At 45.4% G+C, this 72089-nt stretch overlaps 1 protein-coding gene and 1 long non-coding RNA gene across 2 annotated transcripts in view; both read left to right on the forward strand.

Moving 5' to 3' along the window:
* Positions 1–8075: 8075 nt before the first annotated feature.
* Positions 8076–42671, forward strand: LOC149352582 (uncharacterized). Its single transcript, XR_016289538.1, has 3 exons — positions 8076–8180; positions 40864–40920; positions 42547–42671. It is a non-coding gene; the product is annotated as an uncharacterized LOC149352582 (long non-coding RNA).
* A 9735-nt stretch (positions 42672–52406) lies between these two features.
* Positions 52407–72089, forward strand: part of LOC149352583 (uncharacterized) — a 21701-nt gene continuing 2018 nt past the window's right edge. The window contains exons 1-8 of the mRNA XM_089577214.1: positions 52407–52690; positions 54247–54306; positions 56852–56981; positions 60142–60221; positions 62139–62207; positions 63844–63946; positions 64209–64282; positions 68439–68551. Coding sequence (XP_089433340.1) covers positions 52515–52690; positions 54247–54306; positions 56852–56981; positions 60142–60221; positions 62139–62207; positions 63844–63946; positions 64209–64282; positions 68439–68551 — 805 coding nt within the window. The 5' untranslated portion in view covers positions 52407–52514. The remainder of the gene's footprint in view (positions 52691–54246; positions 54307–56851; positions 56982–60141; positions 60222–62138; positions 62208–63843; positions 63947–64208; positions 64283–68438; positions 68552–72089) is intronic.

Genomic DNA, 72089 nt, shown 5'->3' on the forward strand with positions numbered 1-72089 from the left:
TATTGGATCGATCAAGACCTGCCGCATCTTAGCGGAGGACTAAAAAAGAGCCACCTTTATAGCGCGGGCAGAATAAGCGGCGCTGAGAAATGGATGCTCGCGCGCGCGCGACGCCTTCCACCGAGGAACCGACGACGACAGACAAAGGCCTGCGTCTTTCTTTGTGTCCACGCGCAGCCTTGACACACACACGCGCGCGCGCACACACACACGCACACACAGTCCACTCGGGCGATCGATACGCAGGGCGTCGAGGTGCGCATGCTCGCCCCAGAATCGCGCGGGTTTACTCCCGCGCGCGGCTGTCCGTGCACGATACTAGCAGCGTCCTCTCCCGACGACAACACTCGTCATCCCTGCTCGGACCTTCCGCCGCTGCCAATGGGACCGGCCGCCTCAATATTTGCGCAGCCTCGATCGACTTCAAAGCGACTGTCCGCGCCGAGAACCTAATTACGGAGCCCCGTGGACGTCGGGACTCTCGGGCCTATAATTAGAATTGCCGGGGAGCATAAAAAGGACCGCTGTTCCGCCGGAGCGCTTCGTCGGGAGATAAAACCGCTTTGATGTGCCCCGGTCTGCACAAGTGCGTATAAACACTGCCGAATTAGTGAGCGCCGGGGAGTAATTTTGCCGCGCGTATACTGTCCACGCGCGCTGAATGCCAAAGCGCGGGAGCTGGATCAACACGTGTGGGCGGGAGCGCGGGTTTTGCGTGGTCTGAGAAACAGGTCACCTTTCCTTCCGCTCGAGCACAACTCTGCTTGCGACTTCTGCCCTTTGGCTTGCCACAAACTCAGCTACATGTGCGACGCTTTCCCTCGTTACACCTACTTCGCCGGCTCTTTTCGCCTACACTTCACGAGGAATTGGGTGCGCTATACACAGCAGGGCGAAGTCCGCAATGAAATGCGTGCACGGCGGGCAAGCCTTCCGGAGCGGCCCTGCGATACCAAGGCTCGGCATTTCACCGTAAATAAAATGATGTGCTGAATTCACAAGACATTTAGTAAAGTGGGATTAGGGGTGTGCGAATATCAAATTCTTCGAATCCGAATCGAATACGAATACTTGGCTCCGAATATCGAATCGAATATCGAATAATCAAGGACAGACGCATTTAACCACTACAAAATATTTATTTGAGCACCCAAGAACATCACAGTTCAACTATCGATGATTAAATGAACACAAAAGGTGTGTGTGGCTGCACAAAAAGTATCAGTCTCGAACATTATTCTGAGAAGAGTGGAAATATCAGAGAAGATGGCTGGCACACAGCATTGATTAAGGCTAGCTTGCCATCAGCACGAACGCGCGTTGCTGGGATGAACATAAAAGGTTGTCGTGAAGGAAAACCCGCTGCTCCACATGGTCAGGCAGCAGTAGTTCCCTTCTAGCTGAAACGACTCCTCCAGCCACAGAAAAGGCCCTCTCACTTGGCACTGACCTGGCACGTATTGCGAGGTGCTTCGTGCACAGCTCTGACTATATCAGCTTCGCAGGTATAGCCACAAAGAAGCTCACCAGCGCAGTCAGCTACGGCATGGCCCTTGGAGGTCCATGCGCATTGCTCTGGGCGCCGACTTGTTGTTATGTCTTTGTCGATAAGGCTTGCGGACCGAAATGAACGCCGGTGCTCACAATGAATATTCGGCTAGATACGAATATTCGCGTCGGGTCGAATATTCGAGACAACACGAATACTTAGATTTCGAATCGAATACGAATACTAAAAATATAATATTCAAATTATATTCGAAAATTTTGAATATTCGCACACCCCTAAGTGGGATTATTTGGCGAGAGGCTGCGAGGCCTTTGCAACCGTCTCGCTTCCTGTCATGAAGTATTTTCTGGAGGTCTAGTTGATTCATGTTGGAAATTTCGAAAAAAAAAAAGCGCGAAAAGACGAGGATGTAGCGGCAAGAAAAAACAGAGCCACGTACCGCAAAAAGGACCAGCCTGTCTTGACTGGCCAACTCGCGGATGCTCGGATCGACCATGGCCAGGGCATGCGTACGAAGGTCCTTTACCGTATGTGACCCTTTGTTCGATACACGCGAGCCAAAGCTTCCTGAAGGTCGTCGTCGCTGCACATCACTGCATTTAGAGTAGAAGTTCCCTGTGTGTTGAACGCGGGGGCAATCCAATGAAGGCAATTATGAAGTCGCATCAGATAGCAGTCGGTAACGTATGCTTTGTTGCAGCGCTGTGGACTGCCGGTAATAAAAGTCGACGTGAACGGGTCAGTTCATACGGGAAGAGCGAAGCGAGAAGATTCTATAGTAGAGGGAGGCTCGATATTTGTGCTGTTGATTATCATTTTGAAAGTTTGAGAATGGGTTGACCGCTCTTCGAAAGTGATGAAGAGCCACGTTTGTGTTTCTTCTCCTTCAGTTCTTTTTCTGTTGTTGTTGAGTTTTGCATTCGCGCTTGGCCTATCCCGTTCGCATTTCATTCATTTCAACGCGGTGTCCCCCCGTCCATTTTCCTGCTTGCCTTTTCTCGTGAATGACGTTCGAACTAGGTAACCTACGAAGAGCTCAGTATATCAGTAACCACAATTTAGAAATAAATATTAGCAATATTATAAAAATATTTCTTTCCAAAATTTTGTTGGACCTTAAAATGCACAGTTACATCCTTAACTCCCCCGATTCGCGAGGCCATCCTTTGCTGTGTATACCACGCGAAGAAATTAAGCGCACATGTGCTGCAAATTTAGGAATTTTTACAACGCCTCTTTTCTTTCTTTTTTAAGATCTTCTCCTGGCTACTTGGTTCGGAAGGACTCGCGCCGCAACCGCCCCCTTCCGGAAGCAACTTTTGAGGCACCAGAGAATAGAGGCAAGAGGCATTGGAAGAGCAGTATCAGCAGTGTCAGGGACTCCGGAATTTTTTTTTAGTGAGTGAGCAAGACTTCGAGTGTGTTTTTTTTAATTTATTTAACGACTGAGTGTTTATTTTGGGACATTAATAAATTTTATTTTTATTATCATTTTCATACTTTTGAGAAGTGTATTTGTTTAATGCATCCAAAACTGGAAATTAAGTGAGCAGCTTTATAAGCATGTACACGATACGAGTGATCGACGGCATTAAGTTTGCGCACACTCTGTTCTAATTCTGGTAATCATGCTCATGAACAGGGGTCAGTCATTTAAGAATGGCAACTTTTAAGAATGGCTTCGAAGCCAACTAGTTCAGCTATGTTGTGCTTTACATTGGTTCCGACCTAGAATTGAAGCATATGCTATAATTTTTATATGAGTGCAAACAGTTGGAGAGGGGGGAAAGGGGTGCTACTATTCCCTGTAGAGAAATGTTGGAGGGGCGACCTCCTCGCTTTCTCCCCCTGCTTCAAACACCTGAACAGAGTGCAGATGACCAACGAATTACCAACGAACACCAACTTTGAATCAAAGCTCATCGCATTTTGTTTCGTCTTTCGCGCACCTGAGTTTCATTTCAGTGCATTACATAAAATACAAGAAGTACAACTGTGCGAAATAATAAGTTCGCTTATTTTCCTTTTTTTTTTTTCTAGACAACAGATTCAGGATAGCGAACAAGAACAGTGTCACGCGTACCACTTGATATTGACAGTGGCGCCAATACTCGTCACACTTCGGCGATATTCTGATAGCACTCACCAATTCAGGAAGCGGCCACGCATCCAACCCATCGTCATCTAGTACCTGGCTCTAATCACAGCTTGAAACCTCAATATTTCGCGGAAGACCTGGCTCATTGCCCCATTTCAGCATCTCCGCACAAACCAGTCAGAGCTGCCCCATGCTTCAGAGCATCAGACTTCATGTTTTAATGAAGAAGTTTTTTTTTTCTCTCTCTTTCGCTCTCTCCTGCCGTCAGATGTCTACGGCAATCACGTCTATAAACAACAATTGTAGCCATTGGCCACACGGTAGTTAGTAAGCAATAAAATTTTGCACACGGAAACACTCAGAGCAACAACTACATAAGATTAAGTTTTATTTATTACGCCGCTTATTTAAATCTGAGCTCATCGTATTCAAACAACATTTCAGGCATATTAGACCACACAATGTACAAATAACAGTTCAGTCTCCGGCAAAATTTACATGATATTCACGGAACTAGAAGACGTGGGCGTGAAATTTCTCGCCATTTTAAAATGGCATTGAAGACGAATTAAAGTTGCTGTGCATCAATAAACCACGCATTCTAATGGAAAAGAGGCAACTTTCACCTAAAACAGGCTTTTATCAGCTAAAAAGGTAAACAAAAAATTAAATACACGTATCGCCGCCACCGGCCGTTTCCCCATGCAAGTTGCAGCGACATGAAGAGCGGATTTTTCACGCATATCTCAAAGGTTATAGTCTACACCGCCATCAAGTTTCAAACAGTAATCACGCAGTTCTTTTCGTTATTGACGTCACGTCATTGAATCGAGTGGCAGGAAAAGAAACCTCAATTTTTAAATGGAATTTTCTCGGCAACAACCGCGTCTTTAATTTCCCGCCAAACAAACGTAACCACAGCCCCAAAATCGGGGCAATAAATTTTTACTTAGAACAAAAGTTGTACGAATTAAGTTCCTTCAATGGCTCTTGAGCGCTTCTTCTGACGTCATGCTTCTGGGGGGACTGTACTTGCCATATTCATGAGACTTCCTTCCACGCGAGATCGAAATACAGTGTATATGAAACGCCTCCACTTTATCGTGCAAACTGTGTGGCGTTGTAGCGATGAGACAAAGCGAAAGCGTCATGTTTTTCGCTATCTCGACGCGCAGCTATAGCGAACGAACGCGAATTCGTCGTGTAGCGAGGCATATGTTTCTGTCCTCTTTGCAAATATGGTGGACCCTCCATGGAGAAGGCCAGGGAGAGACTATAGGCGTGCTTACTAGCGATGTAGTGTCCCTCTTTAACCTGGGTTAAATTTTAACCACAGTATTGCCTTCGTGGCAGCTGACTACTAGAGCTGTTTTTACAGCTTTCTGCGTGGCATTTTCCCGCAAATTTTTGCCGCAAATGTTTCATGCTTCATGCCTGACGAGGCGGAAGAGAATGCGTTTGTGTCAACGGCGCACCCCGACATTATTGCGTTGGGCTGCCTAAAAGGAAAAAAGAAATAGTAAGAGCGCCCCGCGCGCTTCGCCATATATACAGAACGGGCTGGCGCACACCGCTTGGGTGTTAATAATAAAAACGCCCCAACATCAAGAACACAGGCGTTGTGTGAAAGGTTTGATTTATTAGGGTTTAACGTACCAAAGCGACTCAGGCTGTGAGGAATGAGGGGCTCCGGATTATACCGACCACCTGGGGTTCTTTAACGGGCACTGACATCGCACAGTACACGGGCCTCTAGAATATCGCCTCCATCGAAATTCGGCCGCCGCAGCCGGGATCGAACCCGCTTCTTTCGGGTCAGCAGCCGAGCGCTGTAACCAGTGAGCCACCACGGCGGGGCTGTGTGAAAGGAACTTCTTCCGGAGCATAGCCGCTCAGTGTCCACTCCATACCCATTAGGAGCCAAACAAGACGGATTTGGTCACGCCCTTGTAGAGTTCGATGCATGTTCTGCTTACGTATACGGCCTTTGTAGCTTTCAGAGTATTAGAAAATATCTTTTTTTTTTTTTTTTTGCCGTGAGATGCCATTAAACGCAGCCATTCGCCGTGGTAGGCGACCATGAATAATGGTGTCTTGTCCGTGGTTCGAACGATATAAGAAGCCAACGGCTAATTTCACACAGCCGGCTAAAGAATGGCGCCACCGGGTTAAGCACGAATGAAGTTGACAAGCAAATGGGTTTTTTAAAACAGGCTCTGGTATATGTGAAGTAAGTTTTTTAGAGAACGAGCTTCAGTGCACTTGCTAACTTTTGAAGAATTATTGTTGTTGCTCATCCGAGAAATGAAGACATCCTTCAAGGCATATTCATGCCATTGATACGACGCACGGCTATAACGCAGCAGAGAAGGGCGTGAAATGTCCTCGTGCAATGCACAGCAAGGCCTTGCCGGTTGCTTTTAAAACGTATTTACTGCTTGTATCAATTGCTCTCTGAGGCTAGAAGGAGGAACTCAACGCATGTGCGTCGTAGCGCTCATCGCGCGCCCCGATCGAAGCAAACAGCTAGAATAAAGTTCGGATATGTGCAGGCAGATCACCACCACAACTTCGGCTTTCGGAAATAGTACCTCTTCTCCTTTACTTTTTTCTTCCGGAAAAAGTGCTCGCTGCAGAGGACACAATTTCACCCTATATTTAAAAGTGACATTTCCGGTTCTTTTCGGCATTTCCTGTTTTTCGGGAGCTTAATCGCTGAAAGCAGGAACATCATATTTGTCTCTGTCTAGTTTAAGTTCAGTTCGTTTCGGATAATTGCAGGACATATATAAGGATGAAACATGTAGAGCCAGAAACATTAAAAGTAATTCCGTCCAAGGTGGCAGTAGCAGGAAAGCACTTTATTTCAGGCCGCCGCGGTGGCTCAGTGGCTATGGTGCTCGGCTGCAGACCCGAAAGACGCGGGTTCGATCCCGGCCGCGGCGGCTGGAATTTCTTTGGAGGAGAAATTCTAGAGGCCCGTGTACTGTGCGATGTCAGTGCACGTTAAAGAACCCCAGGTGGTCGAAATTTCCGGAGCCCTTCACTACGGCGTCTCTCATAGCCTCAGTCGCTTTGGGACGTTAAACCCCATAAACTAACTAACTAACTAACTAACTTTATTTCAGAGAACAAATCGTGTACTTAAAATGTGCTTCGCCTGCCGCACCAGGCCGAGCTGTTCCTCTTCACGAGAAGAAGCCAGCCCCGTTATGCCAGTAGAGGACTGGGGATGAGGGAGGGCGGTAGAAAGGGGACTGAACAGTGACAGGACAGTAGAAGAGACAGCGCGCAACATCGGCATAGAGTTCAGGGAAGTTGTGGCAGCGGGTAGCGGTATAAAGTCTTGGAGTATATACTACGACCAGCGCACGCCAGACTCGAATCACCGAACAGCTCAGCGGCGCCTCTCTGGCGGTCAATCTGACACCAGAGAGAGAAGCGTTTTGGCGGCGAGCAACCGGATGGGCAGGACGAGTCAGCGCGCCTGACAACCTGCGGGCTGATGGGCCAGAGCACATGCGCGCAATGCGACGAGTAGAGGAAGTGCGTTCCGTGCAACGAAGACATTTTATTGGTTGGTTTGGTTTGGTTTATTGGGGTTTAACGTCCCAAAGCAACTCAGGCTATGAGGGACGCCGTAGTGAAGGGCTCCGGAAATTTCGACCACCTGGGGTTAGAAATTTCCGGAGCCCTTCACTATGGCACTCAATGCGTATTTGAACCTTTCTGCTTCGCTGAAAACAGCTTTAGCTGCCCTTCCTATCTATATCATAGTATCTCGTTAGGGCCGCTGTTCCCGCTTCTTTTTTTTTTTTTTTCGTCTTCACTGACCGTGTTAACGCGGTCAAAGTTCAGGGGTAACAGTGGGATGTGAATCTTTTCACAGTGTCCGAACAGCGAGTGTCCACATCATCGAGGCGCAAATGTAGAGAGAGAAAGTTTGGTTGCCAGAAAAACTGTTCATAATTAGAATCGTCCATATTAACGGGCCACACCTGTATGCAAGCCCAGCGGCTTTCCAACCACCCAAAATCTCTGCATACCCTCGACAGCCGAACTGGTGTTAATTTGACTCCCCCCTCCTTTTTTTTTTTCAAGTCTATGATAGCTTTTGGCTGTACTTTATTCTACGCGTATGTATGTAGTCAGGCTGTGTCACACCCCGCTCGCATCTCAGGACTGCGCGTGTCTTGCTTTAACTACGCGATTGGAGCTCGGAAAAAGCCGGTACCGACCGGTACGGCGCTTGCGTGTCGCGCGCAGAAAGCGTGCCTCGCTCGTTCCAGCTCGACGGCGGGACAGCCGGGCCTCATCCGCGCATGATTGATGAGCAAAACATGTTTGTTGCATGCGAAACCGGCGCCGTTTCACCTTTGTTTTGTCTGCCCGCCCGCTGCACCTCCTCTCCCAATAACTCTCTCCCAACCACTGTCTCCCAGCGCAGAGAAGACTGCACAGCCGCTCGACCAGTTCCCGAAGCAAACAGAGCGCACCGACTCTCTCCGGGTAATGGAATTGCCCGGAGGGCCAGTATAACGGATTAAGGCCGGAAGTGAGACAGCCACAACGGTGAGGAAGGAGGGGACGCAAATTCCTGAACTGTGCCCATCATGTGGGAACAACTACTCCTGTGTTTCGTTCCAAACAGCGAGAGTGGCAGCCGCCTTTAGCGGGCCTGTCTGGCGTTTTTGTTTTAATTTTATACTGTAGGAGGCGGCAGTAACGCCACGGATGCTGCAGTTCAGAAGAGTTACAACTAGCCAAAAAGGACGCACGCACCACAGAGAATAGCGCATGGCAGCGGCTGGACTTAAAACTGAATTTTTTTATTGAAAACAGACTGCCAAGCAACAGTCACGCATGCATCAACCTAGGAGAAGCTAGATCTACATACGATAATTGAAAAAAAAAAAAATAGCAATTGAAAAAAAATCAAATTTTGTTTTTCAATTATCATGCGTAGATTTATCTTTTCCTGGCTTGGCGCATGCGTGGCTGTTACTCGGCTGTCTGTCTGTTGTCAATAAAAATTTCGGTTGTAAGTACAGTTATTGTCCTGCGCTATTCTCTGTCATGTGTGCGTCTTTTTTGTCTGGCTGCAACCATTTTGAACATGTATTACCAGCAGTCTCACCATCCAGCCTTGCTACGCGTCTGCTGCAGAGATGCCCCGGCCGCTCTCACCAGCACTGTGCAGCAACACACCGTCAGTCGCTGCACATGGACGCTTCGTTACACGGAAACGAGGCACGGCTTCTTGCTGGGGTGGAAGAGAAGTGCACCTTTCGGCAGCTGTCTGTACTACTTTTGTGCAGAGTTACTGTCACCCTGACTGCCACACGGAGGCCAAACGCGAGTAACTATGTAAACTGAATGTCATCCGCGTGTTACCGTCGCTAGTTTATCAGAGTTAATGAACAGGAGACGCTACTTGTACACCGCCCTCTTGACCGCTTTGGCGTTCTTATTCCACGCATTTCAAATACTATCCATTAAACAGATTTCGCAGTCTCTGCAATCTTTGAGAGATGCAGATGGGGGAGGTATATTGGAGCTGGCTTCTATAGTCTTTCTGCCCGCATTTCTTTCACTGAGCGTGTTTTCGTGAATGCAGTTCTTGATATTTTAATCGATACTTGTCTTGAATATTAAACGTTCCAGACAACCAGCCGCTTTTTGAGCGAACAACTGTGAAAAGGAAGATTCGCAGACACGTTATCGGCAGGCCGCGGCCGAGCACTCGATCACAGTGGGGCACACAGCGATCAAGGCATTTATCAAACACTTTAGATTTGTTCTCACCAAGGACAGTGAGCATTTGCCGAATTACCCTTCAAGTCTTATCTGCCCTTCCTGCTTGGACCACATGAGGTCTGCAGTATTATGTAAATAATAAAACAAAAAAATAAAGTCTACCACCGATGCACTGATGCTGCAAACAGTGAACAAGGGTTCTTAAAGATGCTAAAATCGGATGTAAATATTTCAGTCTGGTGGCCATGATGAAGTTCCATATGCAGTTCTTGTAAGTACGCTGGATAGGGAACTAAATGCTTAAATATTTTGTTTTCAAATTTCACTGCATGAAGAACACATTCCGTGGAACTGGGAAGCCGCGAGGATCAAGTCGCTGCATAAAAATAGTAAGAAAAGAATATTAACCCTTATATCCGCTTTCATATCAAAGGTTTTGTAAAATGTTCGAGCTTATACTAATGCGTAACCGTATTTCAGAACATTTAGCCAATCATATTGTACTGGGTAAATTTCATAATGGATTCGAGATAGGTTATTCTGCATGCACGCAACAAGTCGAATTTACCCACGATTTTGCTGTCATTAACTAACGGGAATCACACAGACGCCATCTTCATGGTCTTTTCAGCAGCCTTCAACAAGGCGCCCATTTCAATTGGCTCGAGATGATGACGATTATTCGATCTTAATGGCGCAATGCAGCTTGGCCAAAGATGGCTATAAAGCGTTTGGTCTGCGCGAGGCGGGGTCAGCACCCAAATTTCCCAAGCATTTCAGCCCAGAGAAGACGAATACTAGGCCAGGGGAAAGCTCGTATCCACTGAAAGCCACTGAGTAGTTTGTGGAATTCCCCTTAAATGTTTATTTTTATCCTTTCGTGTTGCTTATTGTGCTTGTCGTTGCATTTTATGTTCGGGAATTTGGCCGCTACTGCTTTTTTTCCCCCATCTTCGTGTATGGTAAGTAGCTGTGGTCCCTGCCCTGCTAAGTCCCCCTTTTCAGCAGTGCAAGAGCAACAAGCACACTAACTAACAAACCGGCAGGCAGACAAATAAACGGAAATTAATAAAAAAAAAAGTGGCCGGGTTTTAACGTAGCTAAACCAAGTAGACTTGCGAAAGGATGCATTTAGCCCGGTTGGTTCATGGTTTTGCTTTGCTGGGCAATCGAAACGAACGGCGACGATATTAGTTCGGCAGCAGTATTAGTTGATGAAGACGACGATGTGGAATGCACAACCAATAAAGAAAAAAAAAGATGTGGAATGCACAGCGCTAGAGTGTGTTGCAATTTTAACACGAGGCCTTATCGGTTAGGGCGATGGCATAGCGCTCTCTTGCAGTAGCCAGCGAAGCTGACCTATTCGTGCTGCCGTGGGTTCGAATCTCAGTCGCGCCAACAGTTATTTTATATATGGCTTGGGCAAGGTCACCCTCTAGGTCAAGCTTCACACAAACTGGGTGAGCCGGTTAGACCTCGTGTTTCAGTGCTTTTGCACTAAAACAAACACTCTACAGTCGGATACAACTCAAGAACGAAGCAGCAGATGCCCCTCAAAGGAGCCCCTCAAGCCAATGGCGTCGACCGATTTTCATGACGCCGCGGTTAGTACGATTAAGCCGTGGTTCCATACCCTTTCATCTGCACTCCCTGCGATTTCACGCCGGCAGGTCCAAGAGGATTAAGCATGACGTCATGAGAATCGGTGGACGCCATTGGCTGGAGGACCTTCTTTGAGGGATATTCGCTGCTTCGTTCTTGAGCTGTACCCGAAATAGTTAACGCATCCTTACGCCAATGTTCGATACTTCCTAACAGTTCATGTCATGCGTTCCTTTTTTCTTCGGGAATACTAACACTGTTTCATCGTTTCAAACATTCGGATGACGGGCTTTCAGCCTCCTGTACTGTAGTTTCCAGGGTTGCTTGTGGCACTATAGCTTCAGTTCACCACAAGCCGAGCTTCTCCTGCTGACGTTGGAGTCAATCTGGCTTTTTTTTTTTTTCGAAATATATAAAAAAGTGTAATACGAACGGGATTATGTACGAAGCGCGTGCGCATATACGCAGCTGACCGGCGCTGACTGCCAATTGCTTTGATTGGTCGTAATCGCCGCACATCAAGCGCTACGGCGGAACCGACGCACATGACCACGCGCGTGATACGCGCGAATACGGGCTGTTAGTCCTGACCTTCAACGGCACAAGAGAGACGACAGGAGATGTCGAGCGCACTTGTCAACCACGGCGTGCCAGAATCGGCAGACCAACTGCGTAACCGATTCGTCCTCCAGCCGCTGCGACTGCTGGCGGACTCCGGCAACGCTGGCGCTGCGTACAAGGACAACGATGTACCTGTCGCTATATAGGACTGGCGAAAAAAAAAAAGTCACAGACGTTCAATGCGATTCATGAGGCAGAGCATGCGTTAGCATTAGTGTTTCCCTAGAACTGAGCAGCCGCTGCCGTTGACGGGTTCGGACCATGTGAGTAGGTGAGCCGACGTTTGGAGACGGCTGGCTAGCACGAAAGTACCCGTCCACTAACGTATAGTGCCATCCGACTATTCAGCACGTAAAACACTCCCAGCCACCTTGAGTCAATATTAGTAAAAAGATAAAACAAAATAAAGAAGACCTTTATGCCAGCTTCCGCGCTGAGCGTATCCGTCTTTATACGAGGAGTGCTTTGCAGCTGCGTGGGAACGCTTCGAATTATTTTAGGCGAACGGCCGCGGAAGGGGCCGTGACAAACGCGGATGCCGGTTTTAGCGCACGTCATCGGAACTGTTTGCTTTAACTCTCAGGAGCACAAGTGTAGCGCCGGAACAGCGCCGAAGCTTGTCCCGCGCGCGTAACGCCCGCAAACAGCCGGGCGGCGTTGTTTTGTTGTTCCAAAACAACCCAAACGTCAGTTTCGGGCTGGGAGACGGACACAGGCCACATGGCCCCCAAGTTGTTTTCGCGCAGCGCAGGCTGGGAAATTGAACACGACGCCCCGCGCTCGAGCGGAATGGCGCTGGCAGATAGGGGCGACCCGCGCTGTCGGCAGCGCGCCAGATCTTGGCGCGGTTCCTGCAGCGACTTGCGGCCGCGCAGAAAGGCGGGCCACCGGGAGGACTACAATTGAGTTTCGGGTCACCCAGCCTGCCGTGCGCCCATACCATCAGGAAGCGAGAGACTCGCGGCGTTTAAAGCGCAAAATGTACATCGCCCGCCGCCACGTTCCTCTAGCGTATGGTACGTAGCGGGAGGGTTTTTAAAATGACAGGGACGGGGTGGGGAGACGGGGGGGTCAATAAAGGTGCAGCGTTCGAGCATCGTTGACGAACGCCAAAGCGCTGTATACGCAAAGTGTTCTCTGAAGAGCAACCTTCGGGATAACTGCAATGTCATGCCTTCAACGGGACCACGTATCCTACCAGTGCGATGCAGCTGTCGATATTGTTGCAATAAGCGCCCCACACTGCTTTATTTTACCCCGATCCCTTCGAACCGTCACCAGCCTTCTCTTGCCGTTTTATGCCAGTCCTCCGGTACTTTCACTGTTAAGGCACCACTCGCTCGACGTACGCACCGAGCCCCTCCTGGAAAAACATTTGTCAGCGATATTTTTTTTCCTTCCCTTTCATTTGCTACTTTGTAGCTTCTGAATATGGAATCAGGGCCGTTGGCTAGCGAGCAACGACGTTTGCTGGCTCCGGTATCAAAGCCAGTGCTGACCAATGGCAACAAACCGACAACAGAATTGTTTCAAAACACGGCCTCTGATCACGCCAGTCAATATGGACATCTAGAAAAATATTTTGGTACCTCTGCTTCCCCTCCCTCGTCATCCTAACCCCTGCGGTGAAATCATGGAGGAAAGAAAACTCAGGAGACAGCGTTACGTCACTCAGAGTGCCTGCGCAAGCTGAACCCCTTTGAAGCCATTTGTTTCCTCTGTCTGTCTGGGCACGCCAAAATCGGCCACACGTGCGTGTCACGGGCCATCAGGTGGGGCCAACCTTCTGTCTTCTATTTTTGGTGTCTGGGCTTCAGAATTCTCAGGTGACATTTTCTCCCGATTCTTTTTTTTCCTCGATGTGTAAAACGGTTACGGTGATAGATACATGGCTCGCCGCCCCTCTCCCGCCTCCCTAATTTTCGCACCAGATTCCAGGCCCATGTCAATCGTACGATGACAGACGACACACTCCAGAATGCCCATTGAGCCTCGTCGCACCCGAAACCACCACGCCTCGTATCAAAGGGGATGCTCTTGGCATTCATGCATCCATACCCCGACCCACGCGTCTCATTCCGGTGTCAGTGGTCGCTTCGCACCAACGGCTCACTTCTCAATATGTTTCCTTTGTTTTTTCAATTCTTCAAACCATTGAGTCCTAGCGTTTGACGCTACCATTATCGTCTTCGTTTGGGACACTCGCGTTCAACTGGCTCGCTTATTACTGTGCCCCAGAGGCGCAGTGGTTACAATAAGAAGCTAACCTGGTTAAAGGTGCCCTGCTCCCCTTCCCTGCCGGATTATCGACCGTGCATAAACGGCACACACAGTTGTATCCTACGCAGTTCTTCGCACATACAACGCTGTACGTGTGTGTGCTTGAACTTCTGCCTTTTAGGAACTTTTTTGAGCAGATTAGCTTAAAAAAAACACACACCCCAGCACCCGCCGTGCTACTGAGGGAAGTTTGCAAAGTGCTGGCGTCCGATTGCGCTGCCCGAGAGTCCCAGCCTTGCTCAAGAGCACTGATGGCCGCACGCACGCCGTCAGAGTGTGCCACCGACGCCCCACGCAGCCCCAGCTTTGAGCGTATCGGAACTTTCCGCGGTATCCGATAGCATCGATGGAGGAGGAAGATCGATCTGGAAGGGGCAGCGGCGAGCGGGTCGCGCCGGCTGCGCGCCAACGCCTGCGCGTGCCCTTGACATTGAGACGTGTTCGTGGTCCGCGTGACCAGCGGGGAAGGAAGGAATCGAGCGCCCCCGGCCGCGCACAACTTTCACTGCAGGCGCGGCAGTGTTGCTGTTTGCGAGCCGACTGACCGCGCCGCGAACCGGTACGACCGGTCCGCTCGACACGCGCTGCACTGCGCTCGCCGCCGGCTCATCCGCACCCGTTGCGATGACGCGCGCAGCGACACGGGCCCATCGCTGGATGCCTGCCGCCGCCAACAGGCTCAATGGAGATCAATGAATAACGGCCCTAGAGCCGCTCGCGTCTAACCGAGGCTGAGTTGAGAGACGAGCGCGCGTCTGACCTCGCAGCTGGCGTGTGCTGGCAACGGTGGATGGTTGAACTGGGGGTGTACAGGGCCATTGCAGTGAGGATGTTATTGCGCAAAGCCGCATTTCTTGAAGGATCGCTGCAGTCCAGGCTTCGCAGAAAACCTCCCGAAGATGTGGATCGGCTTCGGGGAAGCCAACAAAATTACCAAGCGACCAATCAAAGATGCGGTGAAATTCAGCGTCAGCAGATGGCTTAACTCAGCCTCCTTGCAATGTTATGATGAAGGAGGCCGTTAAGTATACAACCACCACGGGAATTGACAGCCTCTTTGGAGAGACTGTAGCCGACCAAATTCGCGAATCCAAACGGGTTGACGTTGAACCGACGCTCGAACTCCCGAGTGTCACTAACGTGGTTCGCCTGTCTCTTGCGTCTGGCGCCTCATCTCTTCGGGATCCTTTCGCAGATGACGCTTTTGCTCTTCTTCACGGGCGCACTTCTGCGTGTCTTCACGTAGCCGTCGCTGTTGTCGCATTCGCGGCTGCATCTGCGAAGTTTTATTTCCTCTCGAGTACTGCTTCGGTATATAGCGAGGAACTGAGCGACAGCGCACCCTCCTGTTTTTTCTTTCTATCGCTCCTCCCGTTATTTCCGCCTTCCTGTCCTCTACCTGTCCTTTTACTCACGCTATAGTCTCAGCTCAGGGGCTTCAGATTTCGATGGCAGATGCCGCGGCTAGCAACGCATTTTCCTACTATCGTAATTTTATTAATAAAGCGATACTAATAGTAATAATAATCCACGAGTCATGCGCCACGTTGCTGCGCCTCCCCTACTACGCCGCATGCTGCGGCCACGCGATCGCGGACGGATGTGCACTGCGCGAAACTCAGAAACGAGCCGCTTGCTGCTGGCGCTGCAAATGGTCTGTTTATAGCACTGGGATAATCAGTGACTGAGATATATATCCCCGGCGAAGGCAACAAGTTGGCCTCGGCCGGTACAGTACGACGATTCCTCTCCTTTTGATAGCAGGGACGAAATGGATCAATTGAAGTAATGACGGAAGGGAAAATAGTAGCGATGTAATATAATTCTAATTGAGTCGTATCACCCCGCCGTGTTCTCTACACGGTCAGCATGTCATATACGCTACTGGTCAAACGACTCGCCCCCTTACACACTGCGAGATCTCGGCAGTAATGATGGTGGCTAATGTGTGACATTGAAAACACAGGGGGCCGAGAGAGGACACCGAAGCAACGCCTAAAATGGAGCACTTCTAGCAAAGAAGGGGTGATTTTGCGGCACGCCGGCTCGCTGGAACCTCCGGGCTCCATTGGTACAGCATGTTGGTGTCCCTTCGGGTGGGATAAGGACTTAATTTTGGTCAGAAAAAAATTACACAAAGCGTGCGAGGATACAAAGGTAAGATTCATGGTAAGAATCGAAGATCGAAAACGCCTTTTCTCTCTCGGTATCGTTACAGGACGTCGGCCAATCAGTGGGACGCGGCAGAAGTGATGCATTGGCTGTACGCCGTCAGAGCAGTGTTCCAATATGCGACGCCCTTGTTGCCTTTTGTCGCTTCACGGAATCACGAAATGGGCTGCCGGCGCTCAAATGCTTCTCACTTCAGTGAGGCAGTCGATGCAGGAACGATGCTCTGTGAGGGGCGACGCCGCTCGAGTCAGCTCGATGACAAGTGCGTGCTGCTCTCGGCCGAACACGGCTGCTGGACGGACGCTATGGACTCCCTCGTCGTCCGAGTATTTTGTCCACTTGAAGGACCTTCCTACCTTTCATCCTTTCTTTTTAGCCACTGCTACCCGGCGTCACTCCTTGCGGGGACCATATGCGCTCAGCAGGGAGTATTCATTCCCGAATTCGCGACGCAGGTCGCTTTTGTGTGCTGGCGGCTTCAGTGCTTACGCAGGGGGCGTCGTGAGCCGAAAGCAGGGTCATGGTTATCTATAGGTCTCCAATGATTTCAGAAAGTGCTCAATAGAACAATCCCATGTGTTAAAACCGAGCGCAAACAAGGTCAGTTGTGCAATACGTCGACAAATATTGCTGCAAGATACCACCTTACAGCGCAGTCGCTCGCCTGCATACAAGAATGTGTTGCGAAATAAACAAACAAAAGTTTAAAAACTGAATAAACGGCAAAATTCAAAGTGCATTATGATAACAGCGAGAAACACCCGCTTACTATAATCGACGCAATTCAAGAACGAAACGGCAAATGCCCATGGCCCTCCGACGAATAGCGCCAGCCGATTCTCATGACATTGTGGTCAATCCCCGTGAACCTTCTCGCGTGACATCGCAGAGGGTGGCAGATGAAAGGGGATGAGCCACGGCTTATTAGGATTGACCACGGTGTCATGAAAATTGCCCGGTGGCAGTGGCTGGGGTGTCCCCTTTGAGGGGCATCTGCCGCTTAGTTCGCGAGTTGTATCCAACTGTAGAGCCATCAAAACGAATTGCTGTAGGCTAGTTGGTACTTCATGCTTGCACTAAAAAAGCGCGGCAACGAACGCGGGCAACGGGGAGACATCACAGAGCGCTGTGGTATCCATTACCGCGCTTTGTGTTGTCTCCCTCTTGTCCGTGTTCGCTGTTGCGCTGTGTGAATGTAAGCATACAGGCACTATCAATGCGGGTCCCGGATAAATACCTTTCTCTTACACAAGAACTTCAGCACTCCGTTGACTCTGTACATGCGTCCTTTTTAAACGATGCGTGTAGCCAGATCTGGAAATCACGCATGCGAAACTGATATTGTGTTGGTCGCGGAACGACACGGCGAACGTTCCGCTGCGGCGCAGTCAAACCATGTACAAATGAAAGTGTTTTAAACAGACGCAGCTGCCGTGGTGGCTCAGTGGTCATGGTGCTCAGCTGCTGAGCCGAAAGACGCGGGTTCGATCCCGGCCGCGGCTGTCGCATTTCGATAAAGCGAAATGCGATTTCAGTGCACGCTGAAGAACTCCAGATGGTCGAAATTATTCGGAGCCCTCCACTGCTGCGTCCCTCACAGACTTAGTCGCTTTGGGACGTTAATCCCCACAAATCTAACCATAAATTAAACTAAAATCGCGCAACCCCAATAGTCTAGGCGTCAAGTTAAGCAATTGGCGGAAGTTAATCAAGACAAGCATCCTTTTTCACTCTTAAAAATTACATGGTTGGGAGGCAGTAATAAAGGGCTAAACCATCAACATTCACTGTGATATCACATTTCTACATCGAAAACATAGAAATGTAGCTGCTTGTCACTAACGGTGTCTATAACTGTGCTGGCAATCCGCTACGGTGTAAGTCCTTTCGGTGAAGCCATGGACGATTGAAATAAGCCGAAGCGAGTTTCCGCGTGAAACCCCATTGTTTTCATTCCGTTGCTTTTCACAAGACCTGAGCTGTTGTCAACGTTTCCAGTCAGCTTAAACGCAACATTAGATTGTTTCGGTGTTTCCGGAGGACTTATACAATCGATGTAATATTGTTGATGCGAAACGAAATAACGCGGAGCGGAAGCTTGAACCGGAGGATGTCCGAGGCAGCCACGCATGGGCTTAATGTAAAAAAAAAGGAATAAAAATCCCATCCCAAGTTTATTGCGTGCCAGCCAACACGTCCGCTCATTCCGGATCATATCTACTTCCGGTTGGCTGCACAGCAGCGCGAGTGCCGCCTTCGTTACAGCGGCCCCCGGAAAGTGACGGCCGCGTGATGTTTCCATTGTGCGTTCCGTAGCAAGGAGTAGCGGAGCCAAAAACTCTAAGACACCGACTTCCTCGACGTGAAGCAGTCGGCGAAGCCCACCTCGTTTCTGGGCTTCTCATGACGGACGGGATTTTTGCTTTGGCGATTTAGTCCGATCAAAATTCGTTTCTGAGGAGCATCATGCAGAACCGTCGCAGAAAACGTCACCAAGTGCCGCCATGAACAAACTTTGAATGCAAGAAAAAAAATTAAAATGCGGAGGTGAAGAGAGTCCGGGGTACATTCACCTATCTAAACGCGTAAACAGTGAGCTCTTGTATATTTCGCTGTTCTGGCCGGAATTATAACGCAGGATGACGTGTTCTTTATTCCTTGGTCTCAACGCCTTCCATGTTCTATCTTTGCCGAAAGTAACCAGACAGCAGGGTGGACCAAAAGGCCTAGAAAAATGAAGACAAGGGTTCTCCTTACCTTACACATATTTAGAGCTTAAGGGGTGCCACAAGTGCTCCACTGCATGGTTAAGAAACAAACTCCGCTGCCCGGTTACTCTTGGCAAAGACGGTATGCCTGATCAGTGCGCATGGTTCAACGTGACGCTATAGAGTTTCAGCCTACGGAACGTCGAATACTTCCTTGTGGCGCTGTCCATCGGGTGGAAATAAGGAACCGAGGATGCAGTGAATGAATGAGCCTGAGGGCACATTAGGTGTCAGAACAGCGAGACGTGAAAGACGAGTGCATCGACTTAACAGCCTCTTGGCAGGGACAGTACATGCACGAAAGCCATCATTTTTGCAGTGGGCTCTACCCCGCGATGATGATTGCGCCAGGGTGCCAATGTGGACTGAAGTGCCAGTGTGTGGAATGCTAGTGCCAGCGTGGATCGAATTGTTGTTCCAGTGTGTATACTAAGGAATGCCGCCTTGGCTTTGCGAGTGTGTATTCCGCGCTCTTCAGGTGGTCAGCATGTTCGAGCAAATGCAGTAGCCATCACGTGTCTCATGGTCACAACTTCCCTTCTTTCTATTACTGCGCCATCGCTTCCAGAATCTGAGCTTGTCTCTGCTTGAAGTTGGACCGTAGATGTGAGTGCCGAAAACCCCCGGACCGCAAGCAATTTACTTTAAAGTGCCAGCGCGTGTCCGGGCTGGTCAGGTGGTTAGAATTGAAAGCTGGGCTAGTTGGCATACGTGCTTTCTTCGCGCTTGAGAAAGTAGGGTCAGGCGCACGTGGCTGCATGTTGCGTGCTCGCGGTCAAGCGAGGAAGAGGTTTTCCTCGTCTCGAGGTGAGGGCCAGTGTGCAATGCCTGACGAAACCGTTCTCGGCCGTCGAACCGCGAGACATTTAAGGTTCACCTTGATAACATCCTTGGGATATGCGTGCGTGCTGTAGTCGAATTGGCTGTTTTCTCATTAGCACCACGGCCATGGCGCGCGGAAACTCTTCGTTCTTTGGCCATTAAGTCAGTGCCTTGCGACAGCGAGCAGAAGGCCGGTACCTGCCGCTAAAGGCGTAATGACTCGTCGCGTGCTAACGGGTCACACCTAAGGCGGGGGCTTAGGGACAGTTGCAAAGTCACGCAAGCTTTTCGGCCGATGTTTCCTGCGTAGAAGCTTTTTATGGGCGCCTCAAGTAGCTTCTCCTAAGCACGAGCATGCACAGGACACCCTGTTTACGCAAGCGAGAGCAGTTCAGAACCGACTGCCATTTTATTTCACGTTCAGGAGAGGTGCGAACCGAACAGCTCTTTTTTTTTTTTTTTTCGAAGCTTCTCATGTAAGAGTTTTCGTATGCAAAACTGGGTTTGGGCACCCTAACGCGCAAGTAAAGCGAAACAAAATTATGACCAGAAGTTTCGTGGCACCTTGAGAAATTTCGTGGGATCACGCGATGCGATTCCGCGTAGCGCGGTGCGGATTCAAGAGCTCCATAACGCATAACGCAGCAGCGAGAAAGCGAGAAGTGAAGCCCTCATTTGATTTTTATGCTCTCTTCGCGGTGTGTTTAGTAAAGCGAGCAGCAAACTCGCCGTGAAGGCAAGAGGAGAATTCGTCCGCTGTAACAAACCACTTCTAAGGAGGAATCCCTCGATCAAGCCATACAGAAGCGTTCCAAGCAACATCAGAGGCTTTGAATAATTCGGCAGCGAGCTTCAGAACAAAAGATACAGGCGTTCAAAATCGAAGCCAAGGTAGCAACTGTTAACACGGGAGCGCATAAGCGTGATGAACGAACTGGAAGACGTTCTATATGACTCAATTGCTCGCATGTTCCAGCAACTGAATGCGCCGGAATGCGTGATACAAAACACGCAAAGACATTGCGAGAGACCTTACTCAGACCGATTCGCAGCTAAATGGATAACGTTTTAGCATCGCGGAAGTTGCATTGCTTCGTGAAGCGAGCTCGGCCAATGTACGGAGCACGATTCGGCTTTGAAATTTTCTCACTCGGTCCGTTGAAAAGATTAGATAGTTTCTTCGGTTTATAAGCAAACTCTCCGGCGGCCCGTGCTAGCACGTGCTATATGTAAGGCATTAGAAAAGTTTGATCACGGAAGCATGCTCCGTGATATTATGGCCGGGACTGTACGCTACCTAATATTGAGAGCAATGTTATCCTAATGCTAAGCAGCGCGTAGTTTGCGAATTTTATTGTTTTCATATTTACAATATTTTTTTAAGGCTGACCCTTTCAAGAAACCATTTAGAAATTTCGATCGCATTTTTGTTTTTGCCCAATTTGAGCTATCTCCAGGTATTATGCCTTCACATTTACGCATTCACCGCGAAACCTCGGCAAAATTTCGCATGTCTGAGCAATCGAAACCTCCGAGTAGAGGGGCGATGGAAACAAATGCGAACAAAGCTGAGCATAGGCGCTCCGCCGTTTGCATTTATTTTCATTACGCTTTTACTTCGGTGATGGCGAAAAGGTGCTAGAGTCGTCCATGATACATTCTAGGACGACTCGAACGTCTTTTTCTTACCATCCAGGTAAAAACGCGATAAAGAGAAATTCGAACAGCGGAGCCCGTAGGCACCGCGTTGTTCGCGTTTCTTTCCATCGCGATAGTACAAGCATTGTGCATGCATAAAAAAAGCGTTCCGTTGAAGCTTGTAAAAATATTCGATATTTAGAATTTTTTTTCTCTTCACGTTACGCAGAAAAAGTAGGGGTGTGCGAAGGGTACTTTTTTGAAACCGAATCGAGTACGAATAATCTAGCTTTGTGTCCGAATCGAATGCGAATCGAATAGTGAAAGAACAGAACCGAATCAAACACGAAACGAATATTTGCATTATTATGCGCTACATCCTCAAATATCCGTGCAATACAAATATTCGTGCGCCCCGCCGCGGTGGCTCAGTGGTTACGGCGCTCGGCTGCTGACCCGAAAGACGCGGGTTCGATCCTGGCTGCGGTGGCTGAATTTCGATGAAGGCAAAATTCTAGAGGCCCGTGTACTGTGCGATGTCAGTGCACGTTAAAGAACCCCAGGTGGTCGAAATTTCCGGAGGCCTTCACTACGGCGTCTCTCATAGCCTAAGTCGCTTTGGGACGTTAAAGCCCAATAAACCAAACCAATAAATCAAATATTCGTGCGAAATAGCGAAGCGCTAGCGGCGGCGCTATATAGCTCACGGAGTTAAATATGTAGCTGTCAGAAGAAACAGCATTGATTTTCGCCAGAGGCCACGCAACTGGAAGCCAATTAACTGATAGAAACGACGACATCGTTTTGGTATCTGTGACAAGGCAGGCAACCGAAGAAGATGGGGAAGATGCGAATTTATACGAGCACATCAGGAGCGCGCCTTCCTCGGGGAGATAAGAACAAAAAAAAAAAATGATGAGGAAGCACGCACTTTCGGCCACCGAAGTTTATGGGATGGGTGTGCGCGGGAAAAAAAAAAATATTCCGATGCATTGACGCAAGTCAGTCTCTTGAAAAGGCTGAACACGTGTGGGAACGAGCATGCTCCACCAGCTGGTAGCATTTTCAGAAGACTTGGCCACGAGGCAACGCAACAGTATGTTTTTTTTTATTTCCCAGAACGCGCATGCCGTAAACTTTTACGGCCGATGGTATGTTAACTGTACTCGTGCGAATTTTTTCGGTCCACAAACGAACTCTAGAAGTACGTTCATTTTGGGCGAAAGAGCAAAAACAAAAGTAAACATAACTCGTCGAAATCGAAGCTAGGCCATCTGATAGGTCGTCGCTGCATATCAAAACAGCGAGAGGCTGAACAGCGCGCCTGCGCTGCGGGTATGACATGGAAAGAACCAGACCACTGCTGTTAAAGACTAGGGGATGTTCCCTGGACTTCCTAGAAAGGAGAGCATTAGGAGCTCTCTTAAAGAGGCTTAGTTTGTCAGCACCTCTATTGGCAGCCCTCATCAAAATGTGCGCGTGTTATTTTTCTCATTAGCAATGACTTCCAGCGACTATTTCCAGCGTTCTCTGCTCGCTTGTATTGAGCTCCCGCTCTTGCGAGCCACCCTTGCGCAAGCCCGTCTTCTATGCTTTTGTTTCACGCTAACTCGCATAATTTTCCTTCATTATTCTTTCTGTTTTTCTTCTGGGTAGCCATGCCTTTCTGGGACCGAATCGCCCTTCTACTCAACCACATTGATCTTGCTCCTGCAACAAGGTCACTCTGCCGCGCTGCAGCCGTGACGTCGGGAGAAACGGAGAGCGGTTTCTTTTTCTTTTTTTTCGCTGCGCAGCGAAGACAAGTGCGCAACGACGAAGTGGAGCGCCGCAGGAAACAGCGGAGGTGGTGGCGAAAGACGAGGCCTGTTTGGAGAGACGCTCGCTCTGCAGTCTTTCCAGCTCTGTTTGCTTTCCACCTCTTCGACCTCTGCTTTTATTCTTCCTGCTTCCTTTTCATCGGCGGCCCGGTTTTTCCTCAAAGAGAATTTGAACCTGCCTCTGCCTCGACAGGCTCTGTGCCCTTCGCGAGACACGAAGCGAGATCATTTATTCATGTCACTTGCATTAATTCCCGGCCGTGCGTGAGAAAGGAAGACTGAGGGAGAACAGCCCAGGAAAAAGAGGGAAGCGGACAAAAACGAGAGGATAAAGTTCTATTGCCTTTGGTGCCCCAAGGCTGCTGCCGGGCCTGCCGGAGGACAAATGCTGGTGGCGTGTCTGCGGCGAAAAGCGGATGGGGAATGTCCCAGGTACTAGACAGTCAGAGCGACGTACGCAACACAACAGTTAAGGCAACAAGGAAACGAGGTGCTCAATACCATATGCTACAGGCAATCAGAATGGAAAGTGGCTTTAAAAAAAAAGGCAAGTGTTACAGTGATCCGGATATCCCGCCGGCTTCATGTGGTTGTTTTCCCTTCTGCTTTCTAATCCGTTATCTTTAAGCGATAAAATAATTGTACTATTAAATTCCCATTGATCAACACCACAAATAAGAAATAGAAACATCCCCTACATGTTCCTTAGTTTCGGTGGCTGCATGTTGGCTTGCTTCACACGCCCGCACGCACGCCCGCCCGCCCGCACGTACGCACGCACGCACACACGCGCGTGCGTGCATGCAAATATGTATATAATATATAAAAGCGCACACACGCTATTTGCGTATTTTTTTCAAGCCCACTGTCGTGATGCGACCCGGCACGTGTTTTCTTTCTGGGAAGTTCTCGACAGAGTTCGCACAGGCTTCTTTTTTTTTTTTTTGTCGAACCACATTTGGAATAAAACTCGTTTCCTTATTGTGGCGTGATTCAGTACAGCAACTAGCAGACGAACAGGGGAAGAAGGTTGGTAGGGCCGTGAAGGGACGAAGAATTAGAACGAGGACGGGAGGACTACAGATGAAGAGTTTTTCAAAATGAGCCAAATTCACCTAAACTAAAACAGGAAAACGACAAAATTTGTTATCCGCATAAACTGTAGCGCTAACCAAGCTGTTACATGACATCCTTTACATGTTAGGGCAGCTCTACAGCACTATGTAATAAAAAATTATGCGAATAATTTGGTCAATATCAGCATGTAAACTTTCGATTTGACTGTTTTCGATGTGAAACAGCGGATATGACCCAGTTCTGTTCCGAAGATTATTTCTACAGTTCTTTTTAAGCTCTCTTTAAGAAAATAACGCGTGAAAATGGTTATGTTGTGAATCCATCAGAAAAAGAATTACAACATTTATTGTGCGCAATCAGGAGCGCTACTGCGCTTTAAAACAAACAAGTAAATGCGACTAGCAAACTTCTGTCGCAAGCACTGATATAACAGCCTTATCGATTGCTGCAGACTTCGGCAGCGAAAATTAAACTAGCTATAATGTACGGGATCTGGAATATATCTAACTTCACTGTGACATTCTAAATTAATGAGTAGTGGTGAAACGGTAGAGGCGTACAGGAGGCGAAACGACAGGACAATGGCTAGTATTAGTAATTCCTGTCTTCATCTGCTGTTTCGCTTGTAATAATGAATAGAGAAAACCACGGCCAACTATCTCGGCCACGCGCTTTCCTGTTCACTGCAGCAGAGGCGCATCCTTGCTTCATCGGTGACGGGGGTGATGACCCCATTGTTATCGTGATTTGCTGGGTTCAGGTCTTGCGCGCCGATCTCTTCATACCTTTTGCAGTCGATGACAAAGTAGCGCTGGGGAAGGAATAAATTAAACCACGCTCGAAACAGTGCGACATAAGAGGTTCAAGTTTACAAAGAGGGCCCACACGAGTGGATTCCCATTACGAGAATATCCGGCGGCATGTGCTAGTGTGTTCGTATGTTGGTGTGTGTGTACTCTCAGATGGTACAGAAAATCCCACCGATGGGAAGGAAAAAGTTGGAGGGGACACTTCAGGTCCGCCTTAATGATATGACGCTATAGCACAGTGGGTTAATTCCCATATATGCCGAAGGTTATTCTCTATTTTACATTCATACATCAATGGAGGTCCTCATACCCCTCCTGGCGCAGTGGTTCAGCGTTTAAGCGATTCGCCACTGCCCTGCGATGGCTGGTGCTCCCAGCGGTGGACCTTGTGCCGGCCAGGTTGCTCTTCCCGAGCGACCAATTATTAACTGCCACCTGCCACGGTGGGCAGTTTTCTCACTATCTGGTGGGCAGGGTGCGATTAAGTCGCAAGGCCACGTGACCTAGGTGGCTTACCTGCATCGTAGGTTGCTCTCCGGGCACCACTTGCCAGAGCAATGCTCGCGATTTTTCGCTCACAACGCCGACGCCGACAACGCCGGATTTCCTGGAGAACAGGGCCTTTAACGTTACCGCGTTAGTAGGCCGACGTCATCAAGTCCACCGAGATGTGAGACAGTTACTGCACCAATTCTTTGCCTCAAAAACCAATTTTGATATCAAAATTATGGCGCGACCGTTCGTCGCACACCGTTGCGGGTGGTGTCATGCGATTTCTCGTTGCATAAAGCATACGTCTCTTAGTCAGGTTGGAGGCTAGCTCGCAGAAGGTATTCGAAACGAGTGTCCACGTGTTTCACTCGGACCTTAGTGGATTCAGCGTTCGTGGAATCAGCGTTACGAGGCGCGTCTTCGTTTCCCTTCTCAGTGAGCAACCTGCGTCGAGGTAGAACGCTCACGATGACATACTAACGCTTTTCGCCTTTTCACAGCACGTAAGCAGTCCTAAGTGATTCTGTCAATTTTTGTTTATCTGTACATCAGCAGGACCTGTTTGATTTTTGAATGGATTTGCGCGCAGGTTTTCTAGACATTACCGGGAACCTTTAGTACTCACAGCTTTTTAAAAAGTAAGATCTATGCATGAGCTTTCCATTACAGCGAAATTTGTCTTAGTTTTGGTTTCTGCATTTGGCTCATTTCGAAAAAATCTGATGTTCTATGCGCGAAAAAAAGAAGCAAAGGCAACAGCTGACACCAGTTCGCAGTTTTGAGCAAGTTCTGGAACGAACGTACGTTCTCTCAACTGCACAGCGAAAAGGATCTTCTTGACGACGTAAATGAAAAGATGTCGGGGCAATGAAATGAGACATATGGAATCATGATTTGCATTGAAAAGCAAGCTGATACGCGACACAAAGGAAGCGGGCCAATGCACGCTAACGTCCGTGTTTTTATTGATGCCCCCAAATATTAATGGTGTTCCTGGAATGAGGGCCCACCGAACCCTCGATTTATTCTGTTCATGAAATGTTTTCCACGCACGGACGGACGGACGGACGGACGGACGGACGGACGCACGCACGCACGCGCACGCGCACGCGCGCGCGCGCACACACACACACACACACACACACACACACACACACACACACACACACACACACACACACACACACACACACACACACACACACACACACACACACACACACACACACACACACACACACACACACACACACACACCAAAATAGTATCTCAGTCTGCGCAGGCACTATTTTCACACTCTTCTGTGCCAGATCTGCATTTATGCTCCGTTTTTTACGCGAAAAATTAAAGTGATGACGAGTAATCTGTAAAGGGTGTTTTTTGGGTGAGGCGCTTTTCAGGACGGCCTGTCTACTAGATCTATGCGTCTCAGTAATCATTATATACAGGTCGTTTCATGCACTTCATTTTGGTTAAAGCAAGAAAAATGGCAATTAGTTGGTACGCCAGCTAGTTTGTATGACCCAGTTTGCTGGGGTCATACCAACTAGCTGGCGCAAACGACGGCAAACTAGGAAAGAATACGGTGTACTGCATGAGCCTACGGCACCAACAAAACACACGAAGCAATTATTGTTGTGCTTCAGCAGGAGGAATATTTCTTTTTATCGTTCGGCTATAAATGTCCAACGATCACCAACAACTTAGTAGAGCATCCGTAAGGGTAAACACGGTTTTAATGCGAACGTTGAAAAGTGCCGAAGGAAATATAACGGCTGGGAGCAGAACAATGCCAGTTTCCTTTGCATTGATTTGTTGTGGTAAGCAAACGACGAGCAAAACGTACCGAAGAACGCATGGCACACACTTGGTGATGAGGAGCTGAATGCGATTAAACTGGCCAAAACTGGCGAGCTGCCGGCGCCCTCGCGCGCGCGTTCTTCGAACAACATAGCCGAGGCGCGGGTAATTTGAATCGGGTAGGTTTTCATATTGGCTCCGAACGAACAGCTTAATTAATTCTGCTGTACTCCTTTTCAAATTTGCCGTTCTGGACAAAACCATGTTGCCGCTGGGCTGTTGCAGAAGCGTTCTTAATTTATGTATTTATTTAGTTTTTAGAATTACTTTAGCTCAAGCAGTAGCGGCTTTTCAGCAAATAAAAAAGAAAGCTCAGGCAAGCGTAAATAATGTTAAATGACATTAACATAACGCACAAAAAGAAGCATAGATTACACTTCGACATCGCTAAAGTTTATAAAAATAATTTTAATAAGGGAGTAATTACTCACTGACGTCCAACTAAGCGCAGCCAAACAGCTGGAAAGGAAAACTATACAGCCTCCTCAGAAATTCCGTAGTTAAAGAAAAAATCGTCCTGATGCGGGGCTCGAACCCGGGACCTCCGCTTCACCGTAACAGTCGCTCTACCAATTGAGATAACCGGGACGGCAAGCTTATGGTAGCGCCAGAGTGAATTCGCCCTGGCCCTACCATGAGCTTGCCGTCCCGGTTAGCTCAATTGGTAGAGCGACTGTTCCGGTGAAGCGGTGGTCCCGGGTTCGAGCCCCGCACCAGGACGAATTTTTCTTTAACTACGAAGTTTCTGAGGAGGCTGTATAGCTTTCCTTTGTAGCCGTTTGGCTGCGCTTTGGTGGACGTCAATGAGTAATTATACCCTTATTACAAATCTACTACACCTTAGGGGATTCCCCTAAACGTTTGACCAAAATAATTTTCTGATGCTGCCATGAATTCATTTGATTCCAGTATACCAATGGGAAGTGAACTCCTCTCGGTCACCGCTCTAAGGAAAAAAACCGGACTTGTAAGCGTTTGTTCTGGAGAAAATTGGGACAAGCAAATATTCATCACTGTATAGTGTTCTTCTCGTAGTAGGCTCACATAAGGCAGCGGGTAACGTCGTATTATTTTTTCCATACAGAGTAGTGTGTAGTAGTACAAGGCGACTAATTTTCTTGCATATTTCTGATGTCTGTATTCCGTTTTGTAACATAAACGAAAAATGGGAATCTTTCCCGGCATATTTTCCGTATCTCACTGTTCTTCTTTAGACTCGTTCCAGTTCTAAAGTGTCCTTTTTAGTATGCGAGTTCCAGACTTCCGAATTCAGATCTCAGAATGGCATCGCAAGCTAATATTTTCGTTCTTACAGGCGCGTGTTTTGAGCTTTCTTTTTATAAACCACAATTTCCTTGACGCCACTGAACAAATATCCGTGATGTGTGTTGACCTTGTGAGCGTATTGTTAGGAGTAACGCCAAAATATTTGTATTCTCAACATCCAATCCACGATAGTTTCATTTTAAATCAGGTAAGTAAATCTGCTGGAAGGTTGGTGGTACACAAGACGAGTAATTAAAAGTCATGTTTCCAACCGCAGTAAAAGCGCGCCACTGGCAAAAAAAAAACTTAACCGTTCTCGCGTTGCTATATCAGATAACTTTGCGCAGAGATCTGCCTTTATTTCCGATATTTTGCACGAGTCGGGACATCCGGGTCTGGAAATATCCAATTCAAGGCACATCTTCACGACGTGTTCATCTACCAAGTGATTTTTTTTTAAAAATCTATACAGACTTTCATTTTAAGAATCTTGAGAGATACATGGGTGTTATCTGTGCAAGTGGATTATTCTGCAAGGCAGACATTATGTACAGTCACGGACAAAAGTTTGAGGGATGCGGATTTGCTGGGAAAAAAAATTATTTCTGCACAGCCTCCCACGATAATTTTTTTTTCCGTGAATCCGCATCCGTGTACAGTCTTGGCGTGACTGTACATTATAGAGTTCAGTTAAAAGACAAGTTATTCAGAAATAAGTAATAAACTTAATAATTCTTTATTTTAGAAGAACAGATCACGAGCTAGTTGGTTTTCCATCACACGAAAACAGCGCAAACTTCACTAAGGACGCAGAAAGGGGAGACGAGACACAGGCGCTGACTAACAACTCAGCGCCTGTGTCTCGTCTCCCCTTTCTGCGTCCTTAGTGAAGTTTGCGCTGTTTTCGTGTGCTTTATTTTAGGGTGAAGGATTATATTGCGAAATTGAAGGCCGGCAACATCGATGACCAGCCCAGTTTTTAAATTTTCTGAATCGGCAGTAAGGTTCGATATATCGAGCGTCAGAAATGCGCTTTTGAAAGCGCATTGGGTTGCGTTTCCCGCGTTGTACCTGATAAAAATGGGCTTCGCTCGATACTTTAGCGCAGGAAATACAGACGCAGTTCGGGTATTTCATGATGTAGAAGATGTTAACGTGATTTTGGCGACGATACGACGCGCAGCGATGTAATTTTATAAATGAGCAACGCGGGAAAGCATCGGCCTCGCATTCGGGAGGTACTGGGTTCGATCCCCTGCAGTGCCGCCGCGTACCCATCGGTTTTCTATTGAGTACAAGATTTTCCTCGGCCTGGTGCTCTTCTGGGATGAAGTGCTTGGGAAAAGGGTGTTCCGCCAATCCCCTGGTTCGACCGCATGGGTTCGGGTCGAACTACAGTGTGAAGGAACGAACGGACAAAAATCAGCGGACAAAGAGAGGTGCAAAAATTGCTGTTGAATGCATTCCTGTACTAATATCGTCTAGTTGTGCCTAAGCCCCCTCTGTCTTGCGTCTCAGCCTATAATAACCGACCAATTAAAAGTGTCTTTTCACATCGAGGTATTACTATTCCATTCCAAAGTATCACTGTCTTAAGTGCATAAACAATAATTTCTGCTGGAAGCAAGCTGGTATATAAAAGTCGCCCACAACTACAAATAAACGCTTACATATTTGCAAACATATATTAAGCAATACTAACATTAAGGAAACATCGAAATAGCACTGAAACAAACATTCGTATTAGGAAGTACGGAATATTTTTCTCGTTCCTATTGACCATACATACCTGGAAAAAGTAAACAAAATAGAGAGCTTATTAACGTTTTAATGTAATAAAAAAGAGGGCTAAAAAGCTAAAGCAAGCTTCTCAAATTTTTTTTCATTCAATTTTTCAATTTTTGAAATTCAGTCCTTGTACAAACTAAAATACAAGCCCATGTGGATAGTGCACAGTGGAACTAGTGACGATTACTCTTTTTAACGCGCAATGTCCAGGAATGGAAGCAGTAAATGAAATATGGTCTCCATTATACATTTTATTTGTTCAATTAAAATAACGCAACACTTTATTGGTGCTCTAAAATGGTCAGCTAGTGAAGGTCTTTAACGGAAATTAAAAAAAATATATGGACGATAATTTCTTTTAAATGCATGATAAAGTTGACCCATTCTCCGCAATTCTCGAATTCTGGAAGATTTCAGAACGCAACTATAAATAAACGTTAGCCTTCTGGCACTACGAATTTTTCCTGATGAAGTAGAAAGGACCGATGAGTACTCAGGAAAAGGCTCATCTTCGTGTTAGTACTCCATGTTCTCCCTTTAATTGTGTTGAAAACAGGCCTTTCTGGAACGCATAACTCCTTCAACAATATCTGCGATTTTTGGGGTGCGAAATCCCAAGAGTAACGAAAAGAAACCTTTTTGCACTGCTTCAATGAGAAAGGTATGCAAATTACTCAGAAAAATTCTGGCACTAAAAATTTTGTTTCATTCTGCACTGATCCAAACTTGCGATATTGCGAAGTCACCGCTGCGGTGGCCTAATCATTGCTGCATCCGCCTCGGATGCGGGAGGTGCGGGATTCAATCCCCGGTGCCGCTGGGTACCCACCGGTTACTAACCGGCACAAGTCTTCCTGTGTCCTTGCACTCAGCTTCTCTGCGGTGAAATTGTTGGAAAACGGGTTTCTGGCCGCACCTTGTGTAAAAAAAAAATACCTCGTGCCATGGCGATCTTCGGCAGCAAAGCTGCCCTTGAGCCATTGAAATGCACCATCACTATCATCAATATTGAGAAATCGTAAAAGCGACTTTTTACACCTCTTGTGCGAGAAAACTACGATGCTTATTGCGAAACTAAGGTCGATTCCTTTGTGCCGAAACATTTGCCCGTCAGATGTGACAATTTCCCTGAAAACCAAAAATGGCCATCAGGCCACGATTGCCGTCGTTATCTCAGCACACCCATAAATACGTTTTTTGAGGCATGACGTGATTTTAGCCCGCATTTTGGGCTTACTCAGGCGAACATCAGCCGAACCATCAGAAGTGTGTGGAGCAGAACCTGAACATGATGCCAAACTTATCCGAAAAATTTCGAGCTTTCTCCGAATGGGAGGCAGCAAAAAAGAAACTTGCCAGAACGATAGTGCCGATGGGGATTGGAATGCGCGCTGGCGTGAACAGAGCAGCTTCGTTTTACGATGCCTAAACCACTTGGCCATACCCCTGCAGCAGTTTTTTAATGCGAAAGCAATACTATTCTCACTACGAGAAAAGCCGGCGGCGTGTGTGCGTGTGTGCGCGCGCGCGCGTGTGTGTTTGTTTGTGTGTGCGTGTGCGTGCGTGCGCTTGCGCGCGCGCGCGCGCGCGTGTGTGTGTGTGTGTGTGTGTGTGTGTGCGTGTGTGCGTGCGTGCGTGCGTGCGTGCTTGCGTGTGTGTGCACTCGCAGATGGTAGAGAAAATCCCAGTGATGGCAATAAAATTGGAGGACGGTTGAGCTTCGCCTTTAAGAGTGTGATGCGACAGGGAGTCCACGGAACGCCACCGCCCGTTCGGCGCGACGTCTTGCCTGCTGGTCAAATCACTCGGAGTCTCCATAGGAGGCCTTTCAAAACAGCACATACGCCGCCCGAAAAGATCACGAACGGGCTGCAGTGACGCTGCTCCCTGAATTGGCCGTTGTGCGTCTCCATTATGATTTTGGAGGAAAGGAAAGGCGTAGCAACTGTCCCACATATCGGTGGACACCTCAACTACGCAGTGAGGGAAAGGAGGAAGTTTGTAGTGGAAGAGAAAAGACAGAGAGAGAGGCCGTAATGGAGGTATGCGTCTCCGTTGGCGTCGCATTCGTTGACCACAATAGCACACAGACGCGTACGTCACAGGCGCTCGGGCGGTACGGGTTCCAGGACATCGCAATGGTTGACACCCGCACAAAACATGAGGCACACAGGTCCGGTCACCTCTGCTTGCCCGAGCCCGAAAAGGTCGGAAGGGTTGCACCCACGCTGCCGCTCGCAGGGGCGAAGCCATAGTGTTATCACCGGCCTACGTCTTCAAAATTTTCGTCTGCCGGTCCTCCAAATTCAAATCAACAACCCCTGTGTGATGTCAGTGCACGTTCACAATGTTCACAATGCACGTTCACAATGCACGTTGCATGTCAGTGCACGTGATGTCAGTGCCCAGGTCGCCGAAATTACCGAAGCCTTCCACTGCGGCGTCCCTCATAGCCTGAGTCGCTTTGGAACGTAGAACTCCATAAACCCAAACCGAATGCGGTCATAACAGTACAGTACCTCAACGCAAGCTATTCGCACTTACCTTCACCAGTACAACATAGATGGCGCTACGTTGCCACAGCTTATGGCAGTAGAACGCGATTGTTATCGGGTCCCGTTTCTAAATTTGCAAACTCATATAATTACTCATGTACGCACCAGTACACAGACACTTCACGAAGTCAAAGACCACAACCGATTCACGAGATCTACTTTTTATCCAGGTCAAATCAACAACACTACGTAGCGTGTTCTATGCCTGCATGCCTCGCACTCTGAAAGACCTGGGTTCGATTCTCCGTATCTCTCTGACATTTTTTATTTTTAGATTCTCGTGTTACAACGTCAATAACGCCCACGGCTGCTTTTCTGCGACACGACGCAGAAACGCTATCGCGTTAAAAAGTAGAGTGACGTCATCAAGAGGCCGTATGAGGCACAAAGTGAGCCGAGAACCGCCACTTCAGAAAATCCTACGCATGTAGTTTTGTCTATATATACTCGCCACTGGCCGACCTCCATGTGGGACCAGTTTTCCCAACATTCGTACCAAAAATGGGACGCAACCCTTTGTCGTACAGCGTTCCGGTTGGTGTCATACGATTTCTCGTTGCATACAGCTCACATGTGCTAGTCAAGTTGGAGGCCAGCTTGCGGCTGGGATTCGAACTGATACGTGCACTTTCAATTGTATTCCTTCCCAGACTTCAGTATAAAAATTATGATACAACCGTTCTTCGTACAGAGTTCCTGGTGGTGCCGTACGTGCGTGTGTGTACCACCTCAAAGGGAAAGGCGTCTCCCACATCATCCTAAAAAGAACTCAATTCCCGGTCTCACAACCGACTGCAATCACCATCCACGAATCTAAAGTAGGAACCAACGATTCGGTCGTGCGGTTCAAAGAAATTTAATGCATGTACAGCCTTTGTCAAAAGTAACCAGGCTCCATGGTTTGCTTCTCACTCGTATAACAGAGCCCTCAGGGCTTCCCTAAAGATCATAAAGTTCTTTGAAGGTGAGAGCAGGGGTTCTTCTTACAATACAGAGGTTTAGAGCTTGAGGTCTGGCATAATAGCTTTAATATACGACTTGTGGCATAATATCTTTAATATACCAGTAATATGCGTTGTGGGGCTAGTTGGTTCATACTCAGATGTCTTTTATGCGCACAGAAAGACGACACAATAAGACAAGGTAGACAGGACGGAGCGCAAACTTTCAACTGTTTTATTCCGGAAAAAGTACATGACATTTATACCAAAAAGAATGGATAGTCATCAGTGCCACGTGCAAGCCAAAACCCGGGAAGGATTGCGCTCCATCCTGTCTACCTTGTCTTATTGTGTCGTCTTTCTGTGCGCATAAAAGAAATCTCTTTAAATACGTGTAGCCTGGTTTCTGTTGACAAAGACTGTACGAACATTACGCGTAAACAGTGCACCCAGGGACAGTAACACCTTCGCATTCCCACCTGCCAAATTTTTTTTCTTTCCTTTGTTGCATAGAAAAACTACTGAAAAAAAATTACCGGTCTAATCTATGCAACGCCGAGGTTACCCGAATGAAGGAACGCATGTGTGATGTTCAGTGAGGTCAAAACAGACCTCATGCATACACAAGGAAGGTTGTCACTAAAGAAAAATTTATGCACTTGTTTCTTTACCTCACTTTAAGCACCCAGCGATGACGTAGAGTGTATGATATCGGCGTCTCTGCATAGGCATTTGTTTTTAATTTAAATTACTTTTCAGTGTTGTCACGTGTTCCAGGTGGGGTTGGTCTGGCGGATGCAAGGAACGAAGGCTAGCGTTAGCACAACCATTTATAGATATTTTATTCACGCGAAGAACCAACCGGACGCAAGGAAAATATCACAGTCGATGCGAGCAACGTGGACACTACAAGCACTTGCGAGCGCGGACAAGAGCACAGCGAGGAATGCTTGGAACTTGTGCGCGAATGCTAGACAGAACGCAACACACAGAAAGCCAATCTACGAGTTCAAAAAGCATAAAAGCTGCAATGTTTTAAATGAGTGTCTTTTAGGTCATCTCGTGAGGTTATTGTGCATTCATAAGAGGATAAAATTTTGCTTCACGTACGGTGTCTTTAATTTATATAAATTCTTACTTTCGTCATGGTTCGCTGCGAACAAAATTGGAGCCAGTTTTTGTTGTCCCACTAATTTGAAGAGCTTGCAACGATTACATGAGCAAGTTCGCTTTGCATAAGCTTCTACAGCCTGCAAACCAGTTTAAAGGGAGCGGGTATTTGGGGTATCTGTTGCTGCAGCAATAACTTCGATGTACGTAGTTAATGCGACGCGCCTGTACCTTCAGTATTTTATTTCTCATCTATTTCTTTCAACTCCTTCCTGTCTACAAGCGGTAGTGACAGCGGATATACCAGTTGGAGATAGTCATTTTCTCGGGGTGTGTACGGACTACGGACTGACATAAACTAATATTTGGACGAAGGGAGGTGACATTGTAGGCGCTAAATGCATCCCTGCATTCAAAACCCACACCAACTCATGCCTCATTCCTCAGGTGCTTCAGATCCCACCATACCCCCGAAATCCCCATAGCCCCGAAAACATGAACATCAAAATTCTGGGAAGCACACGCAGGTGTCAATAGAGGTAAACTGTACAGGAGCTCGTGCGCCGCACATCCTCTCCTCACAAAGGCGTGCCGCTCTCGGAATAGAGACTTCGTCGGAGGTGGTGACTCGGCATCTCGGTCCATCATACGGCTCTTCCACAAACTGAAGAGTCCCATCAACATAAATAGATCACAACAAACTTTTTTTCAACAGGCAAAAATCTGATACTCTACCGTGTGATCTCAGTGTCCTTGTCAAGAGTTCGTTATTATATATCCTAGAAGAACAAAGCCTAAAGCAATGATTTATAGTCTCCGCGCGATCACACAGGTGACAATTCATCGGCCATAGCACAAACACCTTCAGAGCATAAAGACACTCCGTGACAGCCTGCCTGGACATGGGGAGATCAAAAAAGAATTCTTTTGCAGGGGATATTTGAATTTCCCACAATAACTGTTTTTTTTTTATCAAAGGGTAGCATATCTGGCGTATTATCTAGAAAATAATAGAAGTCTTGCAGAGATCGAGAAGAGGACCGACAGACAACACCGAACACAAAAAATGGTGTTTAGATAAATAGCGATTCATAATGACGACTTACACTATAAATGTGACATACACTGACATGAAAGTTTATTTCTAACATACAGCGCTCTACTATACCACCTTAATTATTTTTTCTATAAGCACTGTTTCGCACTTGTAGCCTTCGCAGAGGACGATGTCTGCGGCAAGACCTACTTAACTAGACCTGCACAGATGACGGGGTCCTATGAAGCAGCGTGCGCCAACTTTCGTTAGCTCTTTGGCCGTTGAGGGCGCTCGGTTGCCCTGTTCATTTGCTATGATCATCATCATTTTATGCCATTTCGTGTCTGCTATTTAATATATTTATTTTGTCTTTCTCTGCTATCATAACGTCAGCAATGAAAATGGCCATAATAACGACTTTTTCGCTGTAGAAGAGTACAAACATCGTCTTCTTTTTGGCCGCTTTCTTTTCGTCGGCACCACCATGCCTAGCATAGATAAATGGAGGACAATGATTACGTGGATAAACGTTGCAACTGTTATGTTGGAAACAAAATGATGAAGGAGGCCGTTTTATCAACAGGTATATATTAACGCAGCACCAACTGTAATGTTTCTATCCTAGCTGAAAAAGGCATGAACTAGAACATGCACGCTGGAGCAGTGCCACCTGTGCAGGTCTGTAGTTCATTAGGTCTTTGTCTTCGGTATCTGCATACCACGTTTCACTGAATGCCAATAATATGTTAACTGACCACTCTTTGAGGGCATCGAAATATGATTGCGGGCACTCATACAGAGACTGGAATGTCGACCGCGGCTGCAAAAAAGCAGCATGCATTGTAGTTCGCGTACAAAGAAATGCGAACGTTACGATGAATTGGAATGAAGCTGATCGAGAGTACTAAACAACACAGGGCAGAGGACAGCCACTTAGGGAACATATAATTGCTTATACCACCGAGAGCGCGTTTCACTGTCATTGCAAAACACTTCATATCATGTAACAGTGAGGCGACCCATACTATAAAATAAACGAAAAATGTCCAAAGTGTGTAACATTTGCGACAGGATAGTAACGAAGGTAGCATACATCCGGTGACGTCGAGACAGGAGAATTGGACTCTTAGATCGGCATGCACGCATCATATCGGGCATCCTGGCCTGGAGCCGTTTCGCTGGGCCCAAGGAACACCTCTGCGTCCTGCAAAATCCGAAACGCGGGTGTGTACGAGCCTTTAAATTAATATGGCACTGTCAGGTGCCGAATAATGGGCAGCATATATTACCCAGAGCGTAACCCCCACCCTAATGTTTAAAGGTGCACAGAAGAGGAATCTGAACTCCTATTTTTACCGCTGGAACTCGATCTACACGTTCCGAGTGTTCTTGGAAACTTCGAATTATTGCCCCGTGCGGCAAATTTCCCTAATTTAAATGGATTAACGTCGGGCTCCCGCCTTTTTTTTGAATTCCCTGCAAACGGCGGGAGGAGTCGACCAACCTTTCATCCAGTGGTGGCTTGCCGCTCTGCCATCGGCGGAGCCCAGTCAACCACGGATATCCGTGGTACGTACGATCACGATCCGAATCTCCAGTGCCAGGTGGGTATGTCCGTAGGGCATCCCTATGGACGTCCATACCCGGATATACGCATCGGAGATTCGGAGTATGTCCGAGGGACATTCATTATCGGATGGCTGGCGGATATCCGCGGATGTATGTCCGACGGGCATCCGGGAATATCCCTCTGGGTATATGAATTTACTTCACATACATATTTTGTTTTACCTCACACAAAAAAAATTTGGGTAGAAATTCTGTTTTGCAAACGACAAATTCAGCCGATCAGATTTCTATACCAGCAATTCGGATTAATCAGTTAACATCCCTCGAATACGGTGCTGATATTAAAGCCCTTTTCACCCCCAGCATTCCTCAGAGAGGTAACCGAGGCATGCTGCTTTCCATGATAGCCGATAGGGACCTTGGAGGAAGGAAAATTTAGGACCCTATCCATGAAAACTGAACTCCTACCAGGAGCCGCAACCACCGTGGCCGTAACAGATCTACAGGCCTAAAAGTCGATGCAATCCAATCCGTCAGCCACCAGTTCTGGCGCGGCCCGCGCGGGCGGCGCGGTGCACAATAGCTGCATCTTTGCGTAGTTTTTCGTCGCATCGTGCTTCTTTCGACCTTTATTTTTGCTACACTATGTGATTTGTTTGTTCTGTGGTTGCTTGGCTGTGCTATAAATGTGATGTATCATCTACGCGCTCGACAAGGCCTTCTTCTGCAACCGAAACTCTCGTGAAAAAGCTACTGCACCTGGGGCGCGATTACGAGTCGCTCAAAATCGTCTCAATCGGAAAGTGTCTCAAAAAGTGTCTCATTTGCCCCGTTCCTATTGGTCGGTCGTGACCAGCGGCCATATTGGTTTTTTGCGTCACCGGCCGACGTCATAAGTGTGCCAAAAGTGGTGACGTTGCTCACCTAATTATGCGAGCCGATTGAGACGATTTCTTGCGACTAGAACGAGTGGTCTCAAACCGCTCGAGACAGAAAATGGCGGTTGTTTACATGGCCGGTGGCCGCGCGAGCAGCGGTGTAAGAGGGTGCATGAAGACGGTTTTGACGTGCCGGACGAGTTGTTTCGACGTTTTGACATAGGAAGGAGCATAATGGCTGTGCGACGAACTCGGCGTTGAACTTGGAGGTGTGCGGGTGAGTGCGCGGTCAGTGGAGCGGCAAGTGCCTGTGCGCGCCTTCGCCGCCGGTGGGTTTCAAGACACCGTAGGAAATGAAGTAAACGTCGGCGTAGCCCAACCGACTGTGCAAGTGTTTGCGGTGAGTTGCGGAGACCACTGTCAAAGTTAAGTCGCAGAAGGTGCGCGCTTTTCGGCGAGACCCCTCAAGACAAGGCGGCGGCGAAGGTGGACTTCCTTCGCATAAACTTTCGCCACCGCAGTATCCCCGGCGGCGTCATCCGAGCATCATCCGAACGGAACGGCACCACCAACACGAATATCAAGTGCTTAACCCGAAGCGGGCGGCATGAGTTGGTTACGAGGCGGAAGAGTGATTGTTGCCGCAGTGACCGGGCGTGCCGGCTCTTAATTCCCGCAGTGAGATTGCAAGCTCCCATCAGCTGCACCGGTCTGCTTCCGTATGTCGGCAGTTGCTGCAGTGTGATTATTCATGGTCGCCGGGTATTTTCTGAACAAAAATAAATATAATCACGCATCGCCCTTGGAGCACATTTGCCATCGATAGCAGCAAGGTGAGTTCACACTGGCGAGTCGCGGAGGTCGCGCGGCAGGCTTAAATCGATTTATTACGCTCCCTCCCCGCTTTACATGTGCTTCGCAAACCGTAACTAATTGACCGAAATCGGTCGCCTAGAATACTAGCGCGACGATTGCAACTCGCCAGTGTGAACTTGCCTTGAAGCTGCCTTCGCCGGTTTTCGAGCCAAGCGCTTCTTCCAAATTGATCTCGGCAGACTCGTAGCAATCACTGCCTTTAAACAGATTTTTCCGCGCACTTAAGACGTCTGCGCAGTACTTTGATTCTGCGTAATGTGTAAAAAAAGAGGACAGCCCTCGAATCAGCTGATTTTTTTTCTGGCTGCCATGTTTACGATGGCTGAATATGTGCGTGGAGGGATAAGGCTGAATCGGTTGAATCAGGCGGCAGCTCACGCCGCCTAGCCGCCGCTAACGACGCTTTTCCAGCGTCAGCGCACCCTCGCGGCAGCAAAAGTGACTGAAGAGCAAACTTAATTGCAAAATTGAGGACGCTTCTTCTTTTGCTTCATGTCGTTCAGTTTGAAACGTAGTTTGTTAGCGAAATAAAACATTCTTCAAATTATTAACGGTGTGTTTACAGCAAAACTTTAGTATACGGTCCCTTATTGCGCAACTAAATGCTTCCTGGGTGGAACCCTACTATTAGACACCACAACCTCGCTGCTAATTGGTTGATTCCGCGGTCAACAACTCGCGGTGTCGTCATTTTGACGTCAGAGTCTCAAAATTGAGACAAAAACTCGTAATCGCGCGTGCAGCGCGCCTGTCTCTTGCTCTACACTACGAAAAAAATGAGACGAGGTGTACATGCATGGTGTGAATCTTAAGGCAGTTGTACGTAGGTTCATAATTGCGATAAAACAGAACGCACGAAAACGATAATGTCAGAACTGTGTGTGTTTTGCAGTGATTCGCGACTGACTTCTTACTATTTTCTTACTGCCTTTGCGGTGTGGATGTGGCCCGCCTGAGGAGTGTATTGGTGCTTAAATTATGCCATGTCACAGAAAGCGCAGGTTGGTTGAAAATAATGTAAAATTCGTCTGCCTTCACAGCTTATCGACTTGTTTCAATGTTAGGCTTGGCGAATGGATGTTTCCAACCATCTACTGCACAGTGCAGATTACTGTGCAGTAGCATTGTTTGGAAAGCTGAAGTGTTTTGTTAAATTTCCGAACTTCAGTCACACGTTATTCACATATTTCCCTATCGCTGCGTACTGACTGCAATTAGACCATGCAATGCATTAGTGCAGCTTTGTCAAACATGTTCATGCCCATAGGGCTCAGTGCTGAGCAAGGTAGCAGGCCCATATATGGCACACTCAGAGATACATGTCCCTGAATTGTGATCAGGCCTCTCTTTCTTACACCTGTGGAGCTGTGAATCATCAGATATGTTGTTAGTGCCGGTTGCGTGCTTCATCAACGAACCTTGTGAGCAGGCTTTTTTCGACAAAGGCCATGTTTTGCTGCATCATGACATCTAACGTTATTTTGATATTTTATATTTTATTTCATGGCCATGCAGTATGGATGTGACTGACCTATGACCTATAGTACCCGAGAGTACAGCAGTAGCCTACAGGTTAGTCTGAACTAGAGTGCAAGTTTCTTCCTCTCATGTAATTGATACTTTCTTTTTGCACTGTGCAGTGGAGGGTATCCGGCTGTAGTGCAGTGTATGTGTGCAGTGATGGTTAAAAGTTTGCGGGATGCGAGTTTTTTCTGTACTGTGCTGTTAGCTAAAGCAGTTTAATCAAAAGACTAGAATCATGAGGGGAGATGGATGCTCGAACTTATTCAACAACAGCTTATTCAACAAGCTGGCTGCCTAGTGAGGCAGTGTAAAAACAAATATTTTTCTGGAAATCCACATCCCGCAAACTTTTTTCTATGACTGAGCCCTGTGTTAACCACTGAGTCATTAGGTAGCTTGCAGCTGTGCGGTAAGGATTCTACTCTCACACTTGAATTTTTTAGACCTTCAGTATGGATGTGATTGCCTGTGGGAGTAGCTATAGTGTCTTGCACTGTAAACACATTGTTCATGCACTGGCACAGAGTTGTTTGCAGTAGTGTGTATCTTGTCTTTTATTTTTGCAGTGTTTATAAGCAAAATATATTGCATTTCAAAAAATATTTTCACCTTCATTGGGTACTCCTTCTTGCTAAGAGTTGGTAAGATGTAAACTTGCTCTCATGGCTACAGATGCCTAACCTTGGACTATTCGTTGCAGAAACCATCGTAATGAAATATATGTGCAGTCTGAGGAACACTGCACTCCTTACACACCTGCCTATCACCTCTGAATACATGAACAGCTTTTATAATTTGATGCAACTCAAGAATGCAGTGGCAAATTCCCCTCAAATGAGGCCTTACACCCAGTAGTATTGACCAATTCTCAGACGTTGTGGTTATTTCCATAACGTGAAATCGCAGGTGGCTGGCATGTGCCTCCGTGAAATGTGATTAACCACCACATCATGAAAACCAATCGACGCCATTGGCTGGATGGCCTCTGTTGAGGGGCATTCGCTGCTGCGTTCTTGAGTTGCATCCTACCAGAAGTTTGTACCAGGTGTAGGGAACATACCAGCCTCTGTCATGTTCCACTAATTCTTAACAAGCTGCCTAATGAAATTTTCTTGCTTAATAAGTGCAGAGCTGTTAAGCTGTCTTATTTTCAAATTCTTCCAGCCCTAATACTGGGCTGGAAGAATTTGTTCCGTGCAGATTTTCTTCGTGTCTTTACAAGTTTTTTTTTAATTTCGTAGCCTGTTTGAAAATATATTTTATTATTACTATTTCAGTAATATCCAAGGAAACATATGAGTGGTGTTATCTTTTCTCATGCAACCGGTCGGAAAAAAATTGCCTGCTCTCCCATTTTTGTCTTTTTTAGACCTTTGCAACCCGAAGGTAACATAACTGCAAGCTGTGCTTGGCACTATGACATTCTAGATTACTATGTAGATTACTAGTTTAATTTTGTTTTGTGTGCTATATGCATTTAAACTCTTGTATACCTCTTATCGAGTCACAGAGTTGCATTGGTATGTGGCAGCAAGGATGGAGAAACTATAGGTTAAAATTATGAGATTCTCTTGATATTGTCCTTCATTAACCTTTTTACTTACAATATCTCGCACTTAAAAATTTGCTTAACCTTTCAGTAACAGTATTTTTGTGTGTTCGTTTGTTTTTCAGAGCATCCCTTTTTGAATACCAAGTTCAACCATGAGAGTACTGCCTGCACAGTAACCCTTCCTATTGCATGAAACTTCTGCCGGTATGACCAACTTGAAGAATTCCTCTTGAAAACTGAAAGCAGCTTTAATGACATTAATAAAATTGTCTTCAATCTGATACATTGTGCTTTGTGGCCGTTAGTTGCTTCATAGAGGAATGAATCTGACATATGGGGGTTTATACAAGCCCATGGGAACTGCCCGATAATTACTGGCTGCAGTCACCAAGGCCTGCTTCATGAAAGCACAGAAGGCATGACATGCGAATGGCCACATTAGATCCGCGGGGGATATCCTCGGATATCCGGATCGGACGTCCGTGGGAGATCCCGTCGGAGATTGGCGGATCTCCGACGGATATCCCTATATCCGAAAAGGGACGTGCGTCGTACGTCTGCTGGACGTACAGTGGTTATCCTAGAAAAGCCAAGCACCTGGCCGGGGGAAAGATGCAAAGGGTCTCCTCTGGGAAAGGGTCTAAGACCATTTTCCATTCTCCAAAAGGGTCGATCAAGAGCAATAATCAAGAGATATAACAGTCACTGACCCAGATCGAATTCTGGGTCAGTCTGACCATGGACAAGTACAGTGAAACCTGCATTCAAAGTCACGTGTGCCTCGAGCGTCGATCGGTTCGAAAACCCGGCCAACGAAATTATATGGCGCAAATGCAAGTACTCTGCACGTAACTTTTTTTGTTGCCTACAAAGCGTTTGCAGCCCAGGTCGCGGCTATCTTTTTCTTCTTCATATTCGCTACTTCGTTTTCTTTCAAGCCCACAGGGGCCCAGGAAATTTTTATGCTGGAACAAAAAACTGCGGACGTAACTGACACCGAATCGCTCGAAAATAGACGTTGAATGCCAAATTCCTGCATTAAACTTTTCCAGTAATTTATCGTTCGTTCGCTGATTCGGCGTCATAATTTGTAATAAATTTTGTGCGCTTTATAAAGAAGACGAAGACGCTCTTGCCGCGAGCCGGCCTGCTCGTGCCAGCGCGTGCCCACACTGTGGAACGAAACGCAGGCTGCGCTTCTGCGCCCAGCTCTACAGCTTTGGCGTTCGTGGTAAGCTGAAGCACTCCTTTTCTTGCTTGAAGTGTTCGAAAGCCTTTATTTGGGCGCCGCCGCGGTGGCGCAGTGGTTAGAGCGCTCGGCCAGTGAGACAGAGTTCCCGGGTTCGAACCCGGCCGCGTTTCGATGGAGGCGAAACGCAAAAGGCGCCCGTGTGCTTTGCGATGTCAGTGCACGTTAAAGACCCCAGGTGGTCGAAATTATTCCGGAGCCCTCCACTACGGCACCACTTTCTTCTTTCACTCCCTCCTTTATTCATTCCCGTACGGCATGGTTCGGGTGTCCACCGAGATGTGACAGTTACTGCGCCATTTCCTTTCCTCAAAACCAATGTTTTCTTAAATGCGCGGGACCAGATGTCCGCAAGCACGTCTACGTTACTGAGCACAGCGCGCAATACCAGACGAAACAGTGCGCGTGGATTTGGGCGCCAGCACTTCGGACGCATACTCGTGTCAACGCTGTAATCGTCGAATATGTGGTGGTTAAGTTCGGTTTTGCCCAGCGTTACCGGCATTCCATCAAAAACTTGCCCGTATTTGGCTGTACTTTTTGCTTCCCCTCACGCGCTTCTCGGGTCCACGAAAGGGAAGACTATTTCGTGAGCAGTAGCAAGGCGTATGCGAGCAAAGAATATATGTTCGACTTAGGCTAGAGGTTCAGAAACCGTATAGATGCACGTGTACACTTGCTCGAGCGCCATGTCGAGAGCACGCAGGAAACGGCTGGCTGCGCGTCTGTGGCTGTTCGGGGTATGCGCTCCGTCACCCTTGCTCTGGGCCGAGTTTTCAATTTTGTTAATCATAGGAATTTCGAAAAGTCTGCCCATAAATTCAAAACCAACAGTACGCGCTGAACGAAAACGTATTGCCGCCTTGCTTTTCGTGACAGTTTACACGGAAGCGCGGCGGGGCGTGCCTCCAGTTTCAAGAACAGCCGCAAGCGCACGCGCACTCGGCCCGCATGGGTAGCTGTGGCATGGGCACGCGCTCGCACGATAGGCGCGTTTGTGTTGCGTGTTCATTTGCACTACGCTCAAAGATTGTGTCAGAGTATATAATACAGGTGACGGAAGTGCGCATCGGGATCCGTTCTTTCTGTACGATTAGGCGAGGTTCCTCTTGGGGCGAGGAACGCCGGCGGGACCGCCTCTTCAGATACTGTGAGCACGTACTACGTCGACCGCGTCACATCGTCGTCACGTTGGTCGCGTGCTGCGCTGCTCGAAGGGCGCCTCCAGGCGCCGCGAAAACTGCTCTAAAAAGCGCCCTCTATGTTTCTAGGTAGTACAAAACCGTGATTGTAGCAATCGGAAAGTGGTGCCTGTGCAGCTGATCAGGTTGCAACGTCCGATCGAATCGCGCCGCATGAACTTCGATCTGCAGACAACTAACGAACCTATGCGTCTATGCTGCGGCCGTAGCGGCGTACTTCGCATCAAATTCGTTCGTTTAGGGCTCCAGCACGCGCTGACAGCTTGAGCATATTGTCACTTCAGCATTTCAGATTGGTTGAAGCATTACTGCATGAGGCTGCATGGGTTACCGAATTCTGAATGCGCCAGGAAATCTGCCTCCTGCACGCACTGGGTGGGCTTACCAGTCAATTATACGGGCAGACATATCGAAGGTTTTAAACAAACTGTATGTTTTGCTGCATAGGTCTCTTTTTTAGCTGCTTGCATCAGTGTGCCATATGACTACGGGATGTAGTGGCCTGCAGGCCAAATTGTCTTATAGGGAGCACGGATGCCTCATTCTGCGATTGCACGTGCCTTGATCTAGGCTTATCGTACACTTAGCTTTGGACATTGGTATGGAGTCTGCGACATAGCCAGCATGGCACCCGTGTAGTGCAACCGAACGAGAAAGCCAGGCGCAGCTACGGTAGCATGTCCGTGTTTGCAGCCAAACTGCAGCATTCCAAGAAGGCGCGGAGCCGAAATGGGGCCTCGAAGGCTAAAACAACGTATCCCGTTACACGGAGAAACGAAAACGCGGTCCTGTAAGAATGCCCCTCAACGCAACTCGACTGTGACAGGCGCGTCCATAAATTGTAAGGTCGAGGCTTCGCACCAGGAGGCCCGGAGCTGAAGAGGCTTGCGCGCCGACCCCAACCGGGAAAGAAGACTGCTGCCAAGCGTCGAGTCGCCGACCATGAGAGGGAAAGGGGAAGACAGCGGCCAAGCGTCGAGTGCTCGGCCCAACGGGAGAAGCTCACTGTATTCCGTCCACTTTGGACGTACTATGTATTTCAGTCCATAATATAGTCCTGTTTTGCTTTCCTAAAAGAATGTTGTTGTCTCTTCACTGTTGTTGCACAATAGCGAACCCATATAGTTTAAAAGTTATCCCACAACCCGCGTTCCTCATCTTTGAAAGTTGCAAAATGTAACATTGGGAGACTCAATCATGGTCACCTGCGACATAGCAGCAGGGACAGTGATGTTTCGGGACAGAGGGCAGCTCTGCCAGATTGACATGCTGTTAACATTTCCTTAGATGGCACGCGGACGGGGAGAGTCCGTTTTCGAAAAGCTAGGCTGCTGCATCCAGGTCATGGCAATATATATGTGGTACGTTACATTAAGTGATGCTGGAAGCCAGCTAGATTGGTGCTGTACCTATACCTTCAAAGCTCCAGCGCAGGAGGCCTTTGGTGTATGTAGCCGTCCCTGGCATCAAAGGTGGTGCTGACCTGTGGCAAAGAGTCAGAAGAATGAATAGATAAACGAATTGCTTCAAAATATAGTCCGTGCTGAACAATGAAGAATTTGCTTGAAAACTGCGCTTTTAATAGCCAGAAGCTTAAGTGAATTATTAACCCTGGCATAACATACAGATAACAGAGAGACAAGTGCAATTAAACATTGTTCTGAGCAACAGTAGGTACCAGTCACAGGATTGATTTGAAAAATAAGTGTAAAGTTTGATTGGCCGTGCTTTTTGAAATAAATGTGCTATAAGGAAGGAAAAAAAAGGATGTTGATGCCTTAGCCAGATTATAGCAGTGTTTCATTTGTCTGGAGAATTTATTGCAAATATATTGTCATTTGCATTTTCTAATGTGCTGCAAGTTCACATTCATTCAGAGTCATGCGTGTATCACCATGTATGAACAGAGCAAGCACAGCCTCAGGCAGTGCGTGGTTTGTGGGTGTGACCAAAACCTGGTTATTTTTTGCGTGTGGGCATTGGAAGATCATAGCAATATTCATGTTTCAAGGCCACTAGCACAAGCTTGTTTGAAGGCAGTTGTTTGCACCTGCCTTTGTAATGAAATAAATGAAGTTTTGCCATGGCTTCTATTTTGTGATGGTGCTTAATAATATATTTGCGTATGGTTATAATTCTACCATTCTTTAAAATTTGACAAGTATGTATATTAGCATTTTCGCTATTCTAAAATTTAGTCATTATCACAATTTAGTACAGTTTAGACATTTTTGACGTATAGTCTTTATTTGAAGAATTGCTCATGCCTATTTGCCATGAGAAGCAGACAGCACACAAGATTTTATTTTGTCAGAGGCGCCAAATGTTAACAAGCGCAAACTTGCTAGAGTACGTGCCTATATTAAGCTTGATGAGGGATACCATGCCCTATATAGTACATCCTTATGTTAGCACTGGACACAAGGAAATGAAGGCATCATTGCCACATCAGAGACATGGGCAGCCAAAATGGGGCAGTGCACGCATGCACTATCTAAATCCTTTGACAGTCTACAGGATTCCTGCTTGTCTCCTTTCCAGCAATCTGCTGCTGGCTTGCAACTAAGTGTGTACCCCTGTGACTACAAATATTCACCAAAAAAGTTTTGGAGAACCACAGTTCTCACTACATGCCACAGTGGCCTTTGAAGCAATATGGCTGCTGCTGCTGCTGCTGCTTCTGCTGCTTAATGCAGCCAAGAAAACAAGCCCCAAGTTTTGTGTATTTTCCGATGGATGTAGATCTAGTGGCATCCTTCCAATTTTTTTACGCTCTCTGGGGATATGCCTACACTGCAAAACTACTGCTACTGAGTGCCACCTTTTTTGGGGCTGTCCTAATTACAATTGTGCACTGAAGACTACTTACTGCCCTAGACCCTCTTCCACCAAATATCAAGCCTTGCATACTTGAAAACTGGTTCTACCCTCAGCATTTATAGCCCACTGCTTATAAGGTGTATCGGAACTGCTTATTTCCTTTCAGCTTCATCTAATGTTAAAACTGCAGCTGTCACAAGACACTGTTAATTGGTGGGATATGCGAGAGGCGTTAGTCTTGCAGTGGATGTAATTAGCTGATGACGATGATGAATGTTAAGGTCCTACTCTTCTCTTAATCCCTTCCTCTCTGATGCTGTCAATCTATAGGCCAGGAACTACCCATTATATTAACACTAATGAAAATTTATCACTAACTAACCTACCTTTTATGCTGTCCTCTAGAGCATACTAATGTGTTCAGGCTGCTATTTTAAAGCTGTGAAGATATTTTGTTTTCCTTTGATGTCGACTCGTGATATCACCAGCTTGGGCTTTTTCAGTTACGCAGTGCTTAACTTAATTATAGAAGTATGTGATGAGAGGCTAGTTGGTAAGGCATTCTGAAGACGTAAAACTACGCAGGAGACAGGACACAGAAAAGATGCAGACAGGACGAGTTTGCGTCTTCAGAATGCTTAACTTAATGCACTGCATAGGCAGAGGAGTCAGTCACGTCACAGGAAAAGTTGAGTACTGCAAAAGTGCTTGTTGTGCTGGGAGCAGTAGGCGGCAACAAACATGTTGCTTTCAGAGTTGGTGGAAAGTGGAACTGTGGAACCAGTTCGAAATCATTTGCAGTGGCTCTTAATACAGCTAATATTCTGCCGGCCCAATTTATGCTGTTGTGGCACAATAGAGAAAATTTTTAATTTGGCGTTATTCAGTGAAAACCATCCTAATATTGAAATGGACAGGCCTGTTTCATGTAATAAGGCAAGAAATTAGGCCAGTTGATTTACCACTTCTCTTCTGTACTGCATTTCATTCATGAAGGCATGAAGAAGACAGGACACAAAGTGCAGACTACTATTTCTCAGAAAAAATATTGATGCATATGTATGTATGACACGAAATCAATTCTTATTGCCTTGTATATTGCATGTGCAAGAAGCATGGTTCGCTGGTTAAATTCCATTCCTGTATCTGACTGCATTAGTAAGGCAGTGATTACGCATTTCTGATTAATCGATGAGGACTTCCCAAATTTTCCTAATGCATTTGCTGCTTTAAATGTTGAGCTCAAATGTGCATGGAAAGTCCAGGTGGCATAGATTCCTTCGCACTGCAGCAAGCACAAAAATGTGGGCACAGCCCAAGGCCTTGCTTTGCACTGTAAAGAAAAGAATGTGCATTCTCACCGTAGCTTCTAAGTACATTTTTTCTGGCCATTTCAAGCAGCAAATCTACCAGGAAAATTTGGGAAGCTTTAGCATAGTGTTAAGAAAGCCAAAAATATCTAGTGATGACAGTGAAGTTAATCCTGGCCCGGTCTTGCTTTGTGCTCACGACCTCAATACTTCAAAAAGCGACAACAGATTGTGGACCCCTCATGCATTGACTCACTCGCATAAAATATGAGAAAAAAGTGTATGACTGTAAAATGTCTGTGTCTGAGATGCCACATTTGGAAACAGCTAGAAATTCCAGTGCGCAAAGCCAGGCAACTGAAGTGGATGCTCTCATTTTGTAATAGCCAAGATTTTAGGAGTTCATCGAACATCTGTGATGACACCATTCTGGTAATTTTTTTGAGCAGCTTTATATAGCTGTGTCAGGAATTCACTGGCCAAATGCTTTTTGCCTTGAGCTACAGTACACAATTAAAAAAAAACACTGAAGCAATTGGTCTCAAATGGAAAGGAAGAAAGATGCATTTTTAGCCAAAGTGAGTTAAATTTTCTTCACTCTGTATTTTGTTTCTTTTTGGATGCTATGAGAATAGTAAAATCTGAAGCTTTGCCAGCTGTGAAGGTTTTGGCAACCAGCACAAGCCCTTTAAAATTCTGATTACTGAGCTGGAAGTTGCACAGTTTCCTTCTTTTGTTGCCAATTGAGCACATAACCTTCGCCATTGCACATTTCGCATGTGCCGTTTGTTATTACTTGCAAACATATTACTGTGGCATGCATGTTATCTTCCCGTATCTTAAAATACTTGTGCTTCACAACAGCAAGGCATACCAACTGGTTTGTTTTCTTAATTGTTGATCGTTAAGACCACTGTTGTATATTTCATGCACTGTGCAATGGATGGCTATGTCGCACACAGCAAGCATCTTTTGTAAAAGTTCAGCTTAGTAGTTTTCATTCTAAAGTTCATGAAGCTCTGATGTAAGTGCCAGTGTTATGCATTTTCATGTGCAGAAGCAAGCTGCAGTCAACCCTTTTTTTTTCTCATTCCATTTTTCTCCCATTATAATTTTTTTTTTTGCATATTTTGACCTTTCCTTTTATGACTGACAGTTATGGCCTATTGGGGATCGGGTTTCTACCGCTTGCCATAACTCTAAATATAGTATTCCCCGCCGCGGTGGTTCAGTGGTTACGGCGCTCGGCTGCTGACCCGAAAGACGCGGGTTCGATCCCGGCCGCGGCGGCCGAATTTCGATGAAGGCAAAATTCTAGAGGCTCGTGTGCTGTGAGATGTCAGTGCACGTTAAAGAACCCCAGGTGGTAGAAATTTCTGGAGCCCTTCACTACGGTGTCCCTCATAGCCTCAGTTGCATTGGGACGTCAAACCCGAATAAAACAAACCAAACCAAGTATTTGTTTTATTGCTATTTGTTTGTTCCACTTTGGGTGTTTGCTGTCGAACACTGTACTCATGCTAGCTCTACCCATTGCTGCCACTTAAAAATGAGGCATGCTAAGCAGACCTTTTATGGGATTATAGCAATTAAAGTGCTTATACAGGGTGTTTCGCCTTAGACTTTACACAATTTTTAAAAATAGGCTTTTTGAGTTAAAAAAGCGCTTTTTTTTGGAACAGCATTGTCAGTGGTGTAGCACTCAGAATAAGCTTAAGACATGCCGACTAGAAGGCTGGTTAACTAATATTGTATAAACTTTTTAACTGTAATTGCCAGGTCCTTAATTACTGAGAACCATGTATCCTACCATAAGTAATATCTGTATCAGTTTTTAAACTTTAGAAAACGCTGTGGCCCAAAACATTTCGGCTATTTCGACCAGTTGCGTGCACTGGAGAGGTTGCTCTGACTGCAAGCTTCTCAAAAGCACATGTATTTTGGCGCAATGTAGCTAAACTTTGTTGGGCCACAGCGCCGAGGGAATCTGTGTTTTTGAAATTATTACTTACTGTGAGCTACACTCCTCTCAATAATTAAAGAGCCTAAAAGTAATACTTAAGAAGTTAGCTATTAAATATTAGTTAATTAGCCTGCTGTTAGCACGTCTAGCTGTATTCTGATGTACTAGACCGCTGACAATGTTATGCGGAAAAAAGCGCTCTTCTAACTAAAAAAGCCTGTTTTTAAAAATTGTGTGAGCTCTTAGGCGAAACACCCTGTGTATATCGCATATGCTCTTTATCATGATACCCACCTCTAATTTGCCTGCCTCTCTTGGCATGTCTCTTAGCTTCTGCAGCTGTGAAAAAAATTCCTGGTTCCTTTAAAGAAACAGTGGCGACAGCCGATGGGCTGCAAGGTCTTCTGCACACAGATTATAAGCAGCTACACTGCCAGAACACATCGTGCAGCACTATTCTATCCTGAATTTATTCTTGCGCAACGCATGTAATAGGAATATGATAACCGAAGTATGTCACTAAATTAAGACAGTTGACACTACGAAGGTCCTTCCCAGGCACCAAATCCAACACTGTGTGATTGTTCTTGGTTGATTTTGTAATTGTTATACATGTGCAGTCCAAACTTTTCTGCCCTTGTCTTTTATCCACACAGTTTCCATGACACATATGTTGACACTAAAATTTTCAGCCATGAGAAGTATACTGTTTTAGGCCAGTGACATGCATAGACTTTGTGCTGATTTGACTGGTGCATCGCACTCTCATCCTCCCAGCCTTTGAAGCTCTCCTTTCGTCAGTTTGCTGCTTGTGTTGAATTGTCACTTCCTGCTTCTTTCTACTGCTCTTTTAACCAATGACAGCTTGCTTCAGCCCATTTGCTCTTGTGAGCAACTTAAGCAGCTGCATTCTGATTGCAGCTTCGTACTATGATCTAACTGCCCACACATGTGCGCGGTACAAGAAATGCAGTGGCGCCCTGCCTCCTGTTCGCAAAGGTCTAGGCTGGTGTGTGTACCCATCTCCTCTCCTTGTTGCTATTGTTGCTTTCACCATGGCAATATATGCTGCTTTTTTTTCAGTTTGCACGCATAGCCTCTAGAGACAATGCAAGCACCCTGCTTGACCTTTTTTTATTCCTTCTCGCCACCTCTGGCAGCTTCTGCTGTCTTTTTTTTAATTTTAAGGCCCCCTGCCCTACCTTCTCATTATGGTCTGGGAATGCCATGTTCACTCTTCCCTATGGCCTCTCCCCTTCCAAAGTCCCATATATGATCATGCAAACACACACATGTCTGCTAGGCTTCCTTATCAAATCTGACTTCTCTGTTCTGTACCATGCATCTTTTGCCAGTGTCTCAGCTCACCTGATTCACCACGCATAATCACTGCTGTTCTTTGTCTTTGACAGGATCTACTTGTGATATGGATGGCCACTTGTCTGATGAGCCACTGTCTGATGAGCCTTTCATAGACCCAGGTAGGCCAGAACCGGGGGAACGTCCATCCCGGAAACAACGGCGTTGGCAAGGTCTGAAGAATTTTATGATTTGTCGAGCCATGAGGCGTATCCTCCCAGAGCACTCGCGTTTACCGCAACTCCCAGAGCCATTTGCACAGTCAAGTAGACCTGGATACTCCACAGAGCCAGGTACCAGTGCATGTGGTGATCAAGTGTCCAAAGGTGCCACAGGGGGACCAGCTAGTGAGCCTTACGCTGGGTAAGATCATTCTGTGTCATTTGACTTCAACAAATTTACATATAATTTGTGGTCCTTCATGTAACTGCTTCAACCAACTAAGCTTGCTATGCTGCTCTAGTAGCCAGTACCTGGCACTAGAGCCATTACTTTGAAAATGGACATGAAAATTCTAGTAAATGTGCAGTCACTAAAAGTTCACGTCATGCTTGGCGGCGGTAAGGCTGGTCTGAAAATGTGGGGTAATGAATTTTTCGCTTGTTACTTCTACCCTTTCTGGCGAAAGCACTCAGGCTGAAAACAAAAAAGCCAGAGAAATGCATTTCGGCTTTTAAGGATAAAACCCATACCAGAAAAAGCATGTAGCTATTTAGTGGAACCGCAATCTTTTGCTACATTTTTTGAGGATTGTCCTTAAATTGTAAAACTTATTCACATTCTGTTTAGGTTAGCTTTATCTTGTACACCTTTAACCTGTATATATTTGTCTACAGCAGCTGTTACCTCTCAGCTTCAGTTTCTTTTGCTTACTTCTTAATCTGCATTTCTTGCACAGTGACATTGTGCCCATATTTGCTGCTGGACTGAGAAGGACCAACTAACTAAAATGTCATGGCATTGTGATGAAAGTGGAAAGTTCTTGGCTAATATTTTTAGGATCAGGATTGGTGTTACTGGCCAAAAAAGAAATTCTTTTTCTATAGGAGCTCTGCCTTGAAAACTGCGTAAAATTAGACAAAGCTCTGCAGTAAGATTTGGATACTGTATTAGAGTGTCCACATGCGACCACACATTGGTTTACACAACGCAGGCATTGTTAAATGCATTGTGATAATTTTTTTTAAGAAGCGTTTCATTTTTATTACTGTTCATGCTCTCTTCAGAGCATGAACAGTAATAAAAATGAAACCTTGTAATAAAAATGGCCTTGTGTGAAGGAAGCTTGACTTAAGCAGTGCCTTTTTTTACATGGTTAAAATTAGACTGCCCCCTCCAAGAGTGAACCATTAATCCAGCCCTTGAAGAGATGCTAAAACCCTGGCTCACGAGTGCCAAAATAGCATGAGATTTTCACCAAGCGGAGTGCTTCATGCCGGGCTGCTTAAAAGCTTGGCATGTTTGCATAAGGTGTATGTAGAATGGCCTCAAGAATTGTCAAACAAGGTTCTAAATATTTAGCAATTACTGCACCTTTCCTGCCTTTCTGAAACTTACTCAGAAAAGAAAGTTGTCAGTTTGACTAATTTTTTTACAAGTTAAGGCACACAGGTGTCCAAGACATTAGGTTTAACTGAAACGGTGCAATCCATTCTGTTTAAAGGGAAGTCCGCAGGGTGAAATAGTTGTGTTGTAGCTCTTAGGTGGGTGTTGATACTAATTTTTTTTGCGTAAAAGGTGGATGTGAAGTAATGCAGAATATGTTGTCCACTTGATAAGACTACGCAAAACTGACACAACTTTTACTTACTGCATTGAGAATAATGCTATTCTTTAACAGCTGTAAAAATACAAGAGCACAGTAAATGTAACTGTAAAAATGTGCCTTAATTAAACAGCTTCTGTTCTTTTCAAAACAGTGTTGTCATCGATGTACTTAAAGGAATCGATGAGCCACTGCCCACTCACAGCGTGATGCCGTACGTTCTTTTCTGACCTTTTGTTTGCATGCGGTTTATCAACATTGAATATTAGAGGATTGTAATAGTTGCTGTGCAGCTGCATACCACGCAGCTGGACTTGGTGATTGCTTCTATGTTTCATGCAGAACAATGTATACTGTTCACATGTTGAAGTAAATCTTGTTTGCTGTGCTAAAGACTAAAGCTTATTGGTTTTATGGAAAATAAGCTGTTGACCCTCTGTATACCCTCTACCCTCTGTGTATACCCTCTGTGTATACCCTCTGTGTATACCCTCTGTGTATACCCTCTGTGTATGTATAGGCGAAAGCTGGGAGGTATGGGACAGCAGTTGGAGGGGGACAGTCAGTTTAATTTGTTCTGAGTATCCTCAGCAAACTTACCAATAGTGAATTGAATGACGCTGAAATACTGGCAGCCCTGTTTGAAATGGCCAATATTACTTGTGCATGAAACTACCTAGGAAAAAAACTGATTTTGGTACTCAAAAGTAAATATTCCTTAATGTTCCTTAATGCTTTCCTTAATGTTCAAGTCAGAACGAACCTGCGAAACTAAGCAGTACTCTAGCATCTGCAATATGCTCTATCAGTGTGCTTTAGGCCACCAAAATTTTATGTGTTGCTGCAGATGTATTTGTGGGAACTGCTATTGTTTTATGTACTACGCAGTTGGGAGGAGTGAGACGGTAAAGTGAGGGGAGGAATGGGACATTGTCCCACCATGTCTCTTGGTCTTGTATGATAGTAAAAGATTAGTTGACTTCTTTGTGGCTACTTTGAAAGTGTGGACAATTATGAAACAGCTATGAAGTAGGTGATGCAAGTAGGAAAGCAGAAACACATTCATTCCCAGGGAGATGTCAATGCCTTACAGAACAGAAACATTGGGCACAACCAAAAAAAAGGTGGAGGATCTAATTTATTCCTGTGATGTGAGCTAACAAATTCTGTGCATTTTAAGTGTCTCATTCCTCCCTTTTGGTGTCCCACTCCTCCTACCTGAGGAGGTGGAATGGGGCAAAAATTTGTTTCTGTGAATTAATTCTTTGAGGTACTTCTCAAAGTTAGACCACTATACTCTTTTGCATGTTGTTGACTTTGCATATCTGCACATTTATTTGGCCATAACTTGTTTGTAGGTGTCAAATGGAGAAAGATAATTCTGTTATGTAAACTGTCCCACTCCTCCTAGCGCTCCCTTACCTGTATGCAGCTGCTACCCATTTACCAGAATAGAAGAATGATTGAACCCATGTGAGGTCATGTTAATGAATGAAACACAATTATATGTGCACGTAGAGGCCCTTTTGGGTGAAGTCTTAGCTATGTTTGGTGCCATGTGACATTGCATTGAAGAAAGCATTTTGCCCAAGCGGTCCCAATAGAAAAGGTGGAGTCACATGATCCTTTTTTGGATGTTAAGAACCTCTTCATCTACAAAAGTTGAGACATGTGGTTTGCAACAAATTCATGGTAGTTTTATCTCGCCACTCAGTCTCCTGTGCTGATACCTAGGAGATGGAGCTTGTACATCCCCTCATACCTGCAAGGGTTTGAGGTGGTTTACTTGCATGAAAGCACTGAAATAAATTTTTTCTGCGCACTTGTATTCTGTAAAATTTTCTAGCTGTACACTTTACCATGCTAGAGAGCATACAGAATAATGCATGCTCGTGTTATCATGTTATATTAATTGACTAATGTACTGGGGTCAAAGGCTTCTGATCCCCCTCCAAGTTCCGAACTGTGCTGCACTACATGTGGGCGCAACCCGACGAATGCACCCCTGGTGTCGAGACCTCCATAGTGCGCCAATCTTGACTTCAGGAGTGCATCATCAGGTGGCGCCCACATGCAGTGCGGCATGATTCGGAATTGGAGTGGGGGTCAGAGAAATTTGATCCCAATAGTTCACGTAGCAGAGCTACTGCTCCACTTCTTGTGGCTTATTGGACCATGATGTTTCGCTGTGATATTAATCTTATGATAACTAACATCTGAGGTTACACAGTCTTATTTACCCACCACTTCTCATGAGATTTTAGCAGTTCGGAGCTATTTGTAAGCAGTTATGCAAGGGATATGTGGCTTCTCAGCGGACTGTAAAGTCAGGGCAGTAGTGTAATTTAGATTACTTGTAGTTATGAGGACATCCCTGACTTTTATATTTGCGTGGTCCCTGTATCTGCAATTCCTTTGTTAGGTTAACTGGTAGGCACATGCAGTAATTCAGTAGTGGGTATAAGGAGCGCCTTCGTGCCTTAATTTTCTACAACACAGTTGCCTTTTTGTTTTCTTTGGAGGCCATCAGTAACGGAAGGTAAGAAAGGGATTTCCTGTATGAAATAACAGAGCACACTGTACGTTGCTTGGTTTTTGTGTGCCATGCAACATTTACTTTGGTTTTGCATGCTTTTGAAGCAAGACCCAAATTTTGTGACAGTAGAAGAAACTCTGCTTACTTTTGCCCTTTGAAAGAGTGTGTCCAAGCATCATATTGTCAAGAAGTGGCCCTGACTGCTTACCTCTGCATTTTTCAGCCGTTTCCTCATCACAGGTCCCTCCACAGGTCACTGGCTAATGGTCATCAAACATGGCAGAGATGCCTACACCACCACGGCTAATGTAAGCCAGCTGCTGGAGTGGCCCAGTGATCAAATAATGCAGCGGGTAAGTGTTTGCAGCTAGTTTACTTTTCTGCGTACTGTAGGCTGTAACTCAGAATTTAAGGAGAGTCTGAGCTTTCTGTTTGGATTAACAGGAGTCTCTAAAAATGGTCTGACACGAATGGTGTCAGAGGGTATTTGCACATACAAATTGTATTTTCGAACCTCTTCCTTGTACAGACCTAATTATAAAATGGGCACAATGTAACACTTAAATGAAAGCACATGTTTTATTCAATCAGCAGTTGGCAGTGGCAGTCTGCAGCTGCCTCATGTAGCAGGTGTTTTGGGAAAGCCTCCAGTAATTTTTAAAAATAGGTTTTTTTCAGATAGTGGCTTTTTATGGTGTAGTAATTAGAGTTGGCAGAAAACAGGATAACCATGCTAACTGGTGATTGACTAAATTCCAATCGCTAACCTTTTAACTACTACCGGTTGGTGCCTGATTGCAATTCGAGATTTGTAGCCAGCCAACAATAGTAACCATATCAGTTTTAAGAATTTCAAAAATGCGATTACCCTTGCCACTGTGGCTCCCCTCTCTCTCCTCACCACTTCGCTGCTCCAGCATGGGCGGGAAAAAGACAGTAATGTGGTACATGTGACAAGCACGTCGCTTTGTGCTTCCCGCAGATGTGCGATTTTCGAATGGTGTGAGAAATCAAATTTGTTGAGCCACAGTGGCAAGGGTAATCAGGTAATCGTACTTTTGAAATTACAAAAACTGATTTGGCAACTACTGTTGGCCGGCTACAAATCTAATTGCAATCAGGCACCTATTGGTTGTAGCTAAAAGGTAGGCTATAAGGATTTATTTAATCATTTTACCAGCTAACATGATTCTCCTGTTTTCTGACACCCGCTATTCTAAAAAAGCCTATTTTAAAAACTAGTGGCGGGCTTCCAGGAAACAGTTGGTATATTATTATTATTTTATTTTGATACCTAAATGGGCCCAGAAAGGCATTACACAGTTGGGATTAGGATAAACGGCAAAATATTGACAGTATAGAGAAGCAGTTAAATGAAGATAGGAAAAGGAAAGCAAACACTGAAGGCCAAGGGCAAAGCACAGTTTGCTCCAAAAAGGTTTTTACGCATCACTGCTCAAACTGCGCTTTGCTCTTGCCCTTCAGTGTTTGGATTTATTTTACTATTTAGACTGGATTGCTTCCCTATACTGCCAAAATTTTGCTCGAAACAGGTACATTGGAAGGAATGTAAATGGCTCAGCATGGTAAAGCTAGATCTGTAGTGTCTGTAGAGGTATTGGACATCAGCATCGTCATCAGAAAAGTGTAGTCAGACGTGCTGGCAGTTATGCTGCCTCGTCAAAGTTTGGCAAGCATTTTGTTGATTTCTTCACCTTGACTGTCCTGGTTCCTGTTGCTGCAAGGGGCAGTATCACTGCATCCCATCTGAAAACTGCCAGCTCAGACAGCAGTGTCCTATTATGAGGCATGATGTTGTCCATGCCAACTAACAATTTCTGCAGAAATTGCTTGCTGTGTAGTGCACTTCAAAATTTTGTTGCCCTTGGTCTAAGGGCTGAGGGGCAACAGTAGTTTTGTGGAGTGGGAATTTAAGCTGACTGCCTCCAGCCAACCCACTTGTTCATGAGCTGGACAGTTAGCAAAGTTTTGCAACTTTAGTAATAAACTATTTAAATGCACAGAAATTTGTTTCATACCTGAACTCTGAAAGCAAAACATTGATAGAAAGAAAAGCAAACAATACGGTTCAAGGGTGTGTATTCCCTCATTGAAGTTGCTGATGGGAGAGGGAAGTTACTTGTCAGAGCTTCTCAGGAATTCAGCTTCTTCTATACTAAGATAATAAGGGCTCTCTTGCATAAGCGTCTTCATTTCCAAACATCAAGCAAAAATCTTTAACCAGCTTTTGTGTCAGGTTGTCATGAAACCAAAATAAGACTGCGATCTTGTCAAAAAAAGACGAGCATTTGCACCTACAGCATAGACTAAAGAAAGTAGCTGAAAATGACATAATGTCCCTGTACTGCCATTTGTTTCAAACTTCCGGACTATTGTGCAGAGATAATCGCAGATACAGAAATAATGAGATGCGGGTTAAGGTGCATGCAAAATTTCATGCCTTGCTCTTCAGAAGTTGTATACAAGATATTGCTATCATGCATGTAGCCAGTTCTCATTATGTTAAGAGAGCAGAGGCACTCATGCACTTTGATGACTGCCTTTGGCAAGATTGCTCGTGCAAGTGTTCATCTTTGTTTGACAAGACCATACCCTTGCACCAGTCCCAAGATAAGCCGACACAAGAGCTGTTTGAAGGTTTGCTCATGGTGCTTGGAAATGAAGGCTTGCTTAAGCAACCCCTCAGTATTTCTGGCAAAGCAAGGACAATATGTGACTAATGATTTTGCTTACTGTGCATGATGCCCAAGGATCAGTGATTGCGATGAGGGCAATAACACCCTTGATACATAACGTTTGCTTTTCTTTTTGTGAATATTTTGGTTTTTCAGTTCATGTTTGAAAGGAATTCCCATGCAACAAAATCAATTGTTAGTTTGCACCATACCTGTTCACATTGTTTTATATTCCCCTGCTATACGTTGTTATAGTGCACTCATACTAGCACACTGCTTGATTAAGTTAATTAGCTAGACAGTTATCTACTCTGAACAACACGCTTTGTTTAGCCCAAATTAACCTAGGCTGAGTCATCTTATGCAGCCATTGCTTGGACACACAAGTGCTTGCCGCATACCTAACAGGAAGGGTATTGATGTCCTTAAAACATTTCATGTGCCTTGATTTCCCGATTATAATAAGTTTGTGCCTGTGAAGAGAAGCCAGAGTTTGTATTAGGCAGGTATAATTTTGAATTTATTTGGACTAACCAAAAGTGTGAATCAGTATAATTTTAATTATTGCTAGCCCACTATGTTTGTTCTGGTAGCACTTGGCATAACTGTACTTGACTCGTAAGCACTTAAAAATGTAGGTATTTGCTTTGTGTGTAGTCGCAGCGAGTTATTTCAACTATACTAGGGAGCTCTAAGGGACTGAGACAAGTTAAGAGAGCACATGGCAATCACCAGATAGCCCATCTACATTTTAGTTGGAACCTGTATGCATACATAACTAGCTAATATGTTATTGTGTTGTTTTTCTTGTGCTAAGCTTCAAGCCATGTGCATCACCCTTGAAACTCTGGTCCTGGATAGGAGAGAGAATGTATGTCTTTTTCACCAAATGAACAGGTAAGACTAGTGCAGAAAGTTTATTTTCGCCAATGTAGCTTCACACTTGGCTGCAGCAGGAGAGGACAAAAAAAGAAACACAAAGTACAGTTATATTTATTGGCGGCAGTCACCAGCATCTAAAAACTCCTTCTAAGGCAAAACATGAGTGATGCCATGATGAAAGTTCCAAACTTCTATGGTATGCAGAAAAAAAAACTGCATTTTAACATGTCAGTGTGAGGATTAAAAAGTTGAAATGTTGGGCTCATGGCAGCTTCTTGTCAGGTAACAGAAAATTTTAAATACTTGCAAAATGACTAACTACAGACAGTTTATGTGTATGAACTTTAAATGTCAGTGTAACGACATGAACAAAATGCTGCGAGGTCTAAAGCAGTTAAACTAGGAGGAGGCAGAAAGTTTTGTATTGTAAGCAGAAAATAACAAGATCCTTTTCTTTTTGCACCAATCCTAATTTGTCAGTGTTAACTGACTTTTAGGACTGGATGGATCAGGGTTTATTATCTCAGTAACGTGCCGTCTAGTAGAGTACGATAAAGAAAGTGCTGCACAGGTATTTCAGTCTTGAATAGCTTTTTTAGAAATAGTGTCAGTGTTATGGCCATGAAGCATTAATGTTTCAAGCAGTCAATTACCATTGGTAATTTAGGTTTTTGGTGGTTTATGTTATGACCATTAATTGTGTAAACAATGAAGTGAGCACTTAGCGGACATAAAAACAGTTTTGGAGGAAGATTTAAGAAGGTAGTAATCGAAGAATGAATTGTGGTAGAGCATGCAGTTGTCATTGTATAGGTGCATATTCATTAATCTAAAAATGGCATATCTTTAACAATCCAAAAATGAAAACTGTGGGACTCTAGCAAGGTTGAAATATACGTGTTGTGTGCTGTGGGAAAGCAAATTGGATAGCCATTTGAGGATGCAATTGTTTAGTGTCATTTGAGCTTATGCAAAAGTTAGGTGAGAAACAGCAATAAATGCCGCATATATGTCTGTGAATGCTCCATCTACCGGCTAGCGTGTATCATAAAAATGGCTGATATCTAAGTGAGTTTTATTAATTGTATGATGATGCTAAATTTGCAATGAAAGCCATGCTGGAAGTTACTTGGGACGTTGTTGGTTTCGAGGACCTCTTTTGAATGTTTGGTTGACAGAACTCAGTCTAAGTGAGACAGTATTTGCATGTTATAGGATTTCAGCCAGAGGAGAACTTTTTGCTAGCTTCCATGATTGAGGACCTCTGGAAGTTGAAAGTGATTTTTGAACAATAATGATGAGATATCTACTAGTCCAACTAGAATGATTTGCAAGAAATCGCTAGATATTTCATTGGGTTTGCAGCTCTTTTTAATGACTCAGCCCAAAATCATATTAAAAAACTCCTATTAAATGTGTGAACATTGTAATACAAGTTGCACGTAACTTAAGGGGGAAATTTCAAGATTGTCTGTTGTAGAGACGGCGGAAAGTATTAAATGCAATTGATGGTGGGTCATCGTTGGAGTTCTGGTTAATCATAAAGGTATTTCATGTAGTGTGACATGTGGGGGCACGTTGTTATGTGTTCTCAAAGAGACCGAGCCGCTGTGATGGACCTTGCAGTGTATTCAGGTATAGCCAGCATCAAGAGAGCGGGGAAACTACTTCATCTTCAGCCGTAGTGTAATGTTGGCGCATGCCGGTAACGGAGCCTGTGACAGTTGGTGCACTACACTGAGTAGAATAGATCTTGAAAATTAATAGGGGTTGATTTTCATTAAACTGCTGAAGGTCACAGTGTATCTTTTTTGCAGAATTAGTCTTAGTTCAAAGTTAGTCCTTAGGTTTCTTGCCTGGTTACTGCCTTGATTATAGCCTTTTTTTATAGCAATTCTTTGCATTCTTATTCTTTTCTCCGCTAATTTGTAGGTATGCAGTTCCTGGTGTGAAAATTCGCAAAGGCCTGGTTGACAGAGCTACTTTTTTTCGGCTGAAAAGGTAAGATGCTACTTCTGGCAAGCAATAAGGAGACTTGTACTATTTTGTTTGTTGCCAAATGGAGGGTTCAATTGCAGAAGCACAAACGTGTAAGCCGAAGCTGCTTGCTTCAGTACAAAAGTTGGCTTCATGGCAACCTTAAAATGCTATCAACAGTGGTGCATTGTGCACAAAGGGTAAACTCTCTCTTTTTTTTTTTACTTCAGATCTCGCTCATAACAGTGGAAATGTGCCATGAATTGGCAATGTGGTCTCCTACCACAGACTTTGAATTAAGTGGGGAATTTCAAACCTGCCTCAACTTGACTGTATAAAAGCCACGGACCAGAGAGCCGATTACATACTTGTTAAAATATGCCAATTATAAATTTTAGGTTTTTCAGTCTCTCTACACTGTCCGCTTCTCCTTGACCTAGCTTTGCTAAAATTATGCTATTCATGAAAACGCCATCACTGCAGATATTTGTTATAGCCAAATTTTAATTGATGTATTTTGGAAAAACCAAAGTATTAATGTGATAAAGGCCCCAAGGAAGGTTGTGCTTCTGGATCATGGCTTGTGTATATGTATGTGCATATTTTCATGTATACAGGACTGTGAGAAAGCACCTATATGCTTGTTAACTTTTCTGGTGTGCGTGTACACTTGTACTATTGGAGACAGTCTTCTGGATGTGTGAATTCTGACTTCTCTTGTTATCCGATGGCTTGAGACCACACTTGTGGGGGTGAAAGTTAGGTTTACAGGCTATAATGTATGGTAGTGAAATAAGGTGATCATGGAGGCTTATGTACCTGGGAGTATATAGTTTAATATACTAGCTCCTCCTGGCCGCCACTGTGCATCCGTCATAGCCCATTTGTTGCTTTGGGGCGTTAAACAACACAATTTACAATTTTATTCCCTCTCAGACCCTTCCTGCCTCTTTTTTTTTATTCTGCCTAACCCCCTGCTCTATCTGGCAGCTGCTGTTTAGAAGCTCAACATTTGTGTTGCAGCTTCTGCGGCTGGCACTCCTCTCTCCCTTTCTACACCCAATATCAAACCACTGCAGTCACCGCCAACTGAAATACCTCGAACTTTGAAACTCCCAAATAGTGCTTTTCAGTTAAAAAAAAGTCTGACTGCTTACCCAATTCAGTTTTAAAGAAGTTTTCACAACTGTGTAAAATGCCACTAAGTGTTATACATTGTGATTGTGCAATTTTTTTTTAAGCCACATGAGATGTAGAAGGCTAAGAATGAAATGAGAAAATCGGTCTCTCTGACTATGCAAGAACAGTTGCTGTCATGTTGACTGCGTTCACTGCATTTTGTGGCTGGTGTGAAATAGTTCCACTTAAGAATCAGCAGATGCATTGGCCCAGAAGTTAATAACTGTCACAAAAAATTGCATGCCATTGGAAGGAGTTGACAGCTGTGTACACAGTTGTTGGCAGAAAGTGTAAAATCGTTTTGTTGTGTGTAGTTCTCCTGGTCTTAATTCTCATAATAGACCATGGGACAATACTTAGTTAAGCTATATAAATTTGGTTCTGGAGCTGCTATTCGTTATGTGCACTGCATTATTGTGTGCATAGTGACTCATGTCTTGAAACTAGACCTGCTGCTTTTTTTTTTTCGTGGCTGTTACAGTGTCACCAGTCTGCTGAAGTTGTTTGATTGCCCAAAAAAGAGCCAGATAAAGGAGGTTGCTAAAATTGCAGATGATTATAAGGAAGACTCAGTGTACTGGCAGGTAAGTAACAATCTATTGTATAAACAAGCCACTAAGGTGTAGCAAGGCAGTAGCAGTGCTGAGGGTAGGTATGTTACAACTTGCAAAGCGAGCTAATAAATTCAAGTTTTACAAGAACTTCACAATAAAAAATTTAGTATGCATTGTTGGCAAAAACAGTGTTAGCCTCCTTATACTGCTCGCTTGATTCAGTTAAAATGCTGAGTGCTCATTTAATTGTCTGTCTTGACTTATCTTTTATCCGGTGCTTTTTCTTCCTCAGACTCAATCTGACGACAGCGATACAGATGAGCAACCATCGCCAGATGAAGAGGTTCGAATGCTGCGTAGACGAAGGTGACTATTGTGTGATTTTTTTAGCCAAATGTTTTTTCCAAGGTCCTAAGTCTCATTGAATGACATGGTTGAAAGCATCGCTTGTGACAACGTACACAAGCTGACAGATGGGCCTTCGTTCGCAGCATTGTTTTAATGCTAACGCATTAAAGAAAAGCAGGCTGAGCTAGCTTCCTATAGTTAAACTGGGTACTCCGGCAGCTACTGGGAAATAGAAACACTCGTTAATTAATGCCCTGAGAGGGTATTAATAAAAGTTATTAATATTAATTTGATTACACGATGAATGTTTACTACCGCACTCGTGGGGCACATTTGAATAGCAGAATTTAAGTCCTGGTTCAGCAGTTAGCGCGCTTGGCACTGAGCCGAGCACCTGGGTTTTGAGGGAGGTGAAATGCAAAAAAATGGTGCGGCTGGTTACAGAGCGAAAGCTATGGCGTATCGGGCAACTATAAGCGGCTTAGAGTCTGTAACGCTGAGCACGTTCCGGACACTGGATAGGCAGCGCGCCCACCATGCCACCCTGGCAGGTGGCAATTAATGATTGATCGCCAGAGCTTGCTCACCCAATGAACACTGCAGCCCACATCGCTAACACATCGCTAACACATCGCTAACACTGAGTGCTAACACATGCAGCCCACATCTCTCTCCCATACCTCTCTCTCATCACTCCATGTACCTATTAGCGCGATTAAGGCGTCCACTGACCCAGTCACCCAGGGAGCCAGTTATGCGCACTTCCTTTCCTTGAAATCATCGCAGTGTGAAACGTTCTCAACGCCAGCGCCAATGAACACAATGAACGCCGACATCCTATGGCTTCAGTGCCGAGTTTCTGTTCTGCCACAATGTTCTGAATGCCAACGCATGCAGCGCATATCTGCCGCTACTGCCATGTAGCTTAAAGCACGACTCAGGTGTCCACTGTTCCAAGGGGGCAGTTATGCACCTTTCCTTTGCTTTCTAAGCTCCCACTCCATTGGTTTCGTAGCTTAAAGTGCAACTAAGGTGTCCACTGTCCCAGGGGGCCAGTTATGCACATTTCCTGTGCTTTCCAAGCTCAAGATCATTTGAAGGTCAAGTTTGCATGGTCCGCAATTGAAGCTTGAGGTCCCGTAGTGAAGCTTTCACTTCAAAATGCGCCTGTGTGCTGTGCGAGTTCAGAGCTCGTTAAAGATCCCCAGGTGGTCGAGATTATTCCTGAGCCCTCCACAACAGCACCTCGTTCTCTCCTTTCATTCACGACATTCTCCCTCCCCTCAAGACACATTTGAGGTGTCCACCTAGAAGTGAGGCAGTTACTGCGCCTTTTATTTCCTCAAAAATTAAAATTCACCTGGCTCTGCAAAACCAGTCCCAAGAAAAAAGAACGAACAAAAAGAGTGCCCAGGCCACGGAAGTCCCATTTCGCTGGACGTGAAATTCTAGAGGCCCATGCACTATGCGATATCAGTGCACTTTAAAGAACCCGAGCTGGTCGAAATTATCCGCAGCCTTTCACTATGGAGTTCCACATAGCCGGACTTCATTTGGGACATTAGAGCCCATAAACCTAAACATAAACCCATAAACGAGCGTTTTGCTTTCCTAGTGGCCGCCGGAGCACAAAGTGAAACTGTGGAAATTCCAATAAGCTAGCACAGCCTAATTTGTGTTTCAATTTGGTAAAGCTAAAGAAGAAAACCTGGTGTTGTATAAAACAATTTTGACGACCTAATGTCATATCTGTGCGAAATTCGAACTCAAACAATTCACCCGTGTAGCTGAGAGAAGCATTCTACTGCATGAGTTTATTTTCTCAACAGCCTGAATATGATACTCGCACAAGTAGACACTGCTTCAAATGCCGCTGCGCATTCTGGTTTCGTTTTTGCCTGCCCTGCTGTAATCATACTTGTGGCACTAAAGCGTTGCATTTCTTTACATTTGTAAACCTTGCAGAGTGCGCAAAGCAAGTATTTTTAACATTTAGCACTGCATTGCATATCAGTGGATATATTTGTGGTTTTAAAAATTAAGTAGTGGATTTTCAGCAGATTATGAAGGCAGTTTCAGTGGAATGCTTGGCGACAAGGCGGGACAAGGCGGGGGAGTTAATCTGCAGCATCTGTAGTACGCGTGCTATGCAAGCTCTTACTTGGTATGCTTTAAAACTAATTATTTAGCCCATTTTGTTTTGATAGTGCTTGGAAAGGAAAGATATGGGTTAACTTAACTCGTACAGAACGATACAAATACTCACCTTTGGTCCTGTCTATTGAAGAGTCGAATTCGCTTCCTTCTAGCATTGCGGTTATCGCTGAAAAATCATCATTTCAAACAGCTCTTCTGTCACATTTATAATCTTGTAACCTAGAGTAATGTTCGTTTTTATCTCTTTTCTATTTCTTTTTTTTTCGTTTGCTTGGGTGTGTGTGTGTGTTGGCCATTACATTCAGAGAAAAGATGCCATGTTTTGTAACTTCCGAAGGTGAAATATTTATCTTTTCTGAACTACTTTATTTGCCTATCTTGCTAAACATGTAATTTTTGGTGCTCTTCAACTATCTGTTCCTAGCCATTCTTTTCCACTTTCTCTTATTAGTGCCTGGCTTCTTAGCTTATTTCTGTTAACAGCACTTTGTATTTTGTTTTGTATATTTGATAGGTTTTTTTTTGATGAATCCCTGATGAATGCCTGCAAGGGCCCTTAAGGTATTGAAATAAATTAAATAAATAAATTAGTGCTTAATTTCAGCTAAAGTTTTGGTTTTTACACTTCGCTCACTTTGTAAAAAATAAAAACGGTGCCATGGCTGGCATCTTTGCCTAAGGATGTCTGGCTGCTACACAGGAAGTCCTTTCGTGCTTCGTGCAAAATATGAAATTCTGTTTAAATGAGCATTGGGCTAATTAACCTTTAGCAAACATGCAACAATAATGCAATGCACAATAAGTCAGTCTCAATTATATACAGCCCGTGAAGCATTTATGCTGTGATTACATCACTTGCCTGCCTTTCATTGGTGACAGTCATAGCTTTAATGTAATGTTGTAGTGCACTATCCCAAACACACTGCTACTGGGAGCAAAATGTTTATCTGGTTATCAATGCATGGCTGAGTGCCCAGAACAGCTGCTGACAAACACTTCGTCAATCGTTTGGAGGATTGCAGTGTTTGCTTTTGACTATGAGACTTGCACAGCAAAGGTTATTCTCATTCACTCGTGGTTTGGGCCTAGAAATGGGGCTGCTTGGCAGTGTAGCTTTACCGCTTAACAGGTGGGGTACCATTAGGTGTCAAGTTCCAATGCTTTGCATGGCACAGCAAACATTCTAGTCACATGCAGTCTTTTATCTTACTGATTGGGTAAATTGTGAACAACTGATAATTGGGAAATAGTACACTTGAAGAAAGCTGTGGTATTTAATTCACTAACTTCATATAGCTTTAGGTGTTGTGTGCACTCTTGAAGAGGACTGTGGTATTTAATTCATGAGCTTCTTCGTATAGTTTTAGATGCCGTGCTAGAAATGCCTATTTCAGTCGTGGTCGTAATGAGCCCAGTCAAAGAGGAACCTATGCATTGATGAAATGGCAACCTTGGGGTACTATTCTTATTGAGCAGCAGCTTACGCAGGATGCATTTGCTGTGTGTGATGTTTGTGTTAAAACTAGATGTTCCCATAATTTGTACAGCTTTCAATGTGTGTATTTTTCTATGGCAGTTTTGTTGCTCTAGTACGAAAACAGCACTTTTGTGAAAAGCACACAGGACACCTTACACATTTGCAGAGCAGTCAGCAGGTTTTGAGGAAAGCCCTGGCGCTCCCATTAATGTGTTGAAGGGGCATTTTATTCATCTTCAACAGCTTGTGTAGCCCAGAGAGCAGTATGAAGTTATGTTAGACTATTGTGACTGCTCTGGACATTACCAAACTACTTTGGTTCAGTACACTTCAACAAAGACTGGACATATTGATGTTCACTGATGCTGTAACCATTTTTACTATATACGGGTTGGTAACCAGTTTCACTAAATGTGGGTTGGCTTTCAGGTGGTTCTTCAGTTCTTTCAATTGGCACATGACAGTTTTTATTGAATCCATTGTATTTACATCTTTCTAACGTGGCTATCATTGTTAATATACTTCGCCCTTTCCCTGCAGCGTGGCACTTCATGACAGCATAGGGTACAGCCCAGTGACCAAGGAGCAGAGCAAGGAGTTTGAGAAAATCGATAAAAGGGTCCGAAAAGCTGAAGAACTACGAGCTCAAAGAGGTGAGAAAGAAAAGGGAGTAGCAAGTACAAGCCAATTAGCATGGCTTTTTGGTGGAAATTGCAGTCAGCAATTTTCACATCAGTGCGTAGACAGAGCTTACCTAACGCCTGAGACTGTTTCTTTTGAACAGCAAGACTTTATTGATTTTGCATTTGTGTGGAGCCATATTCGGCTTAGAAAATTGGTGCATCTGCAGCCTTTCTTCTTAGTCTGCCGCTGCCTGCAGCTTTCTTATGTGTCAATCCTGTTCACACATGATGGAACAGTACGCTTCCAGACATGCTGTCCAGCACCACGCAGCAGTCAAATTGTGATCAGGATGCACCACGTGCAAACGAGGTATTCACCTTACTGTGATATTCATGAACTTGGTATATTTTGCATAGGACGGTACAGTAAGACACTGTTAATTGGACATCGGCCTTTGACCCCACCTTGAGCAAATGAAAGTATCTTGTGTCATAGCGCTCTTTGGCCGCAGATGCCCTTGTGCCATTAAAAATTCACTATCATCATCACATTGTTTACAGTCCTCTCACTCTGGTACAAAAAACCGCTCTTCAAAGTACTAAGTATTTAAACAGAGCAAAAACTATGAAACTTAAAACGGGGTTTTGGCTCAATGATGACATCATTACAGATCATCCTATGACGTGGGCAAACTGTCACAAAACTTACTGTGTGCGCTTTGATTAGAAAAACGTGACTGTAGTGGGTCATTCTTTGTCTTGTAAGGAAGACGACGGGCATACGCACGAGCTGCATTGCAATCGCCTAGTGCACGCTCCTGGCTCCACTGCCTGACCTCTGACTGCTGTTAGCCCTGCTCCCGTTAAAAAGCTTCGCTGTACAAAACCCACCTTACATTTGGTGGAGGTGCAGGGTGCGGAGGTGAAATTACCAAAAGCCAACTGAAAGTTTTGTCCGTCAGCAAACGCAGAGTGAATATTGATGGCAGTGCATCCAGTGACGTCACACACACAAGGCTGCCTGCAGAAATCTCTCTGAGGCCATGAACTTAGAAATTTTAAAGTTTGTATGTGCAGAAACAAACACTGCTCTGAAGCAAAATTTGGCACAAAGGACCAGAAAACTGCGGAGAACGTACTGTTAAAGTTTTAGCAAAATCAGGGGCAGAAAAAACAGGAGTTGCCTTTTAAGAGTACATTTGAAGCATTGCTGCTTTTTCACACAAGGCCTGTAAACCATCGCCTGAACACTCCTCAATGATTTAGAGTGGCACGGTGCAACCCTTGCCTGGTTGCGGTGTCCCCTCCCATGCTTGCTGCTATCTGCAAGAATGCATTGCAGTGGTCTTGTCTCATTGCTTCAAGGAGAAACGCTGAAGCCACAAAGGACATGTCTTAATTTGTTGAAGGTTTGGGACTGATTCTCGACTGCGGCCACCACATTTTGATGGATGTGAAATGCAAAGCATGCTTGTGTGCTGTGTGTTGTCATGTCAAAAAGCTTCAAGTAGTCATTGTTCTCATTGACTACCTGAAGCTCTTTGACATGTTTTATCTCAACTCTCAAGCAACTTTAATAGGTTGCTTGTTCTCCAAAAAAAAGCTCTAAGAGCCATTGAAGGCTATTATGGGAGACCGTGAGATTTGCCTACAGAACCCTTATACAAAAAATATACTGTTCTACCAGCACAACAAATTTATTATTTTCGTTTACTGCAGTACATTCACCGTAACGCGGGTTCGATCCCGGCCGCGGCGGCTGAATTTCGATGAAGGCGAAATTCTAGAGGCCCATGTGCTGTGCGTTGTCAGTGCACGTTAAAGAACCCCAGGTGGTCGAAATTTCTGGAGCCCTTCACTACGGCGTCCCTCATAACCCGAGTTGCTTTGGGACATTAAACCCCAATAAACCAAACTAAACCAGATTGTATACCACTCTACCTGACGGGCCTGCCATAATGTACCATCTGAGAACACAAAAAAACTTGTACCCATCACTCGGACTAACTACGGGAAACAGAAATTAACTTTCCAGGTGCCATTTGTCATCAACCAAACTTCACTAGAACGGGAATTCTTGTCATCATCTAAGGTATTTAAAAAATGTATAAAAACATATTTGGAAGAGAATCCTGTATAGTTTTGTGGCCTATACTCGCTATAATATATGCTTTTGACTACTGGCTCTGTTTCTATGTAAACGTCCTGCGGCACAAAATTTGCCATTTACTGTCTTCTCTCTACTGCTACTTTATTTGTATTTTCTGATTGAGGTATCAGATGATGTATTCAATTCATGCTTGTTTGTGTCATGTTGTTATATTATTTGGTGTCATTGATGTATTCAATGCATGCTTGTTTGTGTCATTGTTATATTATTTGGTGTCATTGTTTGTCCTACATCGGCGCTAAAGGTGTGTGCTGCCACCTGTATCAGGGAGCCAAGGCCTACCGCCTTTTGCTTTGGCTTCCCCTTTCATTTTGAAGAAAAATAACCACCAAACCAAACCAAACATTTCCTTCCTCATGCAGAGTAACATGCCAGTGATTTTCAGATGCCAGCTAAATTCTCTGCTTTTTCACTAAAGGGCCTCTCTGGCTCTCTCTCATTTGTAATCTTACTGCACTACTTTCAGCATACTGAAACCACCACTATTCTTATAGAGTGGCCCTGACACCTCTTTTTGAATTTTACCTGTAAATACTAACTAGAGTAATTTAAACTAGCTTACTGCACCTTCATTATTCTATCCATTTGCCTGTGCTGCACAGTGGCTTTCAGGAAGAACATGCTTTCTTAATGCATGCTAAGTGGGCTGGAGCAAACAGGAAAGGGATGCATAACACACGCTGTCAGACAGCATTGTTGTCACAAGGAGGGCTGTGTACTATCTTTTCTTTCTTTTTTTTAATCATTGTTGCATTTCTTTATGTGCATACAAAAGTAAGTGCAAAAGTCCTTTTCACACTTTTATCAGTCTGGGAAGCATGGAGTGGTAGTTATTGCAGTGTCGCTGTTTGGTTCCTTGCTTGCTTCATCCATGGGTGGAGTATATGTGCACAGAATGGGCAGACATGTTGTTGTTGAGGTACTCATACACTTTGACTTGACTTGACATGTACTTCTAATGTCTACCCACTAGAGTTAAAACAGTCATCTCCTATCAGGTCCATCCATACATCCTTCATCCTGAATATTAATACAATGAGTGCCAGGCAACCTTTGACTGCACTAGACATTATGAACTCCAGCTTGAGGTGGTGTTCTTTTCGGGAGACTATTTAGAACCCTCAGACAAGCATTTTCTAGAGCAGTCCACTGGTTTCCTCTTTGCAACAGTGTGCTAGTGACAATGTCTTTTGGGATGCTTGCCAGCATCAGAGTCTTCAGCCTAAAATAATGCCATGATAAGCAGCTCGGTTAACAGTGCTAATGCACAGCACCTGCTATGACTAGTGTGAATGCCCTGCTCAAAATTGAGATGGCAAGTCAGGGGACAACTTGCTAAATGGAATTATTCGTACACAACCATCTCAGTCATTCGCTGTGTTCAAAAAAGAAACAGAA

Source organism: Amblyomma mixtum, chromosome 3 (assembly GCF_055824585.1).
Source record: "Amblyomma mixtum isolate Tamu chromosome 3, ASM5582458v1, whole genome shotgun sequence".
Taxonomy (NCBI): domain Eukaryota; kingdom Metazoa; phylum Arthropoda; class Arachnida; order Ixodida; family Ixodidae; genus Amblyomma; species Amblyomma mixtum.